Genomic DNA, 72,089 nt, shown 5'->3' on the forward strand with positions numbered 1-72,089 from the left:
AGGTTGATTAAGTGCATAACAATCGCGTTAGCCTTGTAGTACAGTTGCAGATCCAGTCTTGATTTAGATAAGGCAGTATGAACGGTGTGAGAGGAAAGCCGAATGTGAAATGCTTCCCAGAGTGATGGAAGTGGCTCTCATTCCTTGTCTTTCCCACTGATGCTCAATTGGATTGAGGTCTGATGACTGAGCAGGCCACAGCAGTAATCTGTATTCACCGTCATTCATGCGCGTGGAACCACTCCTGGCTACCTCTTGTCTGGTCAATCTAATCCATTCCGGACCTTGGATCACTGTACTATTATGCTGAAGACAGCAATCGGCAGATGGCTTTCTACCTCTAAATACTGTTCCAGGAGGACAAAGGTGGCCTACAAAGCTAAATCAATCAAACACAGTTCACCTGTTGGCATAATGAGTAACAAACTGTTTCGCATACAATCCCCCCTCCCCAGTGAAAACAGCCACCAGGATCCAGCATCTGTCTAATTGTCCAGTGTTCAATATTTACATTTATCACTCCATTACAGTTTCAACGAATGCCTGTGATATGTGCTTTATGACACCACTGACAGCAAGTGGATAGGCCCAGTGGTGGTCCCTGGAGAAGTGGGTATACTCTTTAATTTTTTTAAGCAGCCCATACAGCACAGGATAAACGCCCTGTTTTGAGAAGTGGGTATACGCAATGCTGACTGAAAAAAAAGTGGGTATACTTCGTATACCTGCGTATACCCTGGCTGGACTACACCACTGATTACAGTTCAACTAATGCCTGTGATATGCACTATATGACATCGCTGACAGCAAGTGGATAGGCTGCTGCCAGGCAGATTTGTCATCAATATGTCTGCTGCCTTTGGAGATAAAGCCATGATCATTGTGAGGGGCTTCCATCATCAGTTAGTACTCTGCTGATGCTCCTGCTTGCTTGTGTGTCATCTAAAGGTCTTTAGTGGTAGAAGTCGTCACAATACAAGTATGAATGTACAGGGTCAAATTGATCAAACAGTTCAGTTTAAAACCTGCCATTTGAAATCACAAACATGCAGAAAACCTGTAAACTTAAGGATTCAGAATCAGCCGAGTTTCGTGTAGTATTTACAATACCACTTACGGTACTGAAGAATTGTCAGCTGGAGGATCCATGTCAAGGGAGAGCAGTGCAGAAACCCATTATGAGAAACACAGAGAGGCTAGCTATTTAAACTCTAGAGGCCAGTGCTGTTTCTGTAACCTTTGATCAATGAACAATCTTGAAACGTTAAGATCAATGCAATTGGGTTTAGTAGATAATATTCAGTCAATACCTTCTTCATTTTATATTGAGAAATTCTGACCTTTAAATCTTCGACAAAAAAAATGTTTTTTTGTTTTGTTCTTGCTGCAGTTTGTTTAAACATATTTAAATTACTCATTTGTTACCCATAAGTGTATTATGTACCTGAATTAACTTGTTTTCTCCCAAGACTGTCAGTTTACATAGACCAAGCTTTTGGTAATTAATGTGTTTGACAGGTCAGCAGTAAAGTTTAACTGTATGTTATAAGGTCATAGTAACGTAGGTTAAATCTGGAATTAAAGACTCTTCTTCCTATTCTTGTATTTAAAAAAGCCATTGTGACATCAGGCACATTAACATGAAACAACACTCTTTCAAAAGGGGACACAAAATCGTTAAAGCTGATATCAGCGCTGTGAGCCGTTTTCACTGACTTAACTCAATGGTCAAATGGTCTAACCCTAGATTGCAGAGCCCAGAAAGTCCTAGAAAACACTTTTCATAGAATCTGCCTTAGGGATATTTATAGGGGTATAGCTGTTAGAGTGTGATATCAATTTAGCTCCAGTTTTACAACAGTGTAAGGGAGAGCAGGGTAAGTTGCTACATTGTATGACACAAAATCCTGAGTCAATATTTTGTTTACCTTTGGTCAAGGTAATCCGAAACTGAGTTTAGCTCGATTTTCACACTTTCCCCCTTCCAAGGTAAAGCTAACGCAATTTCATGTGATAAAACCTTTTTGACTATGTGTATTTACATTTTTAAATGTTCTATGAATGAGGTGTTAGTAGTGAGTGACTTGATGCTTTTGCTGCAGTCTTAGGTTGAAGTGGTGCATCATTTTAAAATCCCTCTGATGTGGGCAGAGTATGAAAAGGCCAGTGCAGAAAGGGAAGTGTCCAAAGAAGCAAAAGAGGTTCAACAAAGCATTACATCACATCAAACATACAAATGACTATTCATCAGATGTGGACAAGTGTTTCTGTCTTGTCTGTTTGGAACAGCTGGCCAAAGGAGACTCGGAGAGACACAGCACTTGCTGCTGCATGTAGGCTTCCTCAGGAGAGGCCATTTATATTTTGCCGGAATAATGACTTTAAACAATTCTTGTTAACCATAGGTCTTTGTTTTAGACCGCCCTCATTATTTGTACTGATGGGCATGATTTGGCTTTTTTTTCTTCTTTTTTTTTATAGAAATGATTGGTTACTTTTATGTTCATTACTTTGATGTTCAACAAGGTGTTGAGTTCAGTTTTGGATATACAATATATCCAAATATATCACATTTAATTACATGTTCTTATTTGCTTAATAATCCAGTTAATGCATGATCATTTTGCACTTAAATATTATGACAATACATTGAATCCAAAATATGTGCCCAGGAAGTCTTTCATTTGGTACAACATTATCACCGTTATGATGTATAATTTGCAGTCATTGTGAGAAAACTGCCCCACTTTCCCCTGCAGTGGCTTTTTACAAACTTCAGCCAAACAGGGCAAGTTCATGAAGGTAACTCTTCCTTGTTGTTAACTTTCATGCCAAGTTGTTCAATATACTATTAGTCACAGCTTAGGTCATAACTGGCACATAACTGAGCAATCTAAAAGAAAAGTCTTATTCAGATTTATTTTACAGTGGTGTTCCTTCCAGTGTCTAAAGACAAAAAAATAAATACAGATATTTCTTACATGTATTGTATGTATCCAGTGTTTATAATCATACATAGTCTGAAATATAAAAATTACAATCCATGTAACAAAAAACGATGACTCAAGATAACTGAGTATGAATGAAAACAAGCCTACGATCTTTAGTGTATTGATCAAATATCAATGGCCATCTCCATGGCTGTAGAACTTTACCTACTCATTTGAAATCATTTTTCTCAAACATAGAGATGTTGTAGGCACTACAGGCTTGTGAACCAGGTGTGAAGGGTATTGAGAAGCAAAATGGTTTGGCAGTAAAGGTGGAGATTGCCCCCGCACATCGGATCGGAACTGCACGAACAGAAAGTGTGACTCCTAACCAGCAGAAAAAAAACACAGTAATACAAAATCTAGGGACTATTTAGCAAAAATCTTTTTGGGGTGTTTCATCACAACAAAACCCTGTCACTGAGGTGTGCTTAATCGTTTGAACACTGTCTCCATGGTACTATAAATTATAATACAAAATCTTGTCAAGGCTAAACCCTAATGCGTCTCTGCAGTTGAAATCAGCTTTGAAAATATCTGTGTTAAGTAGGAACCCCATGGTTTGCAGTTACAGTAATAGATGGATAATGACTTGACACACACTGACATCTAAAATCTTGACAGGCTTCAGGATTAAGGGCTTAAAAGACTGATATGACAGGTGGGAGTTCATTTGTATTTCTGCCAACAGGTCTTTCTGGAAATAACACCGTCTACTTCAATCAAACTAGACTGTATTGAAAAGTCCTGCACAAATTCACAGCACAAACAACCTAAATGTGTAACCAAAATACACAATGTTAGAAAAAACTTGGCTCATTCCTAGCATCCGACTTCGACTACTAAGGACTGAACTATCCATACTTACATACATACATACATACATACATTCAAGACATTGTTTAACAAGTTGAAAATGTACATTTTGACGGTGCTGTTTGGTTTAACCCTTGTGTGTTCTAATGCTGATGCAACTCTTCCTCACCTTGTGAGTATGTTTACGGCATCTGACATGCAAATAACCAGCTGTAACATGATATCCACATGAAAATTAAAATTAATGAAAAAAATGTTCTGTATTTCTTGGTATCATACTTTAACAACATAAATAAATAAGAATTCCAACACAACCAATATCTGAAAGATATTAACACAAAAAGACGAATAACTACACGTATTTGAAGGGTTCTGCAAAAAAAAAAAACATTTTGATTGAATGTGTAGCTCATCGCTAAGCTTAACTGAATAACAAGTATACAACAACAATATCTTTACTTACCTTGCTCGAACAAGAACATGGGACTGAGAGAGTACAATATTAAGATAGGCACCATATTTGTCAGCTGTATTATACATCTACCAACAAATTATTTGGACTGTAAAAAAAAACAATTCAAGAAATTACAAAAAAAACTAATTACAATGTACAAATGTTTATTCCAACTATAAATCAATTAAAATACAAAATATTTACAACAACAAGCACAAAAGGTATTTGTTTTGAGACTTTGATAGTCTGCTTTAGCAGAGTCCACATTGTGCTGACTTCATGATTTCATGAACGTAAACTTACTTGCCTTTACTACTGAAGGCTCTATAAAAGGGACCGCGCATACCATGTCATAGCCTCTCTTTATGATAGACATCCAGAGAGCTTAATAAGCACATCAAGTCATTCAAGTTCTACTGCCGTATCACATTTTGTTGTGCTTGGCATGCTACAGGCTTTAGCTCCACAAGTTCTGACCATGGCTTTATCACCCAAATGGACGTCTTGTCCTGATCAGTGCCAATAAGTGTACTGTACATTCTTCCCTTTTCTCTTCAGGGCAGGATAATGACCATGACCAGGCTGCCCCCCACAGGAATGAAGTGCTGTGGTTTGCCAGGACCACGGGAGAGTTTTGTCCCCCACAGGCGCCCGTAGAGTCCTGTTCCCACAACCTCATGTGAGACCCTGTAGATTCTCCTGAGGATGACAGAGCTCAGTGCCGACTCGTCAGATAGAGGTCTCGTTGCTTCCGCTGCGAGAGAGAAAGAATAAGAAAGACATAGTTGTAAAACTTTCATCAAACATCTGAGGACTATTAAAGTGTTACAGCTACGATGGTGCCAGTGAATCCACTATGACATAATAGGGGACAGAACAAAAGACCTTTTCTTTGAACCAACTACCCATAATAACCCAAATACCCAAACGACACATGGCCTAATCTGACACATTTAAATAACAGGCTTTTGCTAACTAAATAAGTGTATGCATTTCACTCTAGTTACAGACACAACCTAATTTCTTACACAAACCAAAATATTGTGTAAAATCAGGTAATTGTTTTGTTTACTTGACTAGCAGTTAATTAATGAATTACAACTGTGTGGGAAGATTAACAGCTGAAGAATGCCAACAGAGCTGGATGTATTCCTGTCAGCAGGACAGGACAAGACACGACAAGATCTTTCGCCTCAAAAGTTGTTGTACTGGATTTTACCTCTAATATAGTCTCTCCATATTGAAATGGTAACAGATAGTCTTCCGTCAAACTTTATCACACGTAGATGTACCCTCTGGCCTGAGTTGTTGTGAACAGCAATTAACTGTAATGAGTGCAAACGAGCTTGGGAAGCTTAGATCATTGTTGCAGTTCAGGTTGGGTTGATCTATTGGTATCAATGAGCCTTCGCCTTTGTAGTACATGGATCTGGCTCATCAGTCTAAGTGTTAAGACCTTATCTTGCCAATTCTGCTTTCTAGAGTTTGCATCTAACCTTGCTCACTGAGCGTAGTTGTAAAAGTGCCCACTAGGTGGGGTGGTAGACAGCTTCATCCAGAGAGGCACTTCTAGGGCACTTTCCCTGGACTTGCTCTGAGTGTGTTACATGTGTAAGGCTCAACTACCATGAGGTGTGGTAACAGAAGCGGGTCACTCACTCTGAATCAGACTCATCTCCACCATTGACAGGCTCCAGCTCTGTGCCCAGCTCCATGGTGAGTCCGTTGCGAGGGGGCACGGGTGGCCTGGGTGGGGGTTTGATGAGGGTGCCGTTGCCCCCGGTGATGGAGCGGATGCCCTCGGTGGAATCAATGGACGGTGTTTTGGAGGGAGTAGTGGAGGAGTTGTAGTCGCTGAGCTTCTCCCTCAGTCTGTTCTTCATGTTCTTATCTGTTAACGGAGGGGGGTAGGTGATCTTGTTCTTCAGGATACCTGAGGGACCCGGCAAGCACACAGACACACACACACACACACACACACACACACAGGTTTAGAAAAACACACAAACAGAGGGCAACATAGAGAGAGAGAGAGAGAGAGAGGGGACCCATTAAAATACCATTTAAAATTGTACAGCATAAATCACATGCTCTGCTGGCGAAATATTTGAACATGAAATTCAACTCATAGCCTTAAATGGAGTGATTCAATAAGTAGCATTCCAAAATCTGACGTAATCTCCCCGTTTTTCCCTTCACCCACAAACAAAGAAACATACAGACACACAAAAACAGAGGCCCTTATTTCTCCCTCACCTCTCCTCTGCTCTGGGAGGCGGTTGCTCCTCGGTAGGCTGGCTGGACTTTGCTTCTCCTGAGGTGTGTCTCCGTTGTGGTTGAGCTTATACTCCTGATGCATCTCCACATTGACTTTCGTCTCAACACGTAGCTTGTCCACCCCACCAGTATCCTCACCCTCACTGGCTGTCGGGGGCTCCACGGGCCAGTAAGGCTTCACATGATTGGACACCGTGTCCACTGAATAAGAAAACAATGAATCAGTGCCCGTGTTTAATTAAGTAACTGTCACAAACAGCTGTGTAAGAAAATCGTTAAAAAGCGCGTGTGTGTGTGTGTGTGCGTGAGCGTGCCTGTGAGCGAGTGTGTGTGTGACTGTGACTGTGACTGTGATTGTGTGTGTGTGTGTTTGTGTGTGTGTGTGTGTCTTATGAATGACACCATACCTTTGGGGGTGCTGTGCAGTGGGGTCCTCTCATTGTTCCACTTGTGCTTGGGGCTCATCTCCTCAGCCTCACTGTCTGATGAGTGTGAGGAAGCGTAGGAGCTGCTGCGATCGTCCACAGAGAGCTCACTGTCAGAATCCGAGTCTGAAACACACACGCACACACACATGCACACACACACACACACACACACATTTTGTATCACATTATTAATTAGAAACCTTTGATATTTACTAGCTTCAGTGAAATTTGTCATCATTTTAACACACAACAACTGATCTGATTTCCCTGGGCCACAATACATTTTCAGGGAGTACGACATGAAACACGGATGTCCCTGCTCGTCTCATAGTCTTGGGTGAGGGTAACTGAACTCATAGTCTTGGGTGAGGGTAACTGAACTCATAGTCTTGGGTGAGGGTAACTGAACTCAGTCTTGGGTGAGGGTAACTGAACTGATAGTCTTGGGTGATAGTAACTGAACTCATAGTCTTGGGTGAGAGTAACTGAACTCATAGTCTTGGGTGAGGGTAACTGAACTCATAGTCTTGGGCGAGGGTAACTGAACTCATAATCTTGGGTGAGGGTAACTGAACTCATAGTCTTGGGCGAGGGTAACTGAACTCATAATCTAGGGTGAGGGTAATTGAACTCATAGTCTTGGGTGAGGGTAACTGATTTTGAGTGAACAGCCTGCTTCTCCCTTACCATCACCCTTTTTGCGCTTTCGGAAGAAGAGGGACGAGTCGCCTTCGTCGTGGCCACCTTTGGCCGTCGTGCCCACTGACCCGCTTCGCTTCTGAGCCGAGTCCTCTCTGCGTGAGAGACACATGCCCATGAGACACACTCACACCACATCCCGCCTTCCCAGGCAGCGCCTCCCCATTCCACAGCAATGTCGTAAAACACACATTTAAAAAACGGCATAAAACAAGAGTCACGTTGCAGCCTAGGCCCTGAACCGGGAGACATACAGTACTGTGCACATAATTGAAAGTGCTAGCCTGATATGACAAATAACCCTTATCTTCATAAGATCATAAGATTTCCCCCAATGAAGAGACAGGGCATGTGATGCAGGGTGTTAATGCGGGGTGAAGCAGGGTATGTATGAGGATGCACACAACACAGAGGGATGTTAGTCAAGGCATTTGTCATGGGACCACGACAAAGAGCAACACAACCCCATTTAATACTCATGACCCCTCAACAAAGAAGGGGCCAGCTTGACGTCAAACACTTCTATCTGCTGGCGCAGGAGAGTAGTTATCCAAAATGTTACTTTACTGTTTAGTACAGATGGTCTTTGAATATTGTTACTCAGAAAACATCAGCCTGAATACCAATATTTATTGACTGCCTAGAAACTGAAAACACATAAAACCACAACATCTGCTTCTGCCCAACAACTTACATTTAATCCAGTTAGATAATTTTCATCAAGTTCCAATAAGTTCTTAGTAGAGCACAGCCAGTGTTTGTGATGTGTAAGAGTTGATGAAGTTCATTTCGGTAGGAAACAGAGAACAAGAGAGAGGGGGGGGGGGGGAGTGAGAGAGGAGAGAGAGAGAGAGAGAGAGAGAGAGAGAGAGAGAGAGAGAGAGAGAGAGAGAGAGAGCGCCTTGGCAGATAAATTGAAGATAAGTGTTTTTAACCCAGCAACGAGAGTGGCATACCTGAGTATGTAAGATCGGTAACTGCTGCTGTGGCTCTTTGCTGACCTGAGATTGCTTTCCATAGACACAGTGGACTCTCCAATAGGGGTCCTGTACAGGGCTCCATCCTCTATGTATGTATTACCATTCAGAGAGCGCTAGAGAGAATGAGAGATGACCAGGGAATAAGGAAACAGGTGGGTTAATTCAGGAGTCAGTCCCTCCACGTGCTTCAGTAGGAGCAGAGGAGCCTGGGTGGATTTCTGACTTACGGTCAGGAGGGTGGCCCTGGTCGTGCTCAACTCCTCCACCTGCAGTTTCTTCCCAGTGAAGACATCCTTTAAGTTCTTCCGCACGTCTCTGTTGAATATGCAGTGGAAGAAGAAGATGCAGATGCCCTGAAACAGAGGGATGGAGGGACAGAGGATGTAAGGTCACACCTTATGCGCATAAAAGTACAATGGAGAAAAAAGACTCTGTGTATTCTGTGTTGGCAAAGCTCAAATACGCAACAACTGCATAATTATCTCACAACTTGTTTGACATGTTTCAGACCTTTGATCAAGACTTTAGAGTATCTACCCAGCTTTTGGAATTTGCTGTCTGACTCTGAACATGTCAAGCTAGAACACAACACTTATATCCATCCCAAAGTTTGAATTATAGTATGTATTCAAACTGTCCCATACAGAACATTTAGCATTTATATTTAGTCATTTAGCAGACGCTTTTATCCAAAGCGACTTACAAGGATGTATACACATTTTACATTTACACTGATTGCACACTGCACATCAGGAGCAATTAGGGGTTCAGTGTCTTGCTCAAGGACGCTTCGACAGGGAATCGAACTAGCAACCTTCTGATTACTAAACGACTTCTCTACCTCATGTACCACTGTCTCCAGCCTTTAACCTTTGACCTTTAACCTAGAGTGTTCCACATAAACTCATATCGAGTCCTATCCTCACTTACCTGCAGGCAGCTGAGGATGCCAAAGAGGTAGTGGAAGGTCAGGACGTCGCTGTTGACCGCCATCAGGCCCAGCAGCCACGTGGCACTCATGAGCAGCAGCAGCAGGAAGGCCACACGCAGCGCACAGCTAGGAACAAACACACAGATCCAGTTTAACCTGACGGCCACCTAATATCAGCTCACCTCACCAGAGGACATCACTTGAAGCAGGCTCAGATAACGCTGGATTGACTGTGCCCATTTCTCAGGGCTACATGCACTGAATGCTAAACCTGTTCGTAACTCCTCGTCATGATACTCACACTGCTCCAGACTTCTCAAAGGTGCGCTGATTCCTCCTGCAAGACGCTTTGGCTGCCAGCACAAATATCACGATGTTGATCTGCATGGGGAGGGGGGCATACAAGTCAATACATTGACATCACTGGGGGTCTCATGAAAGGTGAGGGGGTGGGTGAACACTGAGGAGAAATCCCACTGACCAGCACAACTACAGCTATGGGCCCGGTGATGCTCCAGATGAGGGTGTCATGGACCGAGAGCCAGCAGAAGTCCGGGTTCCCATAGCCCTGGGGGTCCAGGCCCACTGCCAACCCTGAGAGAGAACACACACACACACACACACGGTGCCGCCAATGATTACACATCAACAGCAGTACAAAGGACTCTACTGTTGACACTAAAGCAAAACATTTAAAGCTAAACATTTACAGTCGAAAAGACGAGGAGGATTGGACTGTCTTCTCTCACCTTTTTGAACTGTATGGGAAAAATCATGTTATGCTATTTCACAAGGGAACAGGGGAGGGCCCACAAACAGTCATATGCATAACTGAACCCTGTATGCCTTGCATCTAATGTCAAATACCAATCTATTATATTGTCAGAAGTAATCCAGTTGAACGTGCAATTCTGATTATAAAATGGATATCAAAAATATTCACGTCTCCAAAACCACACATGAAAGAACTTTATTATAATTCTGTGTGCTTGCCAGTCAAATCATAGTTTTCCAGGAAGCAATGAGCATTTATCATTCACAATCAATCACAGATATGGCTGTGCTCGGAATGTTGCAGCTCTTTACTCACTCACTATTCCTAATATAGAAAATGTGTCCTATGTTTGGAATGAATGTGTTGTGTTTGGAATGGGCCAATGATTAAACAGTAAGATCTTGTCTTGTATTGGTAACAGATTTTCGAAACTGTTGTTTCGATGATGTAAACAAACTGAATGGAGCAAAAGGCTGTATTTGAGATTAAATGTGGAATGCTAGTTGCAGTGCATGGGGTTTATCCTTCACAGTGTAAATATAAACAAAGTTTATAAATACATACTAATACTAAGTCCTGTTTATGGAAGATCACACATATATTGGTTTTGACAGTTGACAGGCTTCACCCAACGGGATACAAGATGCTTGGCATGCCTAGTAATGCTGCAATGCATAGTGCAGTGTCAGTATTTTACATTTAAATTAGATTGCATTGGACCAAGTATGTGTGTGTGTGTGAGAGAGAGGGAGAGAGAGAGAGAGAGAGAGTGAAACAGAGAGGAAGAGATAGAGAAAGAGAGAGAGAGAAAAAAAAGAGAGCGAAAGGAGAGAGAAAAGAAAGAGAGCGAAAAGAGAGACAGACAAAGAGAGAGAGAGAGAGAGAGTGATCAGAGAAGAGAGAGAGAAAGAAAAGAAAGAGAGCAAAAAGAGAAAGACAGACAAAAAGAGAGAGCGTGAGAGAGAGAGAGAGAGAGACTGGGCTTAGAGTGTCACACCTGTGATGATGGCGGGGATGCCCCAGCCGATGGCGTAGTAGAAGCGCATGTGGCCCTGGTTGATGTTGCGCATCTCAGTCAGCATGCGGTAGATGTGCAGGCCCTCCACAAACATCCAGGCAAACGTGCACATGTAGGAGTAGTGCAGGAGAATAGCCACCACGGTGCACACGAACTACAAAGAGACACAGAGAAGGGAGGTGAGAAAGGATGAACCCCTTCCTGTTGAAGCAAAGTCAGATATGACAGCTATATCTCAAGCGTTGATTGTGTGTTGTTGACTGGAAAACACATTCAGAGCTCTCCCCAAGGGGGCTTTTTTTTTTTGTCAGACGGGACATTTTCATGTTTCCCACGCTGTTGTCTTTGAGACTGTGAATATACGACCTGTCAAGTAGACAGGATCTTACAGAAACAAAACACAAAGCCATTCAGTTTTTCTCGTGCTAACTGCATTGGTCCAGAGCTACAGGGCACACCCAGGAAATCCCGAGGATGGAGCAGAGCACTCCAGATCAGAGGGAGGTTGATCTCCTGCCATGGCCTCTGTGTGGGGTGCTTAGGGGCACACAAAACAAGCTTTTCAGCGCTGCTGTCTGGCAGCAAATCCCATCTCTGCTCTCAGTGCAACAGACACAGGCCTAGGCGCCAGGGCAAACCCCACCACTGTACCTCCTTGAACCGCAGCCTCGCTCCCAGCGGCTGGCAATTTAGTGTGTGTTGCAACGGAGTTTTCCAGCCTTCCCAGGTTTTATTCACACAAAGCATAGCTTCTGTCCAACTAACAAACCCGACTGTCTGGAAGGAGAGTGACAAGCTGCATGTATATCTCTGTTATTGGCAGTAGGAGAAGGATCAGGGCTCAGGTTACAGCGCCTCATAACTCTTCACCCTGGCAATCCCTCAATCAGATGTCAGCTGCAGGTCCCAGACTCCACTGAAGGACATCCAGGTGTCATGACTGATGGAAACTTACCTGGCCTGCAGGGGTGTTGTGTGATACGGTATCATTAACACATCACACAGGAAATGTTGCTGCAGGTAAGTTTTCTCTTTTTTTTTCTTGAGTGGGTGAAACTTGGCAGCTTGTCAGGAGAGCGTCATTTGTTACCACCGCCAAGGAGGTTATGTTTTCACCCCTGTATGTTTGTTTGTTTGTTTGTCTGTTTGTTTGTTTGTTTGTTTGTCAGCAGGATTACGCAGAAACGCATGGACCGATTTCCATCAAACTTTGTGGGGAGATTGGATAATATAATGGCAATAATTGATTAGATTTTCAGATGTCAAGGTCAAAGGTCAAGGTCACAAGGTGGAGGTTTGCATTCTCTGAATCCTCCCATTCTTGTTTCCCATGCTTCTCTTACCGGACTGTCGGTCTGGTTGATGCCCATGAGGAAGATGAATTCGGAGAGGAAGATGGCCGCCACCAGGTTCTTGTGGATGCTGTGCAGGTTGGAGTGAAGCCGCCGCAGTATGGCCAGCAGGAGGAAGGTGATGAGGAGGGCCACCAGCGAGGCGGACACCGTGGTGTAGGTCACCACCTTCAGGGGCAGCACATCTCCATGCTGACACATCACAGAATCACACAGAGATCAAAAGTTAAAAGAGACATCAAGGGTATAGCTTTAGATTAAAGTGACTGCACAACTTGATGCTGCCACACCACAGAATCACAAATAGATTGAGAGTTAAAACACTAGAAATCAAGATTGTAACTTTAGATTAAAGTGACTGCACAACTTGATGCTGACACATCACAGAGTCACAAATAGATTGAGAGTTAAAACACTAAACATCAAGAGTGTAGCTTTAGATTTAAAGTGACTGCACAACTCCATGCTGACACATCACATAATCACACATACAGTATATCGAGAGTTAAAACACTAGACATCAGGAGTGTAGCTTTAGATTAAAGTGACCAGGCATGAAGAGAAGCACTGTGTATATCTAATGTTCTACAATGAACATGTTTATGATTAAGGGCATTAGCAAGACACCACAGATATAGAATGAACTGACTAGGCACCAAGTGTGGCATTCTAGATCTAGAGACCTAGGACAACCAATCAATCAAGTGAACAGCATAAGAGTAGAGAAAAACTAGAATAAATACAAAATAAAGAATAAAAAAGGGGGGAAAAAGCAGAGTGTGGGAATGTGAGGGAAGGTGGGGTGGGATTAGCCTGACTAGTGTCCATCACAGTAATCACTGGGCTTCAGTGCATCACCTCTCTTTTGGATATGTCCATCAGCACAGCGAAGCTGCTCATGTGGTTGCACTGGCAGCTGATGTGAGTGCTGTTCCTGAAGACCATCTCACAGCCTTTAGAGGACCAGGCACCTGCCCCTGAGACCCTGCAACACAAAATCCCATGCAAACCCCAAATGAAGAAAATAATAAAATATTGTTTCTTGATCTATGATTAGGATGTAAACCTGCATATCTCCAGAATTAAGCTCCTTAATATGACCCACTGCTTTTTTAAACAACTGCCGGTAAATCAATAAACAGGAAATGTGTCTATTGTCACTGCTTTTGTATGCAACTGTATGTAGTAAGTGTTATAAGTCTGTCCCTGCTTGACACCCTAGGGGAAAGATTAATTCTACTCTCCTTGACTTAAACATATCCCTAAGCACTCGCTCAGAGAGTTCATTTTTCCTGTTGACGTTACAGTAACAGCATGACTGAGGTTGTGCATACCCAATGCTGTGGTTCCAGTACACACACTGGGGCTTGGTCCTCTCCTCCGCCACCAGCAGCCGGTGGCGCACAATGACGGGTCTCTCCAGGGGGACCATCAGGGGCTCCCCGTCCCTGTGCAGAGCCATGCTCACAATGGGAGTGTTGATGACTGGACGGTTGGGCAGCCTGTGGACCCAAAGAGGCATAACGCTTAGCTCCTCTCTCAGACACTGGCCTTCAGCCAGACAATAACCTGTGGTATGATGTAATTTAGCAAAGTATGTCTGCGCCTGGCAGCTGTTCAAGGGCCCCGACTGGCCCTGTTATATAGAGGCTCATGTAAATGTTTTGACATGACTGCTGCCTAATGGGATTCTTTTTGGACATCACTTGTGGGATGTTTACGTGTCATGGGGACAGCCTGGCAGGGTATGGGTTACATTTGGTGGTGGCATATTCTGGTCCCACACTAGGTTCGCACGCTCAACGGCACTTTCAAACGAACTTTTTTTTTTTTTCGGTGCCAGTCTGCGAAGTAAGTAGGTAATAATAACTGAGCCCATAATGAAAATATTATGAAAGGAGATGACTCACTGCTTGGCAAGGTCTACAGAATTTCTTAATAATGTGCTGTTGATTCTTAGCCTCTCTAGGAAGAGGCAGGATGTCCATTCAGTGCCACATGTTATTTTTATCTGCACTGAACCCCCGGCTGGGTGTATATTTGCAGTATGTGATGTGAGAGTGTGTTGGCACTGCACCTCAGACTCCTGCGATCAGGATCGTAGCTCTCCGGCAGGAGCTGACCAAGAGATCTGTGGACAATCACCACGGCAACGAGGGAAGGGTCATCCACCTCTGCGTGACGTCTTTTTTTCACAGACAGCCCAATCAAATCTGGAGACCCTGTTGGACCCGTGTGGTCCACAAAATCCTGGGTGGGGCTAGTCTCAAGAGGTGGTTCTTCCGTGACTGAAACTATGGATCGCAGAACAGCAGAGAGAGTGAAGACCATGATAGTACACCGCCTGAGCACAGCACATGCTTGACAAGACGTTAACTCGTGGAGGAATACACAGAGGACACGGTGTTACCTTTGTTCTCTGCTGGTCTGGGGGACATGTCTGGGAAGAGGATAAGGGACTCCAGCTCTCTAGGGTAGGCCTCCTGGATCTCATGGAAACGAGGGATCTCCGCCAGGTCTGTGCCAGAGGAGTCCACATAGTCCACAGACACAACTAAAAATAGAGAAGAAAGCAGAACATGTTCATGTTTGTGTGTGTGTGTGTGTGTGTGTGTGTGTGTGTGTGTGTGTGTGTGTGTGTGTGTGTGTGTGTGTGTGTGTCTGTGTGTCAACACTGAAGAAAACTATGCCAGAACATGTTCCTTGACCTAAAAATCCCATCAATATTCTGAGGACAATCATAGAGGGAATAAAGTGTAACCATTATGGCATTGTTCACATGTGAGCCAAAAAACTGCTCCACCAATAAACTGGCATGGAGACTAAACCCCCCATGACTTACTCATGTTTTCGGTAACAACAGTGAAGGGTCGCAGGTAGGTCTTCTTCATGTTCTGAGCCATGGTGTTAGCATACTCCTCGTAGCCTCGCAGCAGAAGAGCAGAGCCCCCTTCAAATTGTTGGATCTGATCCCAGTGCTCTTTGTTAACCGGGTCAAGGATGGTGCTACCAGCTTTAAAGACATTCTGGAAAGGTGATGAAATTAGTTAGGTAAAGTAATCCTGCTTTGTTAAGTCATAAAGCTCATTCGTTAATTAGACTATACTGTTTTCTGGCTTCACACTTTACACTCCTCCTGATCGGACGAAACTAACACATTTGGGTTATTCATTCACATATGAAGTAGAAGAAATACTGCAGAAGACACTGCACATCATCAATCACAAGACTTTTTTTTTGAATTCACAAGATCCCCCCCCCCCCCCCCCCTCCCCCCTGAATTCTTTAAACTCCTACTTGATCAAGATCTGCGGTGAAAGCTTTGTCATGACCCATATTGCTTTGTGCTTAAGCTGGTCCTTGCGAACAGGCTTATCAATTGGTCTGTGTTATTTATACCCAATATCCTTTTCAACTCAAGACCTCTCCTCACAGAAATGTTGAAGCAAATCTCCTGCTGGTGCTCCCCCAACCAGCTAAGTCAGGATTTGGCTATTAGCATCTTTGAGCTAACTTGACATTTAGAAAGTTTTTCCGTAAATCCAAAACAATGTGAATCAGTCAGGCGTTAGAGTCATAAGGCTCTATTTTGACAATATTGGCTTAGTTAGCATTGTAGCAGCCCTGTGGAAGCGCTCAAATGCCTCTATAGAAATCCTTGCTTTATTCCATCCCGAAAAAGGAGAGGGCCAAGATGTGTTCATTTCATGGGGTGTGAAAGATTACACTTGAGTAGGTTGCCTGAGCTGACACCATTAAAGGTACGGTCCACAATTCTAATGCAATACATATTTTGTGAAATACAGTGAATTGCCGTGCAGTCCTCTAACTGTTCGTTCCGTGTGCGCGATCAAACAACTCTGTTTGTACACCGTACTGGCTCTGTACATAGAAAACAAGCAAAGTGGCTCGGACTGAGCCATACACTATTCCAGCCAATCAACATGTTGGGGCACGGAAGGGACGGGTGTAATTTGATTGGCTGTTGAGCTGAAATATCAACAACCCTTTTACCAGAATCGCACCTTTGAAAGCGAGCGACTCGGCTTGTGGAGTGGTGCGTACCTCGTTGAAGAGCATGTCGTGCGTGGCAGTCAGCTCGAAGCCCTGCTGCTGGCTCTCCCTCTGCAACACCAGGGCCAGAAGGTGGTAGGCTGTTTTCACGTCATTGCCATAGAGATGAGGGGTGTGGACGGCTGCGGAGCGCAGCAGGCTAGTGATGCTCCTGGACCTCTCTGCATCCACCATGGACACATTCCCCCGCAGCTCCTCATTCTGTTAAGTAACAGATTCTACATCAGAAAGGCTGGGAAGAATTTCATCAGTGTGCCTAGAATGCTAGAATGCTAAACTCATTTTGACCATTTTGGGGTCAGAGTGAATTGAGGGCAAGCTATTCCATTACATATTTGTCTAAACATGTGAATGAAACCATGAGAAACAAAACTGAAAAAAAAGAGAGACAAAGAAAGTAGGGATACACCGATCCTGGAACTGTGCTCATATACTCATACTCATCAAAATTGTCCAATACCACACACCCATACCACTTAATGGCAATATTACATTAAACTCAGGGCTACAGTCAGGAGGTGTTTCATTTTTAGCTGCTATTCAGATTTGCATACCAGCAACAGCTGGTAGCAGGATTTTATGATTTTAATTAGAAATTGCTGAAACACTGGCATAGGCAAATAATTAAGTATTCATATCGGTACTCTGTGTTAGCAAGTACACAAATGTCAGTACTCGTACTCGTACTCTTTCTGAAAAGAGTGGTATCGGTGCATCCCTAGAAAAAAGAGACAGTGACCTCTTTCTTCAGCTGGGCGAATGAGATGGAGGTGCAGTTGAAGAGCTGTGGAGGCAGCCATCCCTTATCATCGCTACAATGTCGGATAGCCGTCCCTATGGCAACCACAAAACAACAAACTTAAGCATTAACCATAATCTACAGATTTATGAACAAGCATCTGAAAAGCCCCTTTCTGGCATGCGCATCTCCAGACTTTGGAGACTTTGAACCTACCTGTGGATCCTTTCGGGCAATTTATGGCAACGGGGCGACCGAACGGCGTCTTGGGCCACCAGATTCCAGTGTCGTAGGCCTTGGGGCATCCGTCGTACACCACTGAGGTTACGAGAGAAACATTGGAGAGAGTTCACGGTCATTTCAGCTAATCACTAATGAGCCTAACAATTTGGGCCCCTCAGTGATTCAACCCTATTACAAGGCAACTAAAAGGCCCTCAGTTATGCTAGTGCTAATCCTTCCCAGTCCTCACACAACGGCACACTTGAAACATTAAAAGCCTCCAGCACGCAATTATCTAAAGCCGCGCCAAGGAAAGCATGGCCTGCATGTTGTGTCATGCTGTGTGCTTGGGAGTAATATGGAGCAGAGGTCTTAGAAAGCATGCTTGTGTTTTAAGGGGACACCAGATCAGCCACACAATGTGCCTCAGGATTACTAAACAACAAGAATGTTAAGAGCAACTGAGGCTTCAACTTTGTGACCTTTGTGATATTTTCATTAACGTGCTGCAGGATACAACCAGTGGTTCTTTTGTATAGCAACAAATCAAGGATTAACTGTATCTAACAAACACAACAAAGAGATATCTTCCCTCCGTTGCTGACTGAGCAAGATAAATGAGCCAGCAAACAAAAAACTTTTCTTCTTTGAACCGTTTTAGCTTCTTCTACAGTCATGTATTAAACAGTGTAATTGTATGTCATTGTAAATGTTGCCTGACAAGATTTTCAGATTTACATAATACTACGGTTTAAAGGGAACTATCGGTTTAGGGGAAAAACAGATAATTGAAATGTGAGACTGACATTAACTGAGTATGAAGTTTTGACCTAACCAAGAAATAATTTATGACACAGTTTCCTCTCTGCCACGGGAACACACATACCCACACATCCGTTGGGGGTCACCTCTGCAAAGGGGTTGTCACAGCGGTTGCACTGGCGACCCACCACACCGGTCTTGCAAGCGCACTGCCCCGTGTGTGGGTCACAGGTGCGAGTGTGTGCTCCCAGAGGGAAGCAGTCACAGGGGAAGCAGAAGTCACTGCCCGGCTGCCGGTAATAGTTATCCTACAGGAGAAGAGAGAGAGAGGAGTTTCGCCACATGTTTGGTGTAAGTTACCCCGTTACTCAGCTGTGTGCTGCTATGACACACGAAAATATGTGCTGAAGCCTGGAGAAGTAACACTTAAAAGGTTCCAGTATGTGAACAGTTTCAGCAGGACTCACCTTACAGCGGCATTCCCCCGTGGTTTTGTTGCAGTCTCTGTTGAAACCTTTGCTGGCGTCACACTTGCACGGGCCACAGACGGGGTTACCCCACCAGCCACGGGCACAAGGCTGCTCTGCTCTGTGTGGGACACATGCACAGAAACATTAGCTTACACTGAAAACAATCACCCATCCAAACCACCTTTTACACATTCCTACAACTATGAAAGATATTTTTCGATGATTTAAAACACACTTTGTGTGACACTCAGCCGGACATAAATTCCATGGTCTGTCTGAGTGAGAGTACGGCACAAGTGAAACAAGTGCTCATAAATCCTTACACGGCAAAGCTGAGGTCAGAGTTGGATTGGCAACAGGGGGGACGGGGGGAGGGCGGGGGTTACTCTGCCCACATGTGCATTTAACGCAAGCCTTGCCAACGGCAGTATCTGTCCACAGGAACTCCAACTGGAGTGCTCGCTCCCACTCAGCTCTGGGTTAAAATTCCTCCACAAATCAAAAGCAGCCTGACGGCAAAAGTACAGTTGATGACCATATGGAGATCATCAGAAGTGAGCCCCTAAAATATGCTGAGTATCATCCAAAAGATCAAGCTGGTCTATTATTATCTGACATCAAAGCTACACAAATGTTACAGAACTCGTTTAAGTACAGGAGGTTAATTGGTGTGAAAATGGAAACAACTGTAATATTCTCAAGGCCGGCTATGGTGCTACAGTTACATGGATGTAGGCCCGTGAGTAATTTTACTTCCTGCCTTAAACGGTGGTTAAGGTCCTGTGCATTGAGAGGTACTTCAGGTGATCCATTTCTCAAACCACATCAAATAGGAGGGAGAGTTCTCTGTGACATCAATCATGTCCCCCTGCATGACCCAACCCCATCACCAGCTCACTAACACATGTAGAGCCATATGCCATGTCTCCATTCTTCGATTGTTTTGGATTAAAGCTCTTTCATTTCTCTTGTAGTCACTTGGCAGACTATGTGTACTCCTGGCCTGACTCCAGCAGTGTGAGCGCAGGTGCTAGTGATGGCGAAGCGAGGCTCTTACTTGTTCTGGCAGTACTGGCCGTAGGAGTCCTGGCCGCACTCACAGCTGTAGCCGCGGGGGGTGCTGGGCCGGCGCACGCAGGACGATGAGTGCTCGCAGGGGTTCAGCAGGCACGCGTCAACACAGTCCCGCCCGAAGTAGCCTGGCGAAGGGGAGAGAACATTCCAGAATGAAGAACTGAGCGGGGAAGTTAGTGGGCAGGACTCCCACGCAAGTTTGGCTTACTGATCTATATTCATCTGTGTGAATGTTTTCTGTCTTTCGAAGAATGTCTCCTAACTAAACTGCGGTGGAACATACCGTATAACTACGCTAAAATTCATCTCTCAACTCTAGAAACTACAATATTGGTCACGTTAACCTCATACCTATGTTTTTCTGGGAGGAGGTTGAGGTAAGTATGGTACCCGTAAGGGAACAGGTGTGTTACCTGTCTGACAGACGCAGGAGTGTGAGGCCCAGGTGTCTGTGCAGTGGCTGTGCAGGGGACAGACAGAGGACAGGCAGGCGTCGACCACCTCACAGCCCTCCTCCACCCGTAGCCTTAGAGCCTGGCGCATGTTTATGTTGGCCGTGTTGGTGGCGGTCTCTCCCATTCTCACGCCCTGGTTCAAATATAGACCACACGGTCAAGAGGAGTGAGGTGACCGCTGTATCTCACTACTCCTGTGGTTACAGTTTAACTGAGGGTTAATGAGGTGACTGTTGACATGCTGTACTACAAAAACACAGGGGAGGTAAAAAAAATCAATTATGCTCATTTGATGAGCTTCATCAAAAGTCAGGCACATGGAAGGACAGAACACGCACATGCACAATGGGTGGGAATCCTGTGTGTGTGTGTGTGTGTGTGTGTGTGTGTGTGTGTGTGTGTGTGTGTGTGTGTGTGTGTGTGTGTGTGTGTGTGTGTGTGTGTGTGTGTGCCAAAACTAATAGGGAACACTGGGAATCGCGAGTCAGCAAGAAACACTGCAAAGGCGGTGAGGAAACATCTGAAACGAGAACAAAACTCCAGACAGAAGAAAAAAAGGGTATACACATGTACTGTATGCGGTGTATCAAAATTAGAGAGTGTACACACCGCAAATTTATGGCGCACGCCACTGTTGATGTATTTATGACACTAATGATGTGTTTGAGTGTTCTGAGTGAGTAAACACTTAAAACGCCCAATCTGCCTTTGACTTCATTTCTCTGCATCTCCACTCATCTCCGAACACATCTGTTCACACTAACATATACTTAATCTGCCCTTATATGTACCCATCCCGTTTACCCATCCCTTTCCCTCCATATCATTATTTTTATTTTTGCCTTCTCTCTTTTCTGCAGCTTTGCGGTAAGTGATGTCTCCTTTCATGCTTTCGTCTTTTGTATCTTATGTTCGGTTGGCGTGTTTCAAATTTTGGTCGGATGTACTGTCTTTGGGATTGAAAACACTGTGCAATTAGCGGAGTTTGTTAGTCGATATTCTGGAGGGACCGACCTGTATGCAGCCGTGGAACCCGTTTTGCACGGAACCGTCTTTCTTGAGGATGCCTCCCAAGTGCAGACTCTTCAGTCGCAGGCCTGGAAGCTCATTCCCGATCTCAACACTCCTCTGGTGAGAAAAGGAACAAACATCAACTATCAGATCGACTATCTGAACTGAGACATAATCTGTTTGTGATGCTACTCTGTGCATGGATACCAATCTTAGCTTTATTTGATTCAACAGTATTTCAATAATTGTGACTTGTGTATGTAGCTGAACAGAATTACTCAGTCCAGAAGCTTCCCATTATTTGAAAAATGAAAATAAAATCTTGTCAGATCGTAGTGGTGTGGTTGGCGTTAGTACCTGAAACATGCCGTAGTCTAGAGACACCAGAGCCATGTATTTGATGTCTTTGCCGTCTTTGACGCTTTTCAGCTCCATGATAACGTGGTGCCACTCCCCATCGTTCACGCGGACCTGGGAGAGTTCTAGCAGGGCCACTCTCGTCACCCCCAGAAAGACCAGGAAGCGGACGTGCCTGTTGCTGATCTGAGGACAGTGAAAAAGGAAGGAGGGAGAGAGGAAGAGAGGGAGGGAAGGAGAGAGATAAAGCATGAGAAAGGTATGTGCAACAAGAGAGGCCCTATCTGTGGAACTGTATCACCTCTGATTCAGAGGCCAATCAGAAGTGCTGAGGGGCTAAATGTGGCTCGATGAAAGGCCTGGCCGCGTTGGAATGCGGCATACAGGGGCGCAGATGGCACTGGGGACGAGGGGGACATGTCCCCCCCAGATTCATAGTGACCCTGATCCGTCCCCACCACTCTCCCTACGTAAGGCGACAATCATCAGTAAATAACGTATAAAAAATGTAAGCGTCCCCCCCCAGTTCAAAAATCCCATCTGCACCGCTGGCGGCATGCTCACCAGGAGGATGATCTTGGAGAAGTCCCCGGCGTTGGCCTGCAGTAAGGTGCCCGTGCCCTTGCGGGTGCGGAACATCAGGCTCATGTACCACGGCACGGCGATGGTAACGTCCGGGTCAGTCCACGACACCAGAGCGTGCCCGTCAAAGTGTTGGGGGGAGGGCATGGCTGCAGGGGTGGAGATATACACAGGTGTTGAACACTCAGACAGTAACAGTGCAAACACAGGTAAACACTCAGGATATTTGTGCCTTGAGCTGCTCAATATATGCACATCTTCAACACATGAGGTGGGTTAAATAAACCAGGCTATTTTGCTAAATTAGCGGCCACAAACACATTTCTAAAAAATGCATAAAGTAATACCTCTGGGAAGGGAGAAACAAAGACTACTTTCAGGTGAGCAGTCAACATTAACAAGAACTGCCACATCAGGCAGTAAGGTGCTCTATGCTGTTAAACAGTCATTATTTGTTATTATTTGTCTCTATTAAATTCTCAGTATTTTTTGTCACACATACACACAGCTTTAATACGCAGTGAGATTCAACCTCTGCATTTGACCTATCCTATACTTGAGCAGTGAGTACACACACACTAGGAGCAGTAGGTACACACACACTAGGAACAGTGCTCCTACAGGAATCTCCCAAGAGGATCAGACTAGCAACCTTTCAGTCACAAACCTGCTTATCCAACCTTTAGGCCACGGCTGCCCCCAATTAAACTTAATGTTATGATATAACTGGAAGAAAGCGTTGGAAAAATCTCAAATGTAAAATGTGTGTGTGGAGAGTTATTTGGTGCTGCAGGGTAGAGTCCTGCTGTAGTTCCAGCATGTCATGCACTGGCTCCTCTCCTCTGTTCAACACCACGAACAGCTCGATGTGAGTAGCAACAATAGCAACAGTGTAGTATGAGAGATGGCTGCTCTCTGACAGGTATGTTAAAAGCTCTCGCTCATAGCTGCCCTGCAGGCCAATGGGTTTGACCCACTGTGTGCTCAAGTTACAGCAGACAGGAGATAGGGAGCCTTCAGGCCACACAAGCAAATGCAGACAAGGGTGTGTGTGTGTGTGTGTGTGTGTGTGTGTGTGTGTGTGTGTGTGTGTGTGTGTGTGTGTGTGTGTGTGTGTGAGTCTGTGTGTGTGTGTGTGTGTGTGTGTGTGTGTGTGTGTGTGTGTGTGCGTGTATGTGTGTGTGTGTGTGTGTGTGTGTGTGTGTGTGTGTGTCGTGCGTGCGTGCGTGCGTGCATGTTTAATGTTTCTTAGAAACACATAGTTATGATCAGCTCTTAATAAAGTTAGCAGCAGACAGACTTAACTTGTGACTGACAGCTCCAAACAATTCGGTATTTGCAGTCAATAGGATTACACTTTAAGTACACTAAGTAGTGCACTGAAAATGTCAACACACTGTGCAGTAGTATCTGAACTTCACAGCCATTCTAAAACAAACAGCAGCTGCGGCAGCTCCACCTTGGGGAGAACTCACCGCTTTGTTTTAATTGGCAATAATTACACCACTCAAAAAATGCGGTGCATACTCGCAAACACGCACATGCAAGAACATGCTTTCTCACCGTGTTCACAGTTCTTCCCGCCATAGCCCAGCGGACAGCTGCAAAAGTATGTGTTCCACTTGTTTACACATAGACCCCCGTTTTGACACTCACTCGTGGTGCAGAAGTCTCTTTTGGCATCACAGCCTGAAAGAGAAAGGAGCAGAAACATAGACAAGAGATCCCCTGTTACATTAACATTTACATTTAGTCATTTAGCAGACACTTTTGTCCAAAGCGAGGAACAAGGTGTAGAACAGTTAGGCTACGAGCAATAGAGACCTAGTTTAACAATCAATACTGTTTTACGTAAGAAATAGAAAAAAAAGTCCAGGAATGTAACATGTAAATGTGTAAAAGTGCAAGTTAAGAACTAGTAGAAGCGCAAGTTAGGAAGGGAGGTGCTCTCTGAAAGGTTGGGTCTTCAAGAGTTTCTTTAAGGTAGAGAGGGTCGCCCCTGCTCTGGAAGTGCTAGGCAGCTCGTTCCACTACGAATTTTCATGTAGCTCGGCTGGTGCTAACAGCATGAATGCCATGGGCTTAACATCCAGAGAACACATAAAATGTATATCTGTAAATTGTTTCAGATAAAAGCACCTGCATACATACATGACATGATTATGATGTAAATGTAGATATAATGAGTAACTAGTAGGCAGTGGAATTCAGTAGTTTAATCTGTAGTAGTGGTAGTACTGTAATTGGTTTCAGTAATTTAATATGTAGTAGCAGTAGTACTAATATGGTTTCAGTAATTAAATATGTAGTAGTGGTAGTACTACAATTGGTTCTAGTAGTTTGATCTGTAGTAGTGGTAGTTGTAGTATTGGTTTCAGTAGTTCAATCTCTAGAAGTGGTAGCTGTTGTATTGGTTTAAGTAGTTTAATCTGTAGTAGTGGTAGTACTAGTATTGTTTTTTCTACATGGATCACACCTGCAGTAGTGCCATTGTTGGCGATAAAGCTGGCCATGTCCAATGGCTTGCTGTCGATGGTGAGGTTCCTCATGCAGCCCACGAAGTTCCGCGTGCGCACAGGGAAGTCCTCAGGGAGGTTGGGTACGCCGCCAAGCAGCAGAGGCCCTGTCAGGTCCAGTGACCTGTGGGTGCACAGACCAGCAGCACAGGTAAGCATCACACTCTTGCTACACAGCATGCTACACAGCAGGGCTTTGTAACACATTAAACAGTTATGTGTTTATGACTTGAAATATGCACTAAGACCACCTTCTACTTAAGTATTTACGCAAATGACCCCATGTCAAAAAGCTTGGGATTTCAAGGACTACACAGCATAACCTCTGTTGTGAGTTATGAAAAGTTATTTGCATATAATAGGCCACTGTTGTGGAGTCTTATGATTACTAGAAAAGCCCATATGTGCTGGCTTTGAGTAGTAACAGGGTTTGATTCAAAGTAGACCCATTGTCCAAAGGTCAATAAATATAAATAGTTTGTTGCATGCCACAGAATAGATCTCTTTCCCAACCTTATTGGTTTAATCATTGTTGCTGCCAAGACATCTACTTCGATCTACAAGGGAGCAACCAGGCTTTTTAAGGGATTATCGGCCACAACTAATTTCAGCCAAGTACACCTTAGGGGAAAGACCTCAACTTGAAAGTGAAACACTTGACATTCTTCTGCAGTTCAAGCAAGAACGGCATATTGGTACATGCAGTCATACCTTCAGCTACTGAACAGCCTTTTTACATTTTTGACTGATGTGTTCACACTTGAACAATGCAGCAACAATAACATCTTGGCTCACGTCAATATATAGACAGACAATACCAGAAAACAGGGCTTTCAAGTGACCTAAATGCTGCTTTTGGGGCAGAGAGACAGTTAGCAGCTTGTCCATCGTGTGTTCTGGGATGAATCGCGTGCTCGCATAGGAACACATAAAGGCCTGTCTGTCAGAAAACAGCATGCAGATCTGTGGAGATTAGCATAGCTTGGGAAGGAGTTGAGTGAGCGAGGAGGGGCTGAAAACAACGTAATCTCCTATAATGATCAGCTATTCAACGCCAGCCTCCAGTTAGCGTGCCTCGCCGCTGCTCAGGTTCCTGTGAGCATGCTTCTGCTGCCAATGACAAAGTCCTTTAGATCTCCACCACATAAGTACCTCTAATATGCTCGCTAACGCTGTGCGATGACAATATTGTGACAGATGTGAAAGCACTATTATGACTGTGTTTCACAGTGTACTATGCACACTGTTATTACCTTCCTGTCAACCAAAGGCATACATTTGTATCACATTAAGCACACGTATGAATGTAAAAGGTGTAACATAAATGGAAGGAATAAACAAGTTACTAACTTTTTCTGTCCTGTCTGAGTGCCCTGAGCAGCACAGGTGTAGTTTCCAATCTGGCTTCCGAAACGTACTGCCATGGCAACGTCACAGTTGTCAACAGCCACCACGACTACCTTCTCCCCCGAAGGTCCATGGGGGGTGCCGAGGCGTCCGATGTTGGGCTGCAAGAGAACAAAGAAACAGAAAACTCAACCTGGTGTCCTAAAACAAGTTCAAGACAAATTCATTCATTCATTCATTCATTCATTTATTCATTAATACACCTAAATGTATGATCTATGCATATGTTTGACTGACATGAAGGTATTCATTTTGTTTAAATGCAATACGAGTTAACTAAACAGTGCACTAAAGTCACACAAGTCCTCAAATGTTTGATACCATTCATGTGTTTCACCTCCTTATCTAGAAACCCCTGCATACAGAGGAGATTTGAACCTTTAAGGAAAATAGCGAACGCTTCTTCAAATGCAAACGAAACTAAGCTCTGCATCTTTGTTTGGTTGGAGATAACAGACCTATGTTCTCTATAATCTTGCCAACACAGCGTGAGTTGGCTGGTTGCTTTTCAGAGGGAACCGAGGCCTTTTCAACTCTGGGCCTAATTGGATTAGGGCAATGTGACACTCATGAAGAAAAGCAGTCTACTGGGAGAGCAATGCCATGTCAAAGACCTCACCATCCGCAACCCCGCCCTCTCCGCCATGGACAACACCACCCGCACCCCACCCTCTATGGCGCCATGGACAACACCACCAGGCAAAACCCATTTGGTAGCACCAACCTTATTTTAACCCATAAACATTTTCCACAGATGTTCTTTTTTTCTAACAGTCACGATTCCTGTGTACTTTATCTAAGTTCCCTTTTGATGCCCTTCCTTTGGGAGCTGCGAGAGCCGAGAGGATGACCCAAGAGTGGCATGGCAGGGCGTGCCCAGGTTCCAGGGGCACTGAACATCCCCTGTTTTTTTAGGACAGTGACGTTTGGCAGAGGTGGAATAATCAGAAGAGTAACACTGGTCATGTCTGATCATCCTTGTCATTGTTGGTGCATGCAAATACTTTCTGATCCGCTGACTGAAACCAATGGTGCATATGTTGTCCCATGTGTCTGACAGTATACCCATTTTAAAGTTGCACATGAAAAAGAAGGGTCAATGACATTACCAAACATGTTGCAGTCAACTCCATCATGCAATATTTTACTTTGTATACAGTACTGCTGACCATTTCAACTAAGAATGTGTTTAAGCACATTAATTGCAGGGTGCGTGAAAAGATGCAAGAATACACAAAATATGCAATTGTGATGAAATGTTAGTATTTCTTCAGAGAAAAGAAAAACAAGGGGGAGATAAAAAAAAACACATGTCTAAAAGGCTAATCCATGCGTTGACTTGAACAGTAATCTTGATAGGTATTTTGGCATTTTTGTGTTGAGCAGTGTTTTTATATTCATACTCTTCCTTATCCTTCGAAAAGTGCCTCAACAACAGCAGTAATAGGACATACCGTAAATCCTCCAATTGTGGCCGGGATTCAATTAGAAGCCGGGCTTCAGATAGTAGCCGGGGTCGTGGTCCATACGGACAAATAAAGGCCGGGCCCCGAATACAAGCCGGGGGTAAAATAAAGTAGCCTATAGCCTACCAGCATCAGTCCGTCGGCTCAAAGTAGACATCACAATTAATTGAATGCATTTCACAAAAACATGTTCTCCTCATGTTTAATATTATATTATATAATATTGTTGGCTAATTTCATGGGCTGTTTGCAATAAAAAAAGAAATTTCCCCACGTAGGACTAAGCTACTTCGTTATTGTTTAGCCTAAATGCACGTACTACTGTTGCCTACTGTTGTTTATCTGTAACGTTTTAGTTTGCTAGTTTACTTTTTCCAGAAGGGATCATAAAGCAGTAGTAGACTTACGTAACTTTGATATTAAATTCAAAGAGACGGTGTATGCTGATTGCTGAAGAACATTCGGGAGAAAAAGCAGCAAAGAAGTTTGACATTGACCCGAGACGAATGCGATAGGCTAAGACTAGCAGGTGGAGGTAGAAAGAAAGTTAGGCTGGATATCAAACCAGCTCGTTGAATACATGTTTTCAGTCGGCGATAAGCATAATAGAGTGTCTAGAAAAATGATTAAAATCAAGGCTTTGGAAATCTTTTCCTCCGTGACTGGCAGTGGAGACCATAACTCCGATGTTTATCCGATGCTACGCGATGTGCAGAAAGTGTTGAACGCATGCAATTAATTATATTAGCGTACTGCAATTATGCCCATTATTTAAATAATAAAATTCTATAACAGAAGATAAGTAAGAAATAAAGGCCTGCCCCTAATACAAGCCTGCCCCAAATAAAGGCCGGTGCGCTGTGCAGCCTAAGTAAATACAAGCCCCGGCCACAATTGGAGGATTTACGGTATGTGTTTAACACAAATAATATTGATTCTTTAAGAAGCGATCACTGTAAACGGTGAATAACCTGCATGGCCACTGGCCTTAAGTATGAGTACAGTACAGATATGACTCAAGTATGAGTGACAGATATGACTGGGGTGAAAAATGTACCATAAATAATAAACGCTAAATACTAACAGCGTCCTTCAAAAAGATGACCATGGGTTTACATTAAGGGAAGCAATAGAATGTTCTGTTGCTAAACACAATCTGACATCTCTACATTCACAGTGACCTCAGAGACAGCCTGTCTAGTTCAGAGACCGTAGCAAGTGTGTAATTATCTAATTTGCAGAAGGAGCACACAGGCTGTGAAACGCATACACCCTGGTCTCCTACAGCATCCTGCTTCTCCACAATGGCCCCCTCTGTGTACCTGTGATCTATTGAATCACGTGTAATCTATACAGTACATGGATTTAACTTCTCAAAATCTTATGCCCCTAGGATGTTGAGATGCATTTTCAAAGCTATGCTATATGCCAAAGACTTAATCTTTTGTAGGGGTTCTGACAGAAAAAGCCGAAGTAGCTGTCACGCCTCTTTCGCTATCGCATAATGGAGTAGCCCTGTTACCTCATCCATGTTTTGCCCTGTGTGTGTACTTGGAGGGCTAGAATGAAAGGGCTCAAGGTCGTCTCAGATAACAAATAGCTCTGGGACACATACAAGATATTGCCTTGTGATCCATTGTACAGGGCGGCACATCTCAGCGGTACACACTTCTAAAGCTAACAGATGTATTTATCAAGGCTCTGCGATTTTGTGGGGTGGGTGAATAAAGGTGAGGTCCCCTGTAGGAAAGCCACGCTTTATTTTATGGAGGAACATAGCTAAAAAAGTATAAGGAGTAAATTAAACATATATGGCATGCATTTCATCTTCCTAAAGACAGACTTGGCAACTGTGATTTCAAGTGTTTGAAAAGCAATTAGACATTACTGTCAGATAAGCTTCAAAATCTGAAAGAACCTCCGTCTTTTCAATCTAATAGCAGCTGGGCATCAAGCCCTTCTCAGCGATCACAAAGCACCTCCCCGGGGTCTTGTTAGGGACAGCCTTTGGGTTGTAGAGGACCGACTGCCCATTCACCACAGTACTCCTCTACTCTGATGCTGCTTCAACTACTACACGTATCAGAGGAGGAAACATGTCAACAAGAAAACTGATACAGGATCAGTGTGTAGTCATTTCAGCCGCTGTAATCAGCCGAAACTCAAAACCCTCAAAAAAAAACTTACAATAAGAGCCTCTTGAGCAGCCTTCGACCTTCCGCTGCCATGCCTTTGTGATTCTGCATTCTTCCGTGCCAAATTCTGAAGCACAATTAATTGTCCAAATCTAAGTCCCTTTGGACGTCTGTAGTGTTCCGTGTAACTTAATGCCTTCAACACACTGTTAGATACTGACAATAACAAGACACCTGCACCTGCAAGCTATTTTAACATTTCTTAACAGTGGTAGTAGACAAGGAGTTCTCTTTCCCTTTCCCCGCATTAACAAAACATTACCATAAATCCTCTTCCAGAGGCCATTTTATGTCATTTTATTGGAATAGAGAGAGGAAAACACTTCCCATGTGTATTTTTAAAATGGGACCATGCTTGACCAGGAAGCTGTAAACATCTTCATGATCGGATAATTGAAGGGACATTTTATAATGTCAAAATTCACTGAAGGTTAAGTCATCAATAATCATTTACCACAGAAAATTATAAATTAATAACAATAAAATCTAAATATGGCCAAAAGTTGTTTCAAACACAAGCTCTCTATGTTTTCTTTGAAATCTAATTTTATATATGTGGTATTCCTGGGCCTTTGTAAAGCTTGTTTTCAAAAAAGGAATATTACTTCCTGATTACTTCCAAGAAGCTGAAGGAAAGCACAAATCAGGGGACACTTTCAAGGTTAGTTTGGAGTTGCAGACATAACAACCAGATTGTTTGTGTTTGGTTGCTAGGGTCAAGTTAAGGTTAACACAGCCAGACCTGGTCATTGGCAACAGCTGCACATCAGTGTGTGTGAAGGACCCTTATCACTACTGTGAAGGGACTTTCAAACAAAAACGAACCATTTAAACAGTTGTACTAGATTTGACATGCAGACTCCAGAACAGGTCAACAAGTCTCAGACCAGCTCAGCTGTGACCATGTAGAAAAGAGATAGATGAGAGACAGATAGAGATAAAGGAGAGAGGAGCAGATAGAGAATAGTGGGAAGTTAAGATGGAGAGGCTTTTCTTACAACCTCCAAAAATCTCCTCTATAAACCTCTCTAAGCCTGATCACTCATATTTTCATTAATCTGTATGGAAAGTTCAAAGATTTCAAATCCACACAAACTAATATGGAGTCCGAGTCTTTATACACTGCACCATGATGTGGGGATGTCACATGATGAACACCTAAACCTTTGTGACAATTGGATATCCATTATGTATTTATTTTAATTCAGTGCCTTAGCGTGTGCCTTATCGTGATTAAATCGTGGAGAGCCAAAATTAGAGCAGGGCCTACATTTTCAGGGAATGTTTTCTGCCTAAAGAAAGTCCAAGGACATGTGCTCATGTGGCTAAGTGTGACTAAATAGATGTGTGCCGTCTGGCACCCTGAGAGACCCTCCAAACGGCTCATTGTGCTCAAAGATTAGCACCACAGGGGGGGCTGACTATTGTCTGTCTCTCGAGGATCTGAATATGAACTTGGCAGCTGTGGGAGGAGCTTCGGCGCTTTACATTAACAATAGGGCTCAACAGAAGGACAGGCGAGCATTTAGCACTTCTTATGATTTCAACGACCGCGCTGACTATTTTTGCCACTTAAAAGGGTTTTATATAGGAACATAAAGAATACACGTTTAGAGGAATACATGTCAGGGCAAGCCAACAACCTGTCGTATCCAGATTAATTTACTCAAGAAGATTGTTTTTGGTCTTGATGCTTTCTGATTACTTCTGATTAAAAACACAACCCTGTTCCAATTCTGCAACATTAACATGGATTTTGTTACATCTCCATGTAGGCTCACATATTGCATATAAACACTTGGCAATAACTCACACACTTGTGGAGCTTCCTGTAAAGATGCGTCATGCAAAAACATTACGTTTCGTAACCACACACTGTCACCCTGAGAGGATGGATGTATCTTCTGAAGGGACTGCAAAAAAAATCCTTTCAACTCATTCTCTTCAAAAGCCCCACTAGGAAAGCTTTTTCCTCTTCCTGTTTTCCCCAAAGAGCCAAAACAACATTGTTTTCACACACTCCCAAAAAGAAGAGTTTAAACACTGGACCACAACAGGAATGTAAAGTATCTGACACTGTCCTGTATGAAAGCCCCGATCAAGGACACAAGAAAGGAAGCTATGGTGACCCAAACAACAGGGATCAGAATGTCTGTTCCCATGGTGACCTAGGGGGTGGGGAAAAGGAGGGCTTCTTGAGTGTCCCCATTGATTGACCCCTGACCCCCAATCCCTGTACGGCCTTGTTAGATCCCCACTGATTCATTAAAAGCCAATGATGACTTCAGCGCTCACAATAACAAATGCTTGTAGGGGCAGTTTGTGTGTCTCTCTGGATAGGTTATGAGGAGGCCTGCTCTCATATATCTGTCACTGGCCCTTTGTTCTCCTCCAGGGTCACTTTTCACACATATTCACGTAATTAAACCATGAATCTACTTGACTTGAGTAAAGTAACGCTGAGTAGGAATAAAACTGACCTGACTTGCACTTTTTTTAAATCTCTTTCAGAGAACATAGGGTGCCTACATGAAGTAAACAACCTATATTTAATGTCAGCAATAAATCTTCCCACGAAAATGCTACGGAGGCGTATTTTGTTAAATATAACAATAACATTGTACAAGAAGAGCACATCAAGAATATAATAAACAGCCAGTGTACCCTTAAGGCTACAAGTAAGCTGAAACTAGTTTTGTCTTTGTTTGTCTTTTCATAACATGTATCATCAGGGCATACAAATGGATGCTCGTGTCAGTAGGAGAAATGCATTTCCTGAAGACATGAAAGGTGACACAGTCTGCTCATTCAGGTACATATTTTCTATCAGAGAAGCATCAGAATCAAAGCCAAAAAATCCTCATTGTAGTGAAACTAGTCTGAGTAACAGCTGGTCAGTTTGTCAAAATCATTTGACCTTGCGAAATAATATAATGTCCTCTTCTAGGCAAACATGTTTGACAAATCAGACTTCATGATGGATCTGTATTGTGTTACCATGAATTGACACACCGTTTGTTATCCGATGAACTGTCTAAGTAACAAAGAAACATGGACTCTCAAATAATTGACTATCGTTATGGTTCTGTACCTTGTTGTAGTAGCGATTGATTATTGTTATGGTTCTGTATGTTGTAGAAGGGATTGACTACCGTAATGGTTCTGTACCTTGTAGTAGTGATTGACTATCATAATGGTTCTGTACTTTGTTGTAGTAGTGATTGACTATCATAATGGTTCTGTACTTTGTTGTAGTAGTGATTGACTATCGTTATGGTTCTGTATGTTGTAGTAGTGATTGACTATCGTAATGGTTCTGTATGTTGTAATAGTGATTGACTATCATAAAGGTTCTGTACTTTGTTGTAGTAGTGATTGACTATCGTTATGGTTCTGTATGTTGTAGTAGTGATTGACTATCGTTATGGTTCTGTACCTTGTTGTAGTAGTGAGACTATCATAATGGTTCTGTACCTTGTTGTAGTAGTGATTGACTATCGTTATGGTTCTGTATGTTGTAGTAGTGATTGACTATCGTAATGGTTCTGTACCTTGTTGTAGTAGTGAGACTATCATAATGGTTCTGTACCTTGTTGTAGTAGTGATTGACTATCGTTATGGTTCTGTACCTTGTTGTAGAAGTGATTGATTATTGTTATGGTTCTGTACCTTGTTGTAGTAGTGAGACTATCATAATGGTTCTGTACCTTGTTGTAGTAGTGCAGCTGGACAACATGCCACTGGCCATCACTGACCCCTCCAGGGACAAATGGAGACACTGTTGTTTTAGTCTCTCCTAAAAAAAAAGATCAAATTAAAAATAATCAAAATATATCCATTTACTTTTTACATTCACCCTTCTGAATGGAAATCTGAATGGACTTTGAATATAAGACAAAGATAAGTCATGGCAGAAAACTTAAGAAAAAGACAGGAGTGATTTAAAAAAAAAAAAAACATTATTTAAAAAAAAACATTTCAGGGCTTTGGCCAGTTTTCACAAATGGGGAACAACAATACCTTTTGGCCGTAAACAAGGAGTACTTTATTATGTGGCAGTCTTCCAGCTGAGTAGACACAACTTGTTATTGAGGTTAATGATCGTCTGAGGAGGATGATACCTCTGAGTGAGAGGACCCTCTGAGGTCTGACACACAGACAGCAATCTCACCGCCTGTCTGCGTCCTACCCAACAATTATCTATGAGATGGGCAGTTGACCTTTGACCCATGTGGGTGAAGCCATTATCTACTTTTTTTATTAAAATTCCTCTCTTCCACAGACAATGGGATTCCTCTCGGTGGAACAAGTTGCCTAAAAGGCGCTCTTTGCTCTATGACTTTTTCTGCGTCTCAAACATACATTGTTGAGTGATTTAAAATGGTTGCGGTCTTTGATTTATGAGTGAACTGACAAAACAATGGAATCAGTCAACATTAGAGATGGGATATTTTTCTACTGTGCTCCCACTTTGAACTTTAAACTGTACAACATCATTGGAATAAACACTGAACAACATGGATTTAGGACAGGATATCAAACAGATTGGTTATAGCTTGTCTGTTCCACCTGGCCTGGACAGGGACTTTTTACATGTGCATCATGGAACAGCAGCCACTCAACCCCAAACAGCCCCCCTCCCCCTCAGGGAGAAAAGTGGTCCAAGTCGCTTTTCCTCCGGAAAAGATTCCTGTCAGCCCTAAAGAACAGCATCGCTGGTGCGCTGTTTGGGCCGCAGCCCAGGGTCAGGGAGAGAGGGAAGGTTACAACAACAAGGGGACAGGTAGATAAAGGAAGTGTGTTTTTCTGCTCTTTGGCCAGCTGCTTCCTCCGCCAGCCCATCTCCCCATTCAAATCTGCTATTCAGTCATCACCCCCAACCCCCCCTCGTACCCCCTATCAATGCTTAAATGCATAATACTGTCTCTACTCTGCTTTCCTCACTAGTGGAGTACAAGGGCATGTCCTTCAACCAACACATTTACAGACAGACACAGTAACAAAGATAACCCTCGGCCCATTGTTAGGTGCGTGAAGAGTAATCCTGTAGTCAGTTACATGAACTGGCCCCCCTCACCGGCAGAAAATGTCAGCTGGATCTGCTCCTCAGAGATCTCCAGGGCGATGAAGTCATGCTTCTCGTTGAACCTCCCATTGTACAGCAGCAGGGCATTCCTCTCGCGAGTGGCAAACCTGTGGACGCAAAAGGTCAAGCGTCATTCTCCAGTTTCACCTCTCTATGGAAACCAGAGGAATGCGGTGGGCATCTATGCAGATGGAACGAACAGAGAGACCAGAGGGAGAGAAAGGGAAGTGATGGGAGCAGACGTTGCGGATGAACAGAATGGCGGGATGAAAGAGAGAAGATCGGCACGGATTATTGAGTGAAACAGGGAAATGAGCGTGCGCTGATGTTTGGCAGAGGGCTCCTCCTCGGTTAGCCCTGTGGCGAGGACACAGGGGAGTTTGAGAGAGGTGTCAGTCTGCATATGGCCCAGGGGTTCATCCACAGGAAACCACGGCCGACAAAGCCAAATACCGGCTGTGCTCACGCGCCACATGCGACTTCCTGTTTTCATGTTTGCCCCAGAGGCCCAATGAGGATTTATACTGTTTGCTTGCACACATTTGATCACTTAAGTTTTTACATTCAACAGGCACTTTCATCCAAAGTGACTGACAGATGAATGACCCACTGTAGCACACATTCAGTCACAACATATGTGTACTACAGTGGGATATATATGTATATGTGTATACTGTGCTGTAAATGTATGTGAAACGTGACATGTATGTAAAATGTAGAAAAGAGAGGATAATTTGTATTTAACAAATTACATACAGAGCTTTGCCAAAAACATGTACCGTATCTGATGAATTACATAGAACTACACTGGACTAACCTATCCTAACTGAAGTATTGAGGCATTACTCAGACAAGCCTCTGACTATGTGAGATGAGTCAACCGATTCTGCAGGCAGTTCATCTGCCTCGACACGTCCTGCAATCCCGACTAAGCCTGCAGCTCACTATCTATCATCTATCTATGACCACAACTATCCCAAATCAAAGTCTTATCAAGGCACAGGATCTTGGCACAACGTTTAAGTGAGAGGTTCAGCAGATTTAAGACTGGGTGTAAAGTGAAAACTGTGAAGGCAGGTGGGGAGAGACTCACATGAGAGACACGGTGAAGTGAAAGCGCTGCTTCAGACCCCTGAAGGTGATAAAGGATTGGCCGGGGAAGTTGCGGGTGGTCATCTCGCAGTAGGGCTTCTCATACTCGCCGTGGGGGCACTGGCACATGAAGCCGCCCACCAGCAGGTCCACACAGCGGCCGCCGTTCTTGCACACGCCGGGCACGCAGCGGCCTGAGCGGGCGTTCACCTCACAGTGCTCACCTGGAGACAAGAGAGAAGGATTCAAAAGGAGGATTCAAAAATAAATAAAATCAGTCACACCAACTCAACCTGTCAAGGTGAATGTGTTGAGAGGATAGGAGAGAAAGAGTGACGGTAACGAAGGAGTGAGAAAGGAGGTGAGAAACTGACACTCTTTGACACTAAAGACTGGATTATATTACCATTATTTACGAGACACCCATAAATGACCTAAAATGCGAAATTTCACCCTGACAAGAGAAGCCACCGAACATGTTTTGACAGATGTAATGAAACACCGAGATCTCTCTCTCCAACACCTTTCGCTAGTAAATCCAACACCTGTTTGACAGTTTTGTGAACGCTCTCGAAAGTTCATCATCCTCACAGATCCCATTATTTCCGTCACCACCTCACCCCTCTCTCCCCTACACAAACATCAAACACTAACCTCCCCTGCTCCCTAAATCAGCGCGCCCATACGGACAGTGCAGTTGGCCCTGTGGCCGGTGATGCCGAACGACCCCCACCAGCTTAAGTTAAGTCAAGCGGCTCAGAGAGCAATAGCAAGGGGACAATAGACTAACTGCAGGCAGTCCTGGTGGTCTATGAAGACACCTGTTATGGTTCACCAGGCGATTAGCATGCGAGCCCCAAGAGGGTGATACCCTGATGACAGCTCTGGAGTAGGTTTGCAATGTGATAACAGCGCAGATGACATCACTCATGCTGCTTGAGGTTACTACACTTCAGTGCATTTTAAAAGTCTTTGTGGTCCTCCTTTCTCCATGTAACGTGTGTAACCAGGATGGAGCAGTGATAAAACTGTGTTTCCAGTAAGGATAACCAGCTGTTTGGGGGGAGGGATATTGTCTTTTATGGTGCTGCATGCAGTAATTTGTAGGTGGGTGTGTGTGTGTGTGTGTGTGTGTGTGTGTGTGTGTGTGTGTGTGTGCGCGCGCGCGCGCGCGTGTGTGTGTGTGTGTGTGTGTGTGTGTGTGTGTGTGTGTGTGTGTGTGTGTGTGTGTGTGTGTGTGTGTGTGTGTGTGTGTGTGTGTGTGTGTGTGTGTGTGTGTTAGTGTTAATGTGTGTGTGTTTGGTAAGAGACTGAACATGACTGGACATAAGGCTTTGAGAACAAGTCATAACTCTTCTTTGTCATCTCTCTGACCGCAACTGTGCAGTATGTCTCCAGACGCATCATGCATCATCCACACTCTATTTACCTCATCTCTCTGGCAACCCTCTGCCTGCCTTCGTCTTGCCTCTTATCAAGATTAAGTAGATCAGCAACACTGAATAGGTTATGAAAATACAGCTGAGGGTCACTGTGATGGGTCCAAGCCAAACACAGCCTGTCTTGCAAGAATAATACACTAAATGAAGTTTTATTCAAAAAGTGCTCCCTATTCAGAGCCACGAACCATCAAAAGGTGGTTCTCTGGATAGTTTCCATTTTGCTAAAATAACAACATATTCAAACTGCCAAAACTCTACGAGGTGAATACGGTTAAAATGGCACAGCAGGCCAGATCTCACAATGACTAACATGCCAGCAAGTAAATCCAGAGAATTAAAAGGATTAATTCAGGAAGCCTTGGAGGTGAAAACTACGAACACCCATGCTGTTCTCTTTCCGTAGTGTAATGCCTGATTCAATGGTATAAGGCATAACGGATTCTTATTTAGTGGGCGCTTCTGTGACCATCCTGCATATGGAGTATGTACAGAGATGGCCTGGAAGAAATGTTTGAGGTTTGTTCCTCTTAAAGTGTTTTAAGATTTGGACAGCTGGACAGACTCCTATCATTTGGAAGTAATATCATGCAATGTCTGTAATTATTTGCTAAAAGTCCGCTAGCGTTCATGCGTCCTCACCTGTAAAGTACGGCGGGCACTCGCACGTGTAGCCCCCCTCGCGGCTGATGCAGCGCCCATTGTTCTGGCACGGGCCAGAGTAGCAGAGGTCAATCTCTGTCTCGCAGTAGTCGCCCGTGAAACCGTCTGGGCAGCGGCAACGCAGGCCCGCCACGGGGTGTATGGGCCTGAAGAGGACGGTGTCGGACGAGATGAAGGGCGCCGAGCTGTCGAAGCGTAGCACGGCCACACACTTCATGTAGTTCTGGCAGGGCTCGCGCAGGCACACGTTGTCGTCGAAGGGTAGCACGCGCTGACCGGACAGGTGCTGCAGCTGCGTTCGGTTCAGGTAGACGCGCTCCTGCAGATCCTCAGACGGGAAGTAGCGTCCGGGGCCGCCGCCAGGCTGCAGCGCTGAGAAGGTGACGTTCAGGATGACGCCGTGTGCGATGTCTGTGTCGTTCTGGACGTTGAAGATGAAAACGGCGTCGGGGCCCGTGGAGAGGATGGTGGCGACACCGCGGGCGAAGAGCGTCAGCAGCGGGGAGAGGAAGCGCTCCTGGGACATGTTCTCCAGACGCACGGTGATGCTACTGGTCAGCATGGCATCCGTGATGATGGTGACGCGCAACATGCAGAGGGCGTCGACACTGTGGATGCCATCTGTAGGAATGAGAGAAGAGAAGAGCATTGTGAAACATTAGCTGATTATTCACTTTACCGAACAACAGAACAGCCGGAGTACATGTTTCGACAGATAAAAGGATGTAGAGAGGAGCTCTCTCTCTCTGGCTTCCAGGAGTATCTCCCTGAAATACCCTTCCTGGCAAATCTCTGTAATGTAAATGCCAATTAGCCTTCAATAGATATCACAACAATGTATTAGCCACAGGGGCTATTCATTTGCATTGTTTCTTTAATTGCTGGAGTCATGTCAATACTTATAATAATAATAATAATAATAAAGATGCACTAAAAAAAACCTCAGGTTTTGTTCAATTAATCCACTAAATCCTGATTCCCAGCCAACTCCTGGTGTATGTCCACTCTCTGAGAGAATGTTGCAGATAAAAGCAGGAACGGGGGTGACAAGGCTACAGGCATGCAAATTATACCAAAGGTCAAATGCACCCCATCACCTGAGTCAAATGCAGGCAATTTCTGCCTAAACATGTTTTCATGATCAAAGTCATAGCAAGTTGTTTTTGAAGAAACAGTGAGCCCTTCATGTCCCTGCTGGCATGAAGCTAACAATGACAGACAGTTTGCTTAATGCTTGACTAGCTTCCTGTAGACTGCATTCTTCTCAGATTTACCGGGACAGTATGCCAGTGTATCGAGGCCTAACCCCAATTTTATGAAAATAATCTCACAGGCATCACATTTCATAATGTTTGTCCTTCATCAGATACTTTCACTGACTTGGTGCAGTCCCAGATTTAGCTTGATATTTCCTCCCCTTGCTTTCTTTCTTTCATTTTTATCACTGTTGCTACAGTCATATTTGATTTTGCCAATGAAAAACATGTATTGAATCAGTATAAGACGACCGCCTGGAGAAAAAGTAATTCACATTCCCTTTTCCCTGTATAACATCTATGTCTGTCCTTCCACCGAACAATATTCACCCTTCCATTATTGAACCAATCTCTGACATTCTTTCTCCATTCCTCTCCAGCAGTTAAAGACATAGCAAGCCATCCGTAATGAAGGCTGCAGGGTAGAATGGTACATCTGCCTAGTGGGTCACAGCAGGTCTGGTCCATTGTCCCTGTATTGTGTGGGCATTGTTAAGTCCTGTGTATGCCTCTCTCTCTCTCTCCCTCCTGTCAATCCAGTGGCCTGGGAGCCTCCGTCATGTGAATGCAGTGTCTTATAATTACCACACAAAGAGGTCGTGTTTCCACTCTGTTACACTGTCTTCTCACATACTGTCAATCTAGACAGACATGGAGTGGTAGACACAACAAGACCCACCCTCTGATTAAGACGGCCATAAACACGGCTTATCACTTACTGTACACACACACACACGCAGCCACACACACACACACACACACACTCACACTCGCACACTCACTCACACACACACACACACACACACACACACACACACACACACACACACTCACACTCACACACACACTCACACTCACACTCTCACACACACACACGCACACACACACACACACACACACACACACACACACACAATGGAAATACAGCAACAGCTGGTCATCAAGAAATAAAAGCTCTTGTGTCTTGAATAGCAGAATGGCTAATGAGAACAGACAAACAATGTGCCTGTGCTTGACAAAAATCAATATTACTAACCTAATTATTTGTAATACATGTGTATTTTTGTGATTATTTTACTCCTATACCTAAACATCCACATCACCACATGCTGGTTATAATTAGTTTTTACTGTAACATAGGGTAGGCAATAATAACCGCTTTTCACAGGTATGACTTTATCTTGGGATACAGAAAAGAGCTTCTGCTTACTTCATACATTACACATACATGTCTCATTGGACTTACAGGCTTAGACAATAGCATTTATGACAGATATTTTGTCACCTTGTTTTCCTTACTACGTTCAACCTCCATTCTCACTCCAGGAAAGCCAACCAGCAGGAAATTCCTTGCTCTTGGCCAGAAAATTCCCGGTCATTTCCTCACCTGAGAGTTCCCGATCCCGTCTTTTTCCAAAGGTTAGATGGAAAACTAGAAAAACGTTTGCCGCTTTCATTTTTCCATTATAATGACAGAATGACTCACGTGTTTCTTTGTTAGACTCTTGTTAGACTCACTTCTCTCTACTCTACTCACTTCTCTCAGCTTGCTACTCTCTATTAACTACTTCAGCGGAGTATGTTCAACATAAAAAATGGAAAGGTCCATCTACAAGTTCAACAAATGTGTAAATCATTTATGTCCATTTGATACAGTCGTATATTGAAAGTGAACATTTCATTTACGCATAGCCTACCATCTGATGCTATCATCATTCCACAGTGTAAGACATATTATAAAATACGCATTACAGCACTTTTCTGACTGTCTTATACCCTTTCTAAATCAAAATGCTGCTCTGCTTTGTCTCAAATGAAATCTCCTGACAACAGAATGCCAGCAAGCAAATGGAACATCAATGGCAGCCAGACATATCTGGGACATGTCCCTGTTTATTTTGGCAGGGCAAAACGATCTTGGATCTAAAGATAAGACGCTGATAAAGAAATATTAATCCCCAAAAAAGGTCCTTCTAAGGAGTCTGGATTTCTGCCTACTGCGCTGGCAACATCTCATGCCTCACTTTCACTAAATTACTCCCCCTCAAGAGAGAGAGAGATGGAGAGAGGGAGAGAGAGAGAGAGAGAGAGAGAGGGAGGGAGAGAGAGAGAGAGAGAGGCCATAAAGCCTGAATAAGGCTTAAGAGGTTTTTTTTGGCTTTTTCAACTGAAGGACTTATCTGTGTGATCAGACATGATCCACAAGTGTATAGTGCTCAATTAACCTCATTGGTGCTTTTAATCACTGTGTATTTGGGAAGCCCTCCAGTCACAGTCTTCAAAATATTTATAGTTGCCACACAAAGGAATGAGAATTAACTTATTAATATGGAGGAAAAAACTGTTCGGTAGAGTCTGTAACCGCATTTAAAGTAACACTTTGCAACAATTTGACACTTTTTGAGGTATGGTTTTACAGGCAACTAGTTTTGGTACCATCCTCAAATTCATTTTGATAGTATATGGTCATGTGAACGACAGATAAACACCTGTGTCCTTTCCACTAGCCATCCAGGATATGCCGTATGTAGTTCTGTGTTTCCTGGCTGAAAAGCTTTCACAGCATGACATTGCTAGCTATACTGCCAAAAGACACCAGTTAGTGTGTTGGCAAGCTTCTATCAGTGTCAACTGGGATGATGGTGGTGTTGGCAAGGTTTTTGCATGCCTTTTAGGTAGTTGGCCTGCTAGTTTTGGAACAGAACTCCTTATAGCTACTTTAAAGTTTGAATTGTTTAATGGCGATCTGGTATATTCCTGTGGTTCCCTGTTCCCAAATATAATTTCTAACTGTACACTAGCAACTGCTGGACATTTCATATGACTGGTCACATATGACCCACTTACACTTAATGTGATCCTTGTGTACCCAAAACATACACGTTACATCCTCTGCTAAATCATGCAAATCCTGTACTTTCATTACACACGCTCCGTCTGGCAAATCCGTTTGCTTCATACATTACTATTTGGCAGATAAACTGGGCCCATGCAAATGGGTATCGGAAGAATAGTTAAGCTCACAAACAGCATGCTGACCTTAGGAGCACAAACAGTCCCATCACCTAAGTCTAAAGGAAACATTTAAAAAATTACAAGTTCCAATTCCTGGCACAGATTTTGTGCAGGTGTTTTTGGCAATGTTGCCTTGAACACAGATGGTCCAGAATAAATTAAAAACAAAAACATATCAGGGAGTCAGTAGACACCAATTAAGACAGAGATTGTTGCCACATTCCAAACAGTGTCCAAAAAAGCAATTAAGAGACAATAAACTCCATTACGCCTCTTTCTCTGAACACCCTGTTCCATATTTACAAAAGCAAGACAGCATCCCTATGTGCTCACGTCCTCTTTTGGGGATGGAGGAAAGAATAGGTCTACTGTAATCAGCAGACAGACACCCATAAACAAACAACCAGTCTGATAACATTTTGGATTATTTCTGGTAGTGAGGACACTTAAACAACATTTGGATTATAAAGGATGTTCGTCCATGGGTAATATTTACTAATGAAAGGCCGCAGTGTCACTGTTTGTGAATACATAAGAGTGACATCCCAAACTTTTCCTCGGTTCGTCAGATCAACCTCTGAAACGGGCTGGCATACTCTTGAAGGTCAACAGATGTTTCATTTCTATTCCGTTGCTGAAGCACCACAAAGCGACCTCTTTCACTGTCATCTTTGAGATATGTACTGTATGTAATAGCTAACCTCCCCTGCGATTTAAGGAAGTTAAAGTCTTCATTTTCAATGATTAACGCAGATCGGCAGTCATTAATGTGGGACATAGTTCTGGCATCCTCTACTGAAAGCACATCAATTTACAGTAGATCAGTTAATAAAGGCCACCTCAAGTAGTGAATGTGCCTCACATACAGGTACTGTGGAGACTGTGGAGACAGAAGGTACAGCGCAGATACATTGAAATATTAAAAATGATTCCTGACTAGAACTTCACCCCTAAAATGTCTGGGTGTGTAATATATAACTGTTAAACAGGAAGACAGACATTAAATGCATCCTGGAAACTAGCTGGCATATCAGACAGGCATCTAGGGTGAGGGTTAAGCTCCAGCACTTTGGGCAAAGATCTGAAAGAGGTCTGAATGACAGCATGGCTGCTTTGGTGACCTAAATAAGAGGTGGACCTGGGCCAACTCCCCTCCATCACACAATGAGTAACGCTTGGAGACTGAGGGGCCAGCGAGTGCAGCTCTGTCTGCATGACAGCCAGCAACTAATGGAGGAACTTCTTCCAAGGTATGAGCAACAGAAGATTCCTTCGCATAGTCAAATTGAAGATTTTTTCTCTCTCTCAAAACAGCTATGTATTTACTGCAATGTACAAAAAACACAATGGGGATATATCCATTCAATGTGCTGCTCAGTATGAAAAGATGGGATGACTAAGATATGACCATTTATCTGAGGAAGACACGGGTGCCATTGAAAAGTGTAGGAAAAAAGGAATCTTCTGTACTTTGGTAAAAAAAAGTACTTTGGGTTTCCTTTGGATCTTTAAAGTACATTATCAACTGACAAATATCCATTTCATTTTGGAGAACCACAAAAATACCTCTTTTCATGATCAAGACTTTTATCTCAGAGAACACTTTTTAGCCAAAAGCTTTCCGTAATGCCGACTTTTATGTTTCCTTATGAATGGCATGTTCGCATCAAAAGAGGCTCTGTTTTGTTTTTGATCTTATTAGCGAGCTACATGTCAGTTACAGGAACCAGTTCCATTTTAATTTGCTGTCGTCTCAAATGCGATAACAGTCATCTTCCTGTCCATTGCCAAATGTTAATAACAGGCAAATCAACAATAATGGAACAATAATAGCATTGTGGGTTATCTTAATTGGGATGTGGATCTGTGTCATGCCGTCTCATCTGTATCAGTATCAGCAAGTCTGTTTTAAAATTGTGTACTGAGTCAATGCAAGACAAGACATTTCCATCAATGTGACGGTCTGTTAACTTTGATATATAATCCCTACCTGGTAAGATGTTAATGTCTTGTTAATTTACACCAACCAGAGAACAATGCATACAACCACCATTCAAGTACAACAAAGAAGAACCTCTAAATCATGTGCTTCTGAGAATCTGTAATAATTACCTGTTGGCTACAAATCTGCTTTGACTCCATTTTCCTTGCCTTTCCTTGACATGTGTTTTCAACACCAGCCACATTCCTTCCTAAGTCCCATTAAGGCAACCAGGCCTGGACTATGGAATGTGGTAAGGTGCACCCACAGAAGGTTAATGAAAGACCCATAAAAGTGCCAACATTACACCATTAAAATGACAATGTCCAATACCTAAAGGGCGTTTAGGAATGCACTTTTTGGTTGTTTGTCACTGACAAGGCGATGAGTGCAATCAGCCAGAGTAACGTTGGGAGGCGTGGGGTGTGTGGGAAGAGATAAAGAGGAAAGAAGGGGGCTGGTGCAGAGAGAGATGCCTGTTTGGCTTCAAACACGTCATGCCCGCGAGTTGACGCCAGCTTTGATGTGTGTAAAAATGAGGGGTGTTGGTGGAAGTGAACAGCGTGGGGGCGGATATTTGGCTACCGTGGGGATAAAGTTTATGACGCTTGCTGAAAAGTGAACTCCTGAGGGGATGAGAGGGAAAGTCTGAGGCAAGTCTGTGGCACATCAAATATCTAGCTTAACTAGAAGCAATTGCAGGTGAGGTGAAGAGGAGTCTGGTAAAAGTGTTGACCTATGCTTTAGAAACGCCTATGAAATCGTGGTGACACGGAGGTTTTTGATTATTAATGTGCTGCATCTTGGTGAGCCACTGTATTACTGAACATGCTCTAGCTCTTCTGTTTTTGACACACCAAGTAGATAACGAGAAACCTGAGCCTGACATTGTCAGTGGCTTGATTGTCCCACATGAATATTAGAGTAACACTATGCAACAATTTGACACTTTTTGAGGTATGGTTTTATAGGCAACTAGTTTTGGTACCATCCATCCTCAAATTCAATTTAATAGCACATGGTCATGTGAACAACAGATAAACACCTGTGTCTTTCCCATTAGCCATCTAGGTTATGCCCTATGTAGTTCTGTGTACCGGGCCGGAATACTCTGCAAAAATGGAAGAAAAGCTTTCACAGCATGACATTGTCAGCTATACAGCCAAAAGACACCAGTTAGTGTGTTGGCAAGAGCTCTATCAGTGACAACTAGGCTGTTGGTGGTGTTGGCAAGGTTTTTGCATGCCTTTTAGGTAGTTAGCTTGTTAGCTTTGGAACTCCTTATTGCTGCTTTAACACCCAACAGCCAACACACACAGTAAGAAGTTCTAGGCTTGAAATTATGTAGCTCCCCATACCATGTGTTGAGTAAAGACTGTTCAGAGATATCCATTTCCAAAATGTGTTCTTCTTCTTCTCTGAAATATCTGGACCTGCCAAAATCTTTCAAGGGGTTCCTGAAATATCTCAGCACAACTATTCAAAGTCCTGAGTCCAAGAGAGTTGCAATGAAAAGCTGGACAACTAATTTAATCAATTAATGTTCAAAGAATGATGATGCCAGTCTAAATTCAACAGTACTGTCAACAGAGCAACAAAGCAAACTTTTGCCAGAACTCCACAATTAGCTGTTCACAGTAGTTAGCCTGCAGGCTCATCTGTGTGCAACAGTTACATCCTTGATTAAAGGCTTACATGCTGTTCTGCAGTACTACGTACTGACCCACATGGTTACAAGCTATTTAATTGAAGTACATAGCTTTTCATTGTTTTCTACAGCTTCGCCGGAATGGCAAGCATGTGTTTTCATTCACTGGGACACCTCTTCCTTCAGCTGAATATTCTCTGGTTGTTCCGTCGCTACAAAGGACAAGGAATTCTCAATTAAGACCCACAACATTTCAATGACCCAGAATGCCCTTGTGGTTCTCAGGTTTGAGCTCACCAAGAACTCAGAGGTGAGGCAGATGCCTCTCTTAGCTTTTGTGAGTGATCTCAGTCAAAACAGCTCAATGTAACGGCCGTGCTTTCTTTATACCGACTATTTTTGGTATCCCATGGCAACTGGTCTTTTTCATGGGAAAATTAAAAGCAGCCATTCAGAGGGAGGGCAGCTTAGCTGTGGACTAATGGGTAACTCAGTCAGAACAAAGGCTGCAACCGAACCCTGCAATCAACCATTATGGAAAAAAGAGAAAGAGATTAGGAACCAAATCTGCACCAGGAGAGTGTCAGAAAGTTTCTAACTGATTTGTTTTTGTTGTTGCTGCTGTTGTGGTGACTTTTTAGAATTACTTTTTTTTTTAATGGTATGGTGGTTTGGGGAACTGTAAAGCTGACGTGAATGGGTGGATGCCAAGAATGAGTGTGTCATGAAAAACCTTCCTTAACTCTTCTCATGGTCCAGTGAAAAAGAAGAGATGAGTTTGTGGATCTGTGATCTGCCGCCGTTTCGAATGAGGAATGAAATAGATTGTGCCTCCTTGCTTCACTGTCTCTGACACACAAACAGCTTTGTGTTTCGTGACAGAAATCTGCACGAGGACAATGTCTCTGCAGCTTCTTGTATTAAAAGAGCCCCCTCTTTCTCTCCAGCGCCCCTCCCCCACCAGAACCCCAACAGCACAAAAGGGGCCCCGTGCTGCACCCCTCCTGCTCTTCCTCAGAAAAGTCCGAGGGCCTAAGTAAGCTTACAGTTGTCATGACAACTGGAGATGAGAGCCAAAACTTTCTCATTCTTACCCCCTGCCTTCCACATGCTCGTTTCCTTGAGTCAGCCCCCGAACCAATTCTGATTGACACTTGCTCAGTTCCCCCCGAAACTTCAAGAGAGGAAATGAGGCTGGCCCACTGACTCATGATTGAAATGAGGCACAGTGTGGTCCAACAAACTGATGTGTGGGCTTTCCCCCCTCCAAGTTAACCCATGAAATAGCCATTCATCACTTCACTGTCCAAGTCGGGAAAAAAAAATTGTCATTCCTACAGTATGTATTCAGTGTTGCTTTCAGCAATCGGCTTTCAGCGAGAAAACTTTTGCTATGCTCATTATCTGAGGCACTCTCCATCTTATCTGGACATTATAACAAAACTAACAAAAGCACACAGTGAAAATTCAAAGCAATTTCCTGTTCAGATAAGGCATACAGTATATTTTATAAGAATGTGTGCTCACTGGGAATGGAGACCATGCCATGGGTCTTGTTAGCAGCTTGATCCACAACCTGAGTTGGAGAAACGCTTAAATATGACTTTGCACAATGAAAGCAGACGCATGCACATAACAGGCGCGCACAAACTTTGGACAATGAAAAAGCCTATAACCTACCTAAATCAGATAACCTACCTAAATCAGAGGGTTAAGCACCCAAAGTGCAGGTGGTTCATAGACTGACGGGAATGCAAAACCACTGAAATCAACCGTAAAGCGTAGCAGCCAGGTCACACATTCACACCATGTCAACTATAATGAGAGATTCATATGATGAGAGAGTGGTGCGGTGAGTGACAAAGAAAACTATGAAGGAAAAAATGCACCCCAGCCTGAAAGGGGAATCCCATGAGGGAGTCTGAGTTGAACCTCGCATGTGTCTCTGGGGAGTAACAGAGGCTCATGTCTAAGCTAGTCTTAGGTCAAGTTAAGATTGTCCTCACTGACTTCAGGATGAAAGTAAACACTAAGCAGACCCCAAAGGAGATAAGTCTTACACCACTTCACCAATGTACACTTAATATTTAATCTAATATTTAATGATGCGATTCTCATTCATCTTGCCTGAGGGCAACTTAGAGCATTAACTGTGGAACATTTCATTTGGGTTAATTTGTGTGCTTCAAACCCTCAGTGGGTCTGTTGTAGTTGAAGGTGTGGAGCATAAAACAGCCTTTATTGAAGGACAAGGCAGAAGATGGGGGTTCAAAGAAGGGGGACTGAGATTTTAGTTTATAAGGGAGAGAGAGAGAGAGAGAGAGAGAGAGAGAGAGAGAGAGAGAGAGAGAGAATGCATGGCTTGACAGGAAGAGAGAAGAGTGTGTGTGTGTGTGTGTGTGTGGGACGGGGTGGCGGGGGGGGGGGGGCAGTGTAGAGATGGTATTTGGCACACCTTCCCTGCTCATTAAGATGGGCACATGGCAGCTGTTCCAAAAGCTTTAGTATGGAATGTATCAAGGCTCGAGGGCAAGGCACAGATTAATTCATTATTGGCACGGCAAGGCTTGTCATGGACCGAAATACAAACTCGAACACTTATATTTCATGTCACTTGGAAAGAAGATACAAAGCTGGGAAAACACAGAGACAAGAAGTACGCCTGTTTCTGTTCTGCCACAAAAACAAGGACACATGTTACCATTGCAGACTGCACCAATAGGATTATTTATTTCCTTATCATATGCTGTTATGTTAAAGTTGGTCAATGTGCATTGGATCTCTTCATAACCTGTGATGCGCTACACAGAGAGAACCTCAGATGGAAACCTCTGATTAGCTTAAGCGCTCGAAGTAGAGACAAGAGATGCTTAGCACTGTGTCCTAGCATTCTGACAAAATAACACCTAACAACCAGCATCCATTCATCACTGTTAACTGCAGCAGCACAGCACCTCTTAGGAAGCCAGTCTATCAAAGGAAAGGTCTGGTTGTCATGACATTTTCATGGTTATCACATGTTGTCATTTTCCTGAAATATGGATGTGATGGTAATTTGGTTATCTATCATATTTCACCATGCAGCTATATTGGATAAGAAGAGACATTATTTTAAAACTACATGGAGTGGTGCTTGTGCGGATCCCCAAATTACATTTTTGATCATTATACCGTTGCACAATCCATACTTATAAAAGAGTTTGTATTGACAGCATCACATCACCCAGGCCTATTTTTCATTACCATCTCACATTTATGTCAGGCATTCCTTTGATACTCCGAGCATGTCACCATCTTCTAACAGAACCTGATTGCCAATGACAGCTAAATGAATAACAGAGACCTGCATGCCTCAGGTACCGCCTGGACAACCAGGGGCCCGTGTGCTCAGATAACCCAATCCACAGAGCTCATATTTCAGGGACTAATGTTCGTCACTCGTCTGTTCCGTTGATGATTTGATGCTGTGTAACACAAAAAACTTGACCCAGCTCAGACATACGCGCATATATATGGTACATATAATGCAATAATTTTATCTCAGTGGAACTGCAATAGAGCTTTCATCCGTTGCAGCCTCTGTGGTCGGTTGGTAGATATTTAGGCTAGAAATGAGTGTTGACCCAAGTGCATCTTTACAGCCCTAAAAAAAGAAAAGCTCAAACACTCTTCATGATGATAAACATGATACAGTAAATCGTTTGCTTTATGTGCAAAAAAAACTTGCTGAAGATGACACCATACACAAGGATATGTCCACAACATCTTCTTAATGGAGCTTCCTCTCAGAGCACTTGAGGTCATGGAGGTTATTTGTCTGTGCACTAAGCAACAGCACATGCCACTGGTTATTTCCTCAAATTAGGTTATGGGTGGCACTGGCAGTGGCCTGAACAACTCCTGAGGAATAAAAGGCATGAATACAACAGTCAGCTCACAAATCTACTGCAAACTCCATGGCAGGTAGGGTGGTGAGGGGGTGAAATCAGTTATTCCCATAGCTGCCTTAGAGGATTTATAGAGCGCCGCTATGGGCCTTGAGTATCACAGCCTTGCCAGAAAAATCAGGATATAGTCATATCAGTCATATCACTCAAGTATCTTCAGTCACTTCATAAAATCATAAAGCTTGCATTCAATCAATCCTGAGACACAAGCTAGAGTTACATGCTGTCAAATGTGTGTATGCCTGAAGCTGGCACTGAACAATTAGTTGGGAAAGTATTGGCATGCTAGAACATGTTCTGAACTTTTGTGTAACCAAATAATTATCCATCACAACGAGCATAGATCTTAGTTGAAGCTGCAGGCTGTCTATGATATACTGCAGATCACAGGCAATCCATATAGATCTGTAAGAAGACAAAAGATTTGCTTTGCTCTGTATTCACTTGCTCCAGGGAATAGGATGGCTACCGTGATTTTGTAAAACCAGCACATCCTCTGTTTTTTACAATGACGTGGTGTCAACTTAGCATTTTATGACATAATCTTTGCTAAACATTTTCTTTTTAATGGAACGCAAAAAAAGAAAGAATGTATTATCTAATCTACATAATATGACAGCACTCTTAGCATTTGCGGTGAAATTAGACCAAACAAGCCATTACTTGGAATTACTTTGTGTCTCTTTGTTTTTTTTCCATGGTAACTAAAGTCAACCACATCATAAATCTGCCTCAATAGCCAATTAAAGTCGCTGACCTATGCAACCACTCTGACTCTCTTCATGTGGTCATGCTTGCACTCTACAACAGTGAGTCCCTGCTCTGGCCTTTCTGAGAGCAGCCAGAGAAGCTCTGAGAAACTGATTTAAAGCAATGATCATTGGTAGCCCAGGGGACGGGTGAACTGGCACAGAAAGTGGACATGGCAAATCTGCATCATGAAAGACCTGTGGGTAAAAGCTCCAAAGGCCACAACACAAGACAAAGCAGCTACCACACAACTGCACAATCAGTCCAGATATTCCCAAACATATGTCATCGGTATACTATATCTTTCTTTAAGAGGATTAGGAGTTTAAAAGAGCTAAGAGTTAACGGACTGACCTCCAGATGTGGCATTTGACCGAAATGCTCAGGCCGTGACGCGCATCAAATACCAAGACTGTGCTTTAAAGCATCAAGTGAAACACTGAAGTGTGCTACAGAACAATACGTAAATCACCGAGATAAGAGTGGACTCACCTGTCACAGAGACCCTCATGGTGGCTTCCAGAGGCCTGTTGTTGTCCAGATCCCTGCTCAGCTTAAGCTCCCCGGTGTCTTGGTTCAAGAGCAGCAGACTCAGCTCATTCCCATCCTGAAACGTGTAGACCAGCTTGTCGGTCACGTCGGGGTCGTGTGCGGGAACCTTTCCGATAACTCCGGAGGGAAAGCTGTTTGACTTGTTGGTGACGTAGTTGTTGAAGATTATTTCAAAGTCTTGCAGCACCGGGGGGTTGTCGTTGATGTCCACCAGACGGATGTGTACCACGGCCCGGCTGACTAGAGGCGCAGACGTGGCCTGGACCACGATCACGTACTCCACCTTGGACTCGTAATCGAGATCAGTGAGTGCAATTAGATCTCCATTGAATATATCCAGCTGGAACACCTCTGGGAAGTTCCCCTCCACAATCTGATACAAGATCTGGGCATTGATTCCCTCGTCTGGATCGGTGGCACTGATCCGGGCCACTGTGGATCCTACGGCGCTGTTTTCCTCCACAAAAATGAACAACTCGTCTTTGTCAAACACCGGCGCATTGTCATTAATGTCCTGAACTGAGATCTGAATGTCCACAACTGCCTTCAAGGGTGGGACTCCTTTATCCACAGCGAAGGCTTTCAGGGTGTACAGAGGCACATTCTCCCTGTCAAGCTTGCGGGCTGTTCTGATGATTCCAGAGTAGGGCTCGATGAAGAAATCTCCATCACCATCTTCTCCACCCTGGAAGGTGTAGCTGACCCTTCCGTTAGACCCGGAGTCCCTGTCCGAGGCAGATATCTGGAGGACACTGGTGTAAACAGGAGCATCTTCTAACACTGTGCCCTGGTACATGTCCCTCGCAAACTGTGGTGCATTGTCATTGGCGTCCAGAACAATTATTTCAACGTAGGTTGTGTCAGACTTCTGAGGAATGCCGTTGTCACGAGCAATGATGGCCAGTGTGTAAGATGCCTGGTCTTCATAGTCAATCTCAGTCTGGGTGGTGATGGCCCCTGAGTCGGGATCGATTTTGAACTGTGGCACATTGTCCTCCATGACGTAGGTGATGCGGGCATTCTCACCTGTGTCCTCATCTGTGGCACTAATCACGACCACAGTAGAGCCAACAGGCCGGTCCTCGCTGACGAGCACTTGGTAGTTTGCGCTCTGGAAGACAGGCCGGTGAGTGTTTGCATCTGTAACGTTAATAAAGATTTGTGCCGTGTCATGGCGTGTGCCGTCAGAGGCCGTCACGGTCAGGACATACTGCCGCTCTTGCTTGTAGTCCAGCGGCAGGGCAAGCGAGATGAGCCCACCCCCGCTCTGGCTAATGATTGCGAACCGGTTCCGTGTATTCCCACTAGAGATCTGATAAGTCACCACACTGTTCACATCTCGATCGATGGCCATCACGGTCACCACGCCGGTGCCCACCACAGCATCCTCATTAATCTTCAGAGAGTACACCTTCTGCGTGAAGGTGGGAATGTTGTCATTCACATCCAGCACCGTCACACTCACACTAGCTGAGGAGGACATCACAGGAACCCCATGATCCCTTGCTTCAACACCAAACGTGTAAAAATCTGTGGTCTCTCTGTCGAGTTCGGCGCTAACTGTAATCCAGCCTGTGCTGTTGTTGATGGTGAAGGGAAAGCCGGGCTGCATGTCTATCAGCCTGTATTCGAGGTGGGCATTATTCCCAGAGTCTCCATCAATGGCCTGGATGTGAATCACAGAGTTACCAATTGCCACATTCTCCAACACAGAAGCTTGGAATGGAGTGCTGACAAACATGGGGACGTTGTCATTGACATCCACCACCTGAACAACGACCAGTCCGGTGCTGTTGATCAATGGTGGTCGACCCCCATCCTGTGCCTTTATGCGTAAGGTATACTCTCTCATCATCTCATAATCCAGGGGACTGATGACATCTATGGCCCCCGTTGGAGAGTGAATGTAAAACTGGCCTCTCACGTTGCCACTGATGATGCTGTAGTGGACTTTAGCATTATTTCCTTTATCATTATCTGTGGCTTTAACAAGAGCCACTTGAGAGTTCATTTGTATGTTTTCTTGCACCTGTACAACATATCGTTTCTCTGTAAACTGGGGATAGTTGTCATTCTCATCTTCCACTGAGATGTGCACGGTGGCTGTGGCACTGCGTGGACCAGGGTCTTTACCCTGATCATTGGCCTCAACTATTAATTTATACTTGGACATGATTTCTCGATCGGGGCGAATTTTTGTTTTAACCAGTCCATTCCTGGGATCTATTTCAAATCCTCCGTTCAGGCTTTCCTCATTCACAATCTTATAAACCATATTCGCATTTGACGGCGCGTCACCATCTGTTGCCCTAATTGTCATGACCTCAAACCCCACCTCAACATTTTCACGGATGCTGACCCTGTACTCAGACTGTTCAAACACGGGACTATGGTCATTCGTATCGCTAACTGTGATGGTAAGATAGGCAGTAGCGGATCGTTTAGGAACACCTGAGTCAGTTGCAGTAACTTTGAAAACATGTGTATCTTTTACCTCTCGGTCCAGGGGTTGCGAAGTTGTCACGCTACCGGTCTGTTCGTTAATTTGAAAGTAATCATTAGACCTACTGTCAAAAAGGGCCTCCAAGTCATATTCAACTTTCCCCGCATCTCCATCATTTGTGTCTAGCGCTTTCAGAGTTATCACGCGAGTTCCCGAGGGTTCGTTCTCTGGGACAGACACCTGGTAGTTCGGCAGTTGAAACTGTGGGGCTGTGTTCACATTTCTCTTCTTACGTTTGATCCATAGATCGTCCTGGGCAGAGTTCATAAACAATCCATGCTTCGGTTTTGACTTGAATCTTATTTTTAAACGCACGAAAAACGCAGTGTTCAGGGTGTTCCGCACGTTGCAGAAAAAGTCCAGGTCCCTACGCTCCTTATGATGTATACAGATATCCTCACCATCACGTCCACTGCCTACTTTAACTGTGGTTTTTAAGTTTTTTTCTAAACATTCAGAATGAGTTAAGTGAAAACCTCGATTAGCCACAGGAAAATGTTTGCTTATATCCAAAAGCAAATCACCTATCGAAAAGCATGGGGGTGTCCATCCTTCCAGTTCGAAAGATATAGAAGCGTCAGGCGTCAGGGTCTTTCTTTTATACTTTATAAAACAATCTTGTCCATGCACATACGTATTGAAGTGAGTTAATACAAAGTTTTCAGATGTTAAAGAAGTAATTTTAAAATACAACGGTGCTGGGTTCTTCTTCAAGCGCGCACAAGCAACTGTTTTCGAAAGAGTTAGTATTCCATCATTTCGTCCTAATTGCAAAAAGTGCGATACATATCTCGGAGTCAATGTTTTAACAATTTTATAACTCCATCCAGGTCCAAGAGATAAATTAGCCAGCAAGGTCCCCGCTTGCAAAGTCTCTGAAATGTGTAAATCAAAGCATCCGCATGAAGTAACTTGTAGAAAAAAACTCAACCATAACCACTTCGTTTGTAATCCCATGGTTTTAGCTTCATGAAGTTTTCAAAAATACATCCGTTGTGTTTATCTTTCCGTTCTGCATGGCTCTGTACAGTCCTGCTCCATGCTGGTCACTGAATGAGAAACCGACGGGACAAATCTGTGAGCGTCGTCACATTCTTCCCCCGTTAAGTTTTAAATCGATCCAAAATGGCTCCGTAACTCCACTCCCCCAGGCGTAATTTGCATGAACCTGCCTGTGGTATCTATAGTGCGTGAAACTGCTCACGATTCGAAGCCGGTGTACGTAGCCTTCAGAGTAGTTTAAGTTAATATTTTGTAAAGGTTTAATTTAGAGTTGCTAGTTGGTGATCGTATTCTTCGGAAGGTTCACCTGTACTACAATTCATATCACAATAATTGAGTTGCGGATAGGATGGTCGAGTTTTTAGCTCAGTTGTTGTCCATAACTTTATTTACACACACACACATGGAAAGGGTTAACAAACAATTTGTGCCTAAAGATTAGGCCAAAGGTGACGCAATGAAATAAACTGATTCAGCCAATTTGTTCAACCTGACCTACAACCGATTCATAAAGGAACTAATATTCGCTTGCGCAACACTTGCACACACAGAAAACGCGAGTGACTTTATTAAAGCCCCACTTTTCACAAACCTTCGCCTACATCTCCCTCTTGTGGGCACATTTTAAATGGCCTGCATTTTGTAAACCTTTTAAATGTGTTCATGCGAGAGCCTCTTCCACCCAAAATATGAACTAAAGCACAATCTTAGACGTCCACATAACTATAAAAGAGTTCAGAAGCGATCAATAATCTATCAGTGGTCATGTTTGTTCAGTGTAAACATAGAGAAGAATATCCTTGAGGGAAGATCACTAGACATAAAAGTTATTTATATTAACAAATGCAAAGTAGCGTTTGAAAATATTTTTTTTGCAGCTAAGATCATTTATTTTAGGTGTCCAGAAAAACATACTAAAAGTCTTAAGAAATCCTGGTTAAGGATATATGTTAAATTATCATCAATCCGAGATGTGTGCCAATAAGGCCAGGCAACAATACACCCCAATGGGGCTATTTTTTTTTTTTATGAAAATGAAACTTTACACAATGCAAGTACCCATGAAAAGTAAACATTTTTGTATTACAAGTTTCTTTGAAAATTAATTGTTATGTGCAAATAAGCTATACACTAATCCAATATACCCAAAATACACCCAAATAGGCTTAATATATTCCTTTACTCCCACCACAAGAACACTTTACATAGTAAAAGTATACATGAAAAGTTACTTTTTTGTATTACAAGTTTTTGAATTTGAATATGCACATAAGCTCCACACGTATTGAATACGTCCTAATTGGCATAGGCAGAAACACTATTCATATGTATGACAAATATATCGGCCCGATCTTCATCCAATCATCCTACTGCCAATATACTCTAACTCTGTGAATCTAACAGCAACGGCAGAATAATAATTAAAACTGGACTGGGGGACTTTTTTAAAGAGGGTATAGGCCTATAAAAGTGTTCATTAAATGTTAAGTGCTATTCAAATGTGTCACTTTTGTCACAGCCTATTGACCAATCCTTGAAGACAAAACACTTGGCTGGGGGAAAAAAAATGAATTTTCTTCATTCTTTCAGACAGACTTTTCAGTACATCAGAGACAGTGCCATGTTACCCTAAAAACATGCTTTCTCCTCAAAAGATTACTGTAGAACAACAGCATAAGTGATATCTGACTACTGCCTCTATTCATGGATAAATTAATAATTATACAACAATATACAACCCCCCCCCCCCACACACACACACACACACACACAAACGTGATGGTAGGACAAGTTTAACAAAAAATATAAACAGAAAATGTAGTACATAAAGTTTCTTAAGTTTCTTCTTTCCACTACCTTGTGTTCTGAATGTCCTTCATGTCTAACACGGTTAAACCCCAACGCTGTTTGTACAATGATGTAGTTTTAACTGCAACCATCTTTCTAATTTGCTGATGCAAAAAGGCTATAAAAACCTGTGTGACCAGTGACGTCATGAGATCAGTCCAAGCTTTGCTCCACGTGTTGGCCACGGCTGCTGGCGATAGAGTGTGCCCTTCTTCACGTCAAAGTGGATGATCTCTCCACTCTCATCAATCAAAAGCGTCCTTTCTCACCGTCTGTCAGACACCGGATCAGTTACCAGGGCTTGCTCAGACACAAGTACACAGCACTATGACTTTAGAACTGCTTGCACCCTTTAAAGTAAAATAATACTTCTTACCATCTGTGTGGTTGAAGTGCCTCTGTAAGAACAATGCTTGATATCTCATGTTTTTGTGTATACTTCCAAATTTTAGGTTGTCAGCACTCTATAGAATCTTTAGAACCCCAAAGTGTCATCAAACTCCTCATATAAAGTTGGTATGAAGTAATGCTGCTCCAGGTCATAGTATCCTACTGTAATATCATCCAGAAATCAGGATCAGGTTGAATATTGATGATCATTTGACCCAAAAATGTAATTAATGAATTGGCAGCAGTTAAGCAACTTTAGTTAAGTCCCTTAATGTACTGTATTACAGAAAATGAATGTTGTCTGTTAATAACAAGATAAAGATGTTAAGGATTAAGGTTAGGGTTAAAGGAAAGGTGTTAAGAAAAGATGCCAAACTGTATTAGTGTGGTTACCTTCTCTTACCTGCTGCAAGACTGGAAGAGGAACCATAAAGAAGATAAACCCGGTTGGGTGCATGCCACTATGATTACTCAGCTTTGATTTTGAAAGTTGTTTTCATGCACTATCATACCACCACAGCGTCTTACTACCAGCAGCATTCCTCCTATGGTACTTACCAGGTACTGGTGTGGATTTCACCAGTAGGCTGGTTTTAGACTGAAAAAATAGAAAAACAAATGTCTGTACAGAGTTTAAGGAGCGTCCATAATAATTATGATTTGGACACAATTGTGGGGTTCTGCCTCTGTTCTCCCTGAAATCCCTCACCCTCAAATCACATAATACTCATATCAATGCATCAGGAGTCAGGACACCAAATGACTGGAGCTGCAAGCAATCAATGCAAGCTGGAAGAGAAGTAAAAACACCAAGAGAAAGCTCTGTACCAGGAGTCTCAAGGCCAATCTCAGCACCTGCATCAACACTCACTATATACTACTCTTTTCACATTAAAACGAATTGATCTTTGGCATTTCCTAAAATGGACTGGATAAAGTCAAGGTGCATGGCAGATTCCACAGACCTCAACCGAATATGGTATAATTTTGTTTGAATTATGTCTGTATTATATCACTAATTTACAATTTACATTTAGAGTTAGTTCACGCCGTTTTATATCGACCTCGAATAGCCTTTAACCCTTGCTACTGACGCCAGCAATCCTGTTCAGCAGGTTTTAGCAGCAGATATCCTCAACAAAATATGATAAACATCTGCGGGATGTGGGTTACAACAAAACATTTCAATAAGGAACACAGCTCACATGAATCGTGCGTACAGTGACAGCCATTTAGGTGTACTATTCCACTCGGTGAAACTAGAGGCATAATATTCCGAATAACTGAAAGCAACACAGGGTACGTGGATACTATGTTGCCACTACTGTTCCTTTTCCTTTCCTTTCAGATTTCCTCGACTGTGAAATCAGGTAATGCTTTACTTCCATAGACTGTTTAGCCTGAATACTGTGGTATTGGTAGATCACTCTGTTTTGTACAGTAACAGCTAAGTGGTAGCCTTGGTTAAAAAAAAAAGATTGCAATAGTCATACAATATTTGTTTCCGATCATCTTTTGAAGTATTGTGTAATGTTAATATTGTGGTGAAAATGGAACGAATGACTGTGACAGAACACACCACAGTTAAAGTTGTATTAGTATTGATTGATTCACATCGAAATGAATGGATAACATGACTAACAAGTGGTGGAAAATTAATATGAAAATATTTGTTCACTGAATTAGCGCGTTCTGTCCAAAACAGTTGCGTTTCAGTTTCAAAGTTTCAGTTTCGGTTTCAGTATTTCAACGTGAATGAGAGGGAGCACAAGAACTGAGCGTCTAGCAGCGATTATCATATCATAGACATATATGATGCATGTATATGTCTATTGGCAGGATCTCAAGCACGTGCAAAAGTTGTTGTTGTCCAATTGAAATCTAGATTCGAGAGACACATGCGCGCGTAGTCCGATTCTCAGCGTAATCCGATCGTTTATCAGTGCGGACACATGTGTCCCGTTTCCGATTTCAGTCCGATTTAAATCGAAGATCCGATTCATGTGTCTCCCCAAATCTAGATTTCCTGTGTCCGACTTGAGTCCGACTGGACTCTGATGTAGACCCCTGGATAAACGATCGGATTGCGTTGGGAATCGGACTACGCGCGCATGTGTCTCTCGAATCTAGATTCCAATTGGACACCAACAACTTTTGCATGTGCTTGAGATCCTGCCAATAGACATATACATGCATCATATATGTCTATGATATGATAATCGCTGCTAGACGCTCAGTTTTTGTGCTCCCTCTCATTCACGTTGAAATACTGAAACCGAAACTGAAACTTTGAAACTAAAACGCAACTGTTTTGGACAGAACGCGCTAATTCAGTGAACAAATATTTTCATATTACTTTTCCACCACTTGTTAGTCATGTAATCCATTCATATCGATGTGAATCAATCAATACTAATACAACTTTAACTGTGGTGTGTTTTTGTTTCATTTCACAACTTATATACTGTATAATGAACGGTAGCAGATGCCCGCTTGTAAACATTCCACATTTGATTTGAACTGACGCGGCCAAGATCTGGATTTGTCACTGCCATGTGCCGTGAGATAACGCAGTTAACCCCCCATGGAGACCCCATGGAGAGAAAAATCGGGGCTTGGCGGAAATCGAATTACTGCCATCATGTGCACGCACTGCAGGGGTCTACATCGGAGTCCAGTCGGACTCAAATCGGACACAGGAAATCTAGATTTGGGGAGACACATGAATCGGATCTTCGATTTAAATCGGACTACAATCGGAAATTGGACACATGTCAATGTCCGCACTGAGTGATTGACACACCGGTCACACCTATGCGTTAGAATGCGTTGATGCGTCATCCCCATTCACTTTGAATGGGGTTTCATCATCCTTTGCTGAACTGAATTGTGCCTCCGTTCAGTTCGGCAAAAGGATGACGTGATCCGTTAACCCTGACGCATCAACGCATTCCAACGCATAGGTGTGACCAGTTTATGACTGCTGCAGACGTTGATTGACAGCAATGGCTGCACACACCTGAAAGTGATGAGACTGATGGTTTTAATAGGGGTTTTAAATGGTCTGGAGACACGAGTAGGGATGGGTATCGTTTGGGTTTTTTCGGATACCGGTGCTAAACCGATACTTTTAAAACGATACCGGTGCCTAAACGGTGCCTGAACCGATACTTTTTTTTTTTAAGCACAAAACGATGATTGACTACATTAAAGAAAGGCTTTTTTTTATTGCCAAGGCAATTATTTTTTTCAAATTGAACAATACATTAACTGCTTAAAGTCTACTATTAATATAAATGCATACAAAACACTTGGCTTCAAGCTTCTTTTTAACTTCAAACTATGAACATATATTAACTGTAAACAACAGTTTATAGTATACTTAAATAAATATAAATAAGTACAAAAAACACACACACTCTGTACACACTACAGCTTCAAACTTTCTTTGCAAAAATATGAGCATATTTGCCTTTAAGTAGTCAATATTTAGTATGTTTCCTACAAGATCAGGATCTATTCATCAGAGTACAGAGTAGGTCTACATTATCATGTATCATGTAATATCATGGAGGTGTCAGGTTTTATGGAAATCGTATCTCACTAGTTCACACAGGGCATAGGCTAAAATTGTATTTATTCATCTGCACATTTATTTTCACAGGCTCTCATTCTCTGTGGACTCTTTCAACATTGATCATTGGAGACACCCCGTTTCCAGAGTACAGTGTGGTGGTGATGCTGGATGACATCCAGGTGGCCTACTATGATTCAAATGAGAAGAAACTGATCTACAGACAATATAAGTCAGAACATGAAGATGAAGAGAAAAAAGATGCAAGCTTTGTTTTTGGAAACATACATAAAGACATGAAAGGCTTATTCTATACGTACCAGTTCAACCATACACATGGTAAGTGTGTGGTGCCTCAAGTACCATTTATTTAGCACTTTCACGGCTTACTGTGGGTGTTCTAGTTTGCGTTGTAGTGATGGCAAACTCGACTCTAGTTTTTCTGAGTCACTCATCAAACAGATCTGGGTTAACATGTCCTTTGAGTCACTTAAAAAGGAGCCACATCATGTTTGCTTATGAAGGCTCCTGGATGCAACTTTCTTCCATAGCTTTCCATCTGTAACTAGCTACTCTAGCTATGTAGCTAGAGGGGAAATATTTATGTTGTGTGCTGCCATCTAGTGGACAAGAAGGTTTTGCTGTATGAGTTAATCAGCAAACTAAAGGTACCAACTGAATGGGTCGCCTTAATCATTATAAAAAAAGTTGCCCCCCCTGAGATTTTTTTCAGGAGCCGCCAATGTTGGACACACAGCATAAAATTTAGATTAATACATCAACCATTTTCAATGTCCATCGCGCAGAACAGTGCTCAAAAATAGGTAAACTCTAAGCTCATGTGGCAGAAAAAGGTACTGCATGTAGCATGCACTATGACATTACTTGAAAGTCATTCTAGATCGGAGAGCCAGAAACGTGGAATTTTTCACCATGCACAAGACATACAACTTAAACAACAGATCTAATTGGTTTCATGCACAGTGGGTCATCAAATATAAAAAAAAATAGTTAGCATGGGCATGAATCTGGTCCGCCTAGACAAAATAAATTCCACATTTAGAATTCAATCAAAACAAGGTCAAACTAATATAGCAAATCAAATACAAATTACAATACAGTGCCAAATATTGCAAAAATGCGATTCATAGGATGGCTTATATGTAATATAAAGCAGACATTTAAATGGCATGTGCAATACAAAGCTATCTGGACATTTCATGCAAACCCTTTTCTTCGCCCAACCTACCTGCAACAGTTATCGTCCCTTCTGCTGCAGGACAACAACAATGCAACAACTGTGTAGAAAATATTACAAAATAAGAGTCTCGACCCAATGACACAGGATTTAATACCAACCACAAAGAACTTTTTATTTACTCTGTTACAACTGGGACCTAATAACTATGATTTCACACAAATGTCCACAAGTTGTTGTTTGGCCAGACTGGTACTGCCTACTCTGTGCATCTTATGTCCTTAGTTCATGTAATGCTCGGTTTAATCATTTAAAGGGAAACATTATTCATTTATGTTACCCCTGTAACTGATTTTTTTTGTTTTGCATCACATTAGATTTGGCTACAACTTTGGCTACATTTCCTTGGAACAAAGCACTTCCTACATTTCTCAAAGCATTTAAAAAACCCAGTGGTGTCTGATATTGAAACCTGTCTTCAGATTTTTAGTATTATTGTTGGTTCCATCAGTAATAACATGTGTGATATCTTTATGTTCATATTAAATATTCATTTTGAAAACGAATTGAAACCAACAGAGGGTAATATTTACAATAACTGCTGTATCTAGTGGCCATTGTACGACCATTTCAGTGGAGGTGCTAATTTTTTTTCTTTGCCAATGAAGTCCATACTCTGCAGAGATTGGCTGGTTGTGAGCTACATGATGGTGACACCCCTGGTCGACAGCGAGCATTGAATGCTTTCAACGGAGTGGATGACTCAGCGTTGCATTTCAATGTGCAACAGAAGACTCTTCAGACTGAAGGTTTCTGGCAGATAAAGTGGAGCCAAACCAGAAAAGATTCTGTTGAGTGGATGTACACACATTTTTACAGCCCAATCTGCATTAAACTCCTGAAGAATTTTCTCCACATGAAGAAAAATGATGTGATGAGAAAAGGTAAGATAGTTGTCTCTTGTGTTTATATATAATATGTTCAGTGATTCTTTTGTTCTAGAGTGTAGGATTACTTGTATTAACAGCTGTTTCATCCTCTGCAGTGAAGCCCCGAGTCAGGCTCCTCCAGAAGACACTCCCAGACTCTGGAGGGGTCAAAGTGACCTGCCTGGCCACTGGTTTCTACCCCCGTCACATCAACCTGACCCTGCTCAGAGACGGCCAGCCTGTTTCTGACCACCAGATCACTGGGGGGGAGCTGCTACCTAATCTAGATGGAACCTACCAGATGAGGAAGAGCCTGGAGGTCAGCACAGAAGATCTAAGAGTGAAACACATTTACTCCTGTACAGTCGAACACTTCAGCCTGGACAACAAACTAGATGTCAAAGGTAAAACTAGATTGACCAGGTAATTGTCAGAAGACCTATTTATTTTGTATGCGTCCCCTATATGGCAGTTTTCATGTATTGTTATCATATGGAACTGTATCTTATTTAAGATCTTATGAAAATGTTCATTATTCATTTCTATTTGTAGATCTTGATCCAGGTGTAGGGCCTGTGTCTATAGTGATTCCTGTTGTAGTGCTTGGAGTTGCACTTCTGTGTGTGGTTGGAGCTGTGGTCTTCATACGCCGTAGAAGACACAGGTAAAACAGAAAGATACAGGAGAACATCAAATCTCCTAATTGTTTTCCAGTTTTGTTTTTGTAGCAGATTATGCTCGATCAAAGATCAGCTTGTAAATTCTCTTCCTTTTATTTTGTATTTTTTTTTTTTATATAAATGATCTAGTCGGTGACTGTCATTGTTGGGCAAAGTGGGGATGACACAGGTTCTCTTCTAATATCTCCATCACTGTGTGTTTCAGCTCCACCCTCTGATTATGATCCGGCCCAGAGATTTTTTAATGTTTCTGAAATGTTAGTTTCAGAAAAAAGTCTGAAGCCCTGTTGTCTTTAAGTGTAATAGGCCTAAATATTTTCCTGATGTTACCCTGTTACATTTTTAAAATGCATTTTTTTATGCATGAAGAAGGCTCTCCTAATCTCCTAATCATCTGACACATTTACTTAAAGTTTATTCCATTTGGTTGTTTGTTACATGAACAGTTATGGAGCGGTTGCTTTACATAGGTGTGTGTGGGAGCTCAATTCTACGGGGGCACAGGCTTATTACACAAATCACACTATTGTTTTAATTGTATGCCTGCTGTTGCTGCGTGTATGAAATATGTTTTACAATGTGCTAGCGTGAAGATATATAGTATGAGTATATTTTGATATACTGAGTTGTGTTAAAATGGAACAACTCAAAGGATCTAGTGTGAAGATATAGGCCCAAGTAGTTTTGCATGGTTAGGATTTTGACGTCAACTCCCTTTCACATTAAATAGCTTCTTTCCCTTCCCAGGTTAAAGAAATATACTTAAGCAGTACCTTTTTTCCAACGCATTTATTACATTTTAAATATAGTTACTGTATTTTAGTCTTGAACAACTGCAAGTATATCAAGTGTTTTAGAAATGCTTAAGCCTGATTTAAAATGACTTGCAATGTCTTTTAATATACTTTATATAATTAGTTTAATATTACCTACTCAGCAATCAGCCTTTTTGGTATTATCAGCCATTTTGAGTGAGGCTATTCATACTTTAATGAGTTGATCCATGTTCACCAACTATAACAGTTACCACACAAACATGCTTAGACCATAGGATTCTCAGGACAAGATGGAAAACCATGGCTATACTATGCCACAAGCTGACCAAGGCTTTCTTCAGCATCCCACTAGATCCATCAGGCAGGGAACTTTGTGCTTTCCAGTGCAAAGGTAAAACCTGGTGTAACCACCATGAAATACAGGGATACTAATACCCAGTCATTTAGAGATGGAGATGATTCACAATCATAGGATAAAGAGACTACGTGCAACTATCACGTCATTTATCTTTTGAGATATCTTCCGGTAAACATCTCCTTGAATCAACTACTAACTTTTCGTATGAAACATCGGCAAATATTTGTAAACTTTTAATTATTTTCATTTATCGAAATTAATAATTTTTTTTAATTAAAATCCCAGCAGCGAGCATCACAGGAGCGGGTTTGTTTGAGTTTTAAGGAACTCCAGTGAGTGAAGCATGTGTTGCAGCGAATCATTTCTTAAAGCTACTATTTCAATGAAAGGCAGACGACCGAGCGCGATGAGCTGAAGTTGAATTAATCTTGCAGACTTTAGCCAATTAGAGTGGTGGTCCATGGAGCATCTCTGTCAAAAATCAGGGCACTTACTTTTTGTACTACAATTCCTATCGTCCTTATTTATTTCTTCACTTACATGTGCAGTGTTCGTGTAGTCCTTTTATTTATTTTAGGACATCACAATGGCTCGTAGAATCATGACTATAAATGTGACATAATTGTTAATAATACAAATATTCTGCTATTTATTATTATTGTAATTATTTTACTCCGAGGATGTCTGTACATTTGATGTGAACGCAATCACCAACGATTTCTCACAATTTCAGCCCTTAACACTTCTAACACGAAGTGGCCCAGTGGGGCATCTTGTGTTTTTTTTGGAGGAATCGCATTTGAGAGAACTCTGGCCGATTTACGACTGCTATTTCGCGTTCTGAACGTCTCAAATCCCAGATGAGAACACTTTAATGAATGCCAAATTTGTTCATAAATCCACCGGATGTGGAGTTCTTTCTTAAATTCCGGATGTGGAATTCCTTCTTAAATTCTTCTTAACTGCGTTGGAGAATGAGGCCCAACGGTGGCTTGTGCTTGTGTGTCCATGGGTGTGTGTCTGAGACCCTGTTTACAACTTTTTTATAGGTTTCACCTGTTCTTGACTGTCTTCATACTCTATTCAGAGACCCCTTCATGAATACATGGCTGTCCTCGATGTAGACATGAACGGCACTCTCATGGACATTTTCTAAAACGGCCTTACTGGACACTCACCTCTGCACACAGACCTGACCTTACGTGAAAGTTGTTTTTGTTTTTGCGTGTTAATGTTTATAAAAGATAAATATAGCCAACAGAAACTCTTTGAAAATGTTAAAACACCAGTTACAGTATGATGTTTACAAATATAAAGAAACATCTCAGTTGGCAAGCTATGTAGCTTGTATCAGTGCCATGCTGTTGTTGGTGATCGCAAGACTGTTGGTGTTTATAAGTCTGCTGGCTGTTACGGAGTTAGCTTGCTAGTTTTAGATAGAAAAAGGCGTAAGAGAGTGCACAAAGGGCCATCAGAGTCTGTGAACCTTCTTCTATTCTCTCATCAAATGTCAATGGTAACTGTGTTGTGTCATGGGAATCGCAAGTATGTAACAGAGCTCAGGTCAAAGTTTTTGTACAAACCAGGAACATGTTTGGACATAATGTTTGGATTGAGCTGTGGGATCCCAAGTTAAAAAAGGGAATTAAAGATTACATTTCATTCATACAGTAGTTATGTGTTTGGGAACATAGATAAAGCAACCTTGCATGCTTCAGATATTGAAATTATAGTTAAATACTTTTGACACAAATAAAACTAAGACTGGTAAGCATTTCCCAGGCAGACTCATCTTGCATTAAGTTTACAAGAGTACAGTTTAAAGTGAATTACAGCATGGAGCTGTGAAATAAAAAGCTTATATTATTTTATTTGTCACTGTTACAGATCATGTAAGGGGTGGACTCTCCGTAGTTCAAAAAATAATTTGCATGTTATATGTAAATGTGTGCTTTAAAATGATGGTTTTCCTGATCTTTTTACTCTCCTCACCCCTGTAACAGTAACCCTATGAGCATAATGTATGCCCACTAAACTGGTCTTGTATGTATCATCTATATACCACCGGATGTCTGTATATATATTATGTACATGTACCAAATGCATGATGGCCACCCCCTTATGTGCCGTGGTTCTGCTAAAGGTTCCTTCCTGACTAACAGGGAGTATTTCCTTGCCCCTGCTGCCATTGTGCTTGTACTAAGGGTATCCAGGCTCTGGGCCTTGAAACTATTGTATTGTTATTGTTATAAATAAAATTGAATTTAATTAAATTGAATCCTCTAGGTCCAGTTTTTCAAATTTGGAGAGTTGTTTTGATTTTTACAGCAGTAAATCCTGTTTCTCATTCCAAAGAAAGTTATCTAGTCAAAATTAAATAACCTACACTCTACCAAATAGCCTGACCTTAACAGATAACAAAAAATGGAAAATTGTTGGAGCTGGTCAGCACACTGAATCATGTGCTTAATATTTGGGCTAATAAAAATGGTCAATGGCAGTTTGATCAAGTAAGAGAGACTGAACAACCAACACTATTTTTGTTGTTAAAAAAGAAAAATGCCTCTGGACTTGCAATCACTTGACCTTACTTACACTGACTTACAATGAGTGTAGACTGGTTACTGTCTTTATTCAAACAAACAAAACAAAACCGACATGAAACACACAGAGAGGTAAGGGCAGTCTTGCGCTGCCCTCTACTGGATCTGTTGTGACCCTGCGTGCCTGTGTGTTAGATACGGCGGGCTCTAGTCTTAAGCATCACTGACAGACTACACAGCTGCTTCAGGTGAGTGAAACCAAGCAAGCATTAAAACACTAGATGGAAACTACAATACAGTCAAGAACATAGTCGAAACAGTTTTCTTTATTTTAGCTTTTTGCTTTGTTCATGCATGTACTAGCCTATTTTAAAATCTATTTATGATTCTTTTCAGGTGCTGACCAAAGCTAAATCACTTTGTTTTCTGTTATGTCAACAAAGTAATTATTGTATTCCTAGATTTATTAAGGCCTAATAAATAAATATCATTATGTGTATGTAGTATTATCCACATACTGTTACCATTCACAATAATCCATTACCCATCCCACACAATCAAAACAGGCCAACTAAGCTTTATGAATGATCTATTTGTGATTATTCTTCTATGTGATCTCGTTTTCAACTGCCCACTGAAACTTTGCCCATTCAATTAATGGGAAATAATAGCAAGTTTTTTCTACCAGTGCCATTTCATTCTTCTGGTACACATTAACCGTAATTTAGGAACACGGAACACTGTGCATATAACTATGAAATGTCCTCGGGAGGGCCCCTGAACATTTGAATCGCATAATCAACTAAATGTTGACAATGAAACAGGTTTCAAGGTAACAGATGATCTAGAAATGTTAGTTTATGTAGAAGAAAGCAGGTCCTTAGATGATACACAGCCATAACACAAGCTGGAGGAAGTTGAAATGAGAGTAAGTATCCTTTTGAGTGAACATCATCCCATGAAGGTATCAAATGTCAACATCAACACATCATACGAATCAGCTTATGAATGTAGCAAATAGTCTATTTAGACTTCAAAACACCTTTCTCCAGTGTCCTCATTGAAATCTGATCACTGTGTCCATCTCACATCACATCCTCCTCTTGTTTGTCCTCTATTTTGAACATTTTATTTAATTAAGCAAAAAGACAAATATTGATTTATTTAATTTATATTATGTGTGTTTTGTTAAAATAGTTAAAATAAGAGACCTTGTTTTGTAAAAACATGAGTAAGCAATTATAAAAACTTTACTGCAACTGGTGGATTTACCTTCATAGTCCAAAGGTTGGCAGGCAGGGTTATACAGCTCATGAACCTATTATATTGTTCACATTTGTACCCAATCACTTAGGGTTTTCCATACATGTTTGGATCAGAGCAGCAAAAACATGAAGAAGCTGATATTTTTGTGCTTGTTATTTGATATGTCAAGCTCCTACAAAACTGGTAAGGTACATTTCATTCAGATTAGTCACAATGTGTACATAATATGTTGTGAAAGATTGCACGTCTTTCTCCAGGAAGCAGCTGGATTGACTAAAACTTTTTGATTTCACAAGTAGTGAAACTAAAAACTATTACACTTTTTTGTTTTCGATTTGCCGTGTGGAACAGTTCTTGACGGATTTAAGAGAGTTAAATGTGCAGATAAAACTTTTTGTGCAGAGCTTTTTAGTTATTCAATGTTTATTAGCACTTTCAAAGTTTTTATTATGTATTATTCCATTACTATTTAATTCTGTGCTGGAACATTCTGCAATTTAGGTAAGGTAAAGATCCCTTCTCCTCCCTATCTGGGTCACGATTTCTCTCTCTGAGTTTTGAAAAGAACAAACAACGTCATGTATGTCTGTAAGCAGCACTGCTACCCAGGTGCTCTTATACCAACAGGCCTCTCCACCCAACAGTAACTTTCCACTGAGAACAAGTTGTGTTATCACAACTGAATAATATAAAGTGAATAATATGTGTGTCTTTTATTTTGGCACACACTCTACCTGAGAGCTGGGTCCCCGCTTAGAAGTTGGTAATAAACGTTTCAACTTTTCCTGGATCTGTTCAAGTTTATGTCAATTCAAAACCACCATAACTGATGTAGCCTACTGGCATGAGTACTGTATGTTTGAGGACTTTGACTTCCTCTCTATTTTCTCATGAAACATTAGTGCTCTGCTAACATCAGACATTATTATTATACTTGATGAAGATTAATTTATTTAATAATCCAAAATATTCACATTTATCTTGATGGATAAGAGAACACTGATCACAGTCAAAATCTAAAATATGCAACAGGGGAAAATGTATTCCCTTCATAAACACTAAGATTGGTCATAGTAAATCTCATCACGAGTCGCTTTGGACAAAAAAAAAAGTGTCTGCTAAATATTATAACCATAATCAAATCCATCACCATGATGAAAGAGGGTTGTGAATAGCCTATGTCTAAAATAGATGCTGATCATGGGAACAGGGAAGACTTGTGACTGATGTGGCATATGACACAAGAGGGGTGTAGGCTACCTGCAATGCCCTCTCAGACATAGAGACACACTTGAGTTAACCCTTTACTCTTTAGCCCTGTTTCACACTGCCTGGCAGCTGTGTTGCTTCACACTGCCGGCGTTTCTGCAGCAGCTTTGCCTTTGATAATGACCATCAATTCACAATCCGTTTGGCCTCATCCATAGTGGCGGAGTAGTCCGAAAAGTGAAGACAAGGAAGTGGACCAGTTGTTACCAGAAATCACATGATTTTTGTTAACCCTCGTTCAGAGCATGAGTGAGAGAGAGCAAGTACAATATGAAACTACTAACTTATCAATATATAATGTAGTTATAACCTGCATTTGTCTTATATATAGCACAGTCGTATCCTCTACTTACTCTTTTCAATTGCCAAAAACGTAAAATATATATATTGCCAAAATGTAAAATATATATATGTATATATTTTACATTTTTGGCAATTGAAAAGAGTAAGTAGAGGATATGAAGTCTTCTACAAGGCCAACTATAAATGAGTCCCACAGCCCTATCTAAAAATCCAGACTACCCCACCCTGGGGATTTCACCCAGAGAATAGTAAACTAAAGTTCAATTAGGCCCACCAGCCTTTGAAACGTGCGTCTGTTAACAAGGTCGCCAAATAAAACATTTGAAACATAGCCTGTGTGAAACAGGCCTGTTGCAACCACCCACACAGGCATTCCAAGGGTGCGCTTCCCGAAGGTGATGGCAGTGTGACCATGTGATCGTCACTACAGGTGAGCTTGTGCTCTGACTGCCATGCCATTGAGCAGACCTGGGCAGAGTTGGACCCGGGGCCATTTGTGGCCCTTTGGCTGTCCCTGAGCGTGCGGGCAGAGGTCAATGGTAAATTAGGGATCAAACGTAAATACCTGTATTTATTATATAAGCAATGTCATATGGATTTTTACGATGCCTGCGCCCCATTTTCATACCAGTAGCAGTAAATCAAAACCATAAAATGTAATGCTTTTTTATAAAGAGCTAACATTCATGTTGAGCAGAATTGAGTTCAGCCAATTGGTCCGGCCCTCCACAACAGTCCACAACTTTCTAATGTGGCCCCTTGGGGAAATGAATTGTCTGATGAATGAGGTTTGAGTGTCCTTTTTCAGTTTTGGATGTGTTTATAATGTGTTGGTCAGAATTGCCTTAGCATATGTGTTGTTTGTCTAGGGGCTAATCTACTTGCTGACTGTTCTGGTGTGTTGGCTAACACCATGTTCAATGTGCTTCATTCCCAACCCCCTCAGGTTCTCACTCATTATGGATGATGGCAACATACATTGGAGGACAAACTCCATTTCCTGAGTTCACTGCATGTGTGATGTTGGATGATATTGTATTTGCATACTTTGACTCAAATGAACATAGAGTAATACACAGAGGAATCCATCAGGCCTTGGACAGAATTGAAGCAGAGGATATGAATTATATTAACAACTATGTTGGATATGTACATGGACGCATGAAAGATCGAGTGTCTAGTCTGAAGAACTACTTTAATCACACAAATGGTAAGCTGAGAGGAGAAAGGTCTGTTACATAAAAGAGGCATTTCAGAGTTGTTGTCTTAAGCTAACAAGCTAACTAGGTGAACGCTAGACCTAACGATTTAAGCCTTTTGCCAACATCGGCCTATTCAGTAGTGTCGGTGAAGATATATCGTCCTTAGGGTCAATTCCACCTACACTCTTGCCACTTTAGTCCACTCAGCAATGTTGTGAAGAGATTTCATTAATAAACTAACTAAGCAACTTTGTGGAAAGGTTTTGTGCAGGAACTCATTCTTCCAAACCTTAAGGTGATTTAGGAATAATATTGTTTTAATTGTTTTAATTGCCTAGTAAGTGTACGCCTAACATGAATTCGTTTTGGCATTAGGTAAAGATATTTGTGTTTTGTGTGTACCCGATTAGAAACCTGAAACATTTATTCTTGTTGTTTTTCCAGGTATTCATGTTTTTCAGAGAGCTGCCGGATGTGAGCTACTGGACAATGATAAACCAGGAGTAATGATTAGTAAGGATGCTTATAATGGGGAGAATGTAGAAGAACAGTATTATGATGTAGACCATAATAGTCTTCACTCTGATCGGAAGTGGCCAAACATGGACAGTAGAGTATGGACTTCTGGAGGTACCTGGCAATACCAAATGATTTATCACCCCAACTGCATGAAATTTCTCAAAAAACATCTAGCCAAAGAAAAGAATCGTGTGCTGAAAAAAGGTAATATACTAAATACAGAGCTTGATGGAAGTGAGTTATCTCTATT

The 72,089-nt window shown here is 42.4% G+C and overlaps 3 protein-coding genes across 3 annotated transcripts in view; 2 read left to right on the plus strand and 1 right to left on the minus strand.

Moving 5' to 3' along the window:
* Positions 1-4,989: 4,989 nt before the first annotated feature.
* Positions 4,990-54,939, minus strand: celsr1b (cadherin EGF LAG seven-pass G-type receptor 1b; the record flags this gene model as incomplete). Its single annotated transcript, XM_080841589.1, has 35 exons — positions 4,990-5,014; positions 5,920-6,193; positions 6,517-6,738; positions 6,945-7,088; positions 7,653-7,759; positions 8,621-8,757; positions 8,872-8,997; positions 9,575-9,701; positions 9,877-9,956; positions 10,057-10,169; positions 11,348-11,522; positions 12,712-12,912; positions 13,579-13,705; positions 14,055-14,222; positions 14,798-15,014; positions 15,131-15,274; positions 15,563-15,746; positions 16,786-16,995; positions 17,534-17,628; positions 17,750-17,851; positions 18,642-18,825; positions 18,985-19,105; positions 20,045-20,186; positions 20,475-20,649; positions 21,531-21,644; positions 21,885-22,070; positions 22,449-22,615; positions 24,030-24,155; positions 24,943-25,106; positions 26,333-26,490; positions 33,758-33,846; positions 35,128-35,243; positions 36,230-36,452; positions 38,310-38,951; positions 51,420-54,939. The coding sequence occupies 35 exons, from the start codon at positions 54,937-54,939 to the stop codon at positions 4,990-4,992; spliced, it is 9,105 nt and encodes a 3,034-aa protein (XP_080697715.1).
* A 3,595-nt stretch (positions 54,940-58,534) lies between these two features.
* LOC308368454 (major histocompatibility complex class I-related gene protein-like) lies at positions 58,535-65,861 on the plus strand (the record flags this gene model as incomplete). The annotated part of the gene is made up of 6 exons (XM_080842624.1): positions 58,535-58,592; positions 60,887-61,135; positions 62,663-62,938; positions 63,040-63,327; positions 63,476-63,587; positions 65,825-65,861. 6 exons carry the CDS (start codon positions 58,535-58,537, stop codon positions 65,859-65,861), a joined length of 1,020 nt encoding a protein of 339 aa, XP_080698750.1.
* A 2,341-nt stretch (positions 65,862-68,202) lies between these two features.
* The window catches only part of LOC308368455 (hereditary hemochromatosis protein-like), a gene marked incomplete at both ends in the record, with an annotated part of 5,272 nt that continues 1,385 nt past the window's right edge, over positions 68,203-72,089 (plus strand). The window contains 2 exons of the mRNA XM_080842625.1: positions 68,203-68,208; positions 70,549-70,657. Coding sequence (XP_080698751.1) covers positions 68,203-68,208; positions 70,549-70,657 — 115 coding nt within the window. The remainder of the gene's footprint in view (positions 68,209-70,548; positions 70,658-72,089) is intronic.

Source organism: Sprattus sprattus, assembly GCF_963457725.1.
Source record: "Sprattus sprattus genome assembly, chromosome: 7".
NCBI lineage: Eukaryota > Metazoa > Chordata > Actinopteri > Clupeiformes > Clupeidae > Sprattus > Sprattus sprattus.